This window comes from Chiloscyllium punctatum, chromosome 23 (assembly GCF_047496795.1).
Source record: "Chiloscyllium punctatum isolate Juve2018m chromosome 23, sChiPun1.3, whole genome shotgun sequence".
NCBI classification, from domain to species: Eukaryota; Metazoa; Chordata; class Chondrichthyes; order Orectolobiformes; family Hemiscylliidae; genus Chiloscyllium; species Chiloscyllium punctatum.
Window position 1 is genome coordinate 26,165,447 of NC_092761.1, and position 72,089 is coordinate 26,237,535.

General features: G+C 45.9%; 1 protein-coding gene and 1 long non-coding RNA gene across 3 annotated transcripts; one reads left to right on the forward strand and one right to left on the reverse strand.

The window, feature by feature from the left end:
• Positions 1-826: 826 nt before the first annotated feature.
• Positions 827-33,516, reverse strand: LOC140493968 (uncharacterized). Of its 2 annotated transcripts, XR_011963812.1 has the most exons (6): positions 33,449-33,516; positions 30,259-30,345; positions 26,444-26,548; positions 21,444-21,550; positions 12,794-12,900; positions 827-1,523 (listed from the first exon to the last, which is right to left on the reverse strand). It is a non-coding gene; the product is annotated as an uncharacterized lncRNA (long non-coding RNA). The 2 variants fall into 2 exon arrangements; XR_011963813.1 differs by lacking the exons at positions 827-1,523; positions 12,794-12,900; positions 21,444-21,550; positions 26,444-26,548; positions 30,259-30,345 and adding exons at positions 15,922-16,025; positions 18,558-18,640.
• Positions 33,517-46,255: 12,739 nt separating this feature from the next.
• LOC140493940 (uncharacterized) lies at positions 46,256-52,235 on the forward strand. The gene is made up of 3 exons (XM_072592895.1): positions 46,256-46,330; positions 50,050-51,284; positions 52,207-52,235. The coding sequence occupies exons 2-3, from the start codon at positions 50,291-50,293 to the stop codon at positions 52,233-52,235; spliced, it is 1,023 nt and encodes a 340-aa protein (XP_072448996.1). The 5' UTR covers positions 46,256-46,330; positions 50,050-50,290.
• The last annotated feature ends 19,854 nt before the right edge of the window (positions 52,236-72,089 follow it).

The following is a 72,089-nucleotide window of genomic DNA, read 5'->3' on the forward strand; positions in this document are numbered from 1 at the left end:
TCATTTGTAATGGTTTGCTTTACCCGTAATGGGCTTTGTTTGTAAATATTGAATTGGTTACATGGGTGGTTTACTGCTGGTGATTATATATTAACAAAACCCAAAATGGCGTAATGATGAACGTGGGAAGGTTGCTCAGCTGTGTGAGATAACACTGGAATCAACCAATGAGAAACAAAGAAGTATGTGACCCATTCACACAGCTGTGTGATGGGCAGCATGGTGGCACAGTGGTTGGCACAGTGGTTAGCACTGCTGCCTCACAGCGCCAGAGACCCCTGTTCAATTCCCGCCTCAGGCGACTGACTGTGTGGAGTTTGCACATTCTCCCCGTGTCTGCGTGGGTTTCCTCCGGGTGCTCCGGTTTCCTCCCACAGTCCAAAGAGGTGCAGGTCAGGTGAATTGGCCATGCTAAATTGCCCGTAGTGTTAGGTAAGGGGTAAATGTAGGGGTCTGGGTGGGTTGTGCTTCGGCGGGTCGGTGTGGACTTGTTGGGCCGAAGGGCCTGTTTCCACACTGTAATGTAATCTAAGCTAACACTTCTGGGTCGGAGAAATGGGGGGGAAATAGAACACTTCACAGCTCACAGAAGGAGAACTCAAAAGCAGTTAAATCAAACCAATGGTTCAGACAGGGAGGGAATATTTCCCGGGAGTTTGAGTAACTGGAAAGTGATGGTGTCCGGGAATAGACAGGATTTTGTTTTACAAGGCGTATGAAATTTTTAAAAACTGATATTCAGATAGTTTCATTTCTTTTCTTTTAGTTTTATTTATTGTGGAATAAACTGCTACAATATTTTAAAACCAAATTCACAGACCTTGTGTTAAAGACAAATGTTAAATAAAATCCATCAAACCATCCCTCACTGAAAACTGATGTGGAAGTGCAATCTCCTGGAGAATCCCTGCCCTGCTTACTTCTTCCTACCCGGGCTCCGTGTATACATACATACCTGGGAGATAGCAGCAGGAGGCCATTCGGCCTTTCAATCCTGCTCCATGATTCAAGGGGAAACAGCTGACCATCCAGCTCAGTCTCCTGTTCCTGCTGTGTTCCAATCCCCTTTCATGGCTTTACCTCGAAGAACTATATCTAAGTCCTCCTTTGGCTTCACTGACTTTTGTTCCAGCGACGTTGCTGTGTTACTGTGTGGGTGCAGGCAGGGGTAATGTGATGGTGCTGCCTCCTGGAGGATGCACACAGCATCCCTCATCATCCTGCAGTAACAACTGGGTTTCAGCAACGAGAGATCGAACCCATTTCCAGGATATGGGCATCACTGGCTCAGCCAGCATTTATTCCCCATCTCTCGTTACCCTTGAGAAGATGGTAGTGAGCTGCTGTCTTGTACCAGTCACAGTCCATTTGACGCAGATAGACCGACAATGCTGGAGGGAGAGTGTTGCAGGATTTTGGCCGAGTGATTCTCCATCTTTGGTTCTTCAAATGCTAGTTAACTTTTTCCACGATCGGCACATGATATTGAGATTTCAGTCTGCAAATCTTCACCATCTAGCACCCTGTATAAAGGAATATGTGCAGATTAGAAATTCAGAACAGACAATTCTCGTTTCTCTGGAATATCTTTTCCCCCTTTCTTCCCCCAAAGCTGTAACCCTCCAGCCCACTTACTCTCTCTCACCATTCTGACTCTACTACCCCCTAATGTACACCCTCCACATTCTCATGGAGTTATTGATAAACAGATCTATGCCACCACTTCCTGTCCCTGGTTAGACTCTGCACCATTTCTGGGTTCACTTCACTTCCGGGTTCACTTCCTTTCCCTTCAGTTGCTGCAAGTCAATGATGTAACAGCAGAATGAAACAAAAGGAAACAGACAGGGAGGTGGCAGATCCTGGACAGAACAGGAACCTTCAGTCTGGGAGAATGGGTCACATCCTTCTTTGTTTCTCATTGGTCGATTCCAGTGTTATGACAAGTTGGGAATGTAACTTGGTCCCATGTGGGTGTGGTGACACTTTGACCCTCTAACAGATCAATACTACAAGCAAATACATTCCTCCTCCAGACAATCAGAGTGTGAAATACTTTCCACTAGTTACCCCAAAGCACATGCTCCAAAACCCACCCACATTCTGTACTTGTGCAGTGCCAGGTTTCCCCACAGACGTGTGGTCCCTGCCTCGGAAATTGGGAGTTGCAGGCCTCATGCAGCCACTGGAGACCTGTCTCTGGAATGTGAATGAAAAGTGTGGGATGGAGGATGTTGTGTATCAGATCCCCATTCAGACACACGGGACATGTGGGCTGTCACTGGGATTTACTGACATCCGCTTAGACAACCTGATTTCTGACGTAAGGAACATAGATTCAGCCAAATTGGGGGAGAGGGAGGATAAAAAGGCCCAGTAGGTTTTAAGCAGAGGTGGCTCAGTGGCTAGCACTGCTGCCTCACAGCATCAGAGACCTTAGGCGACTGTGTGGAGTTTACACATTCTCCCCATGTTTGCATGGTTTTGTGCAGTTCTCCAGTTTCCTCACACAGTCCAAAGATGTGCAGGTTAGATGGATTGCCCATGCTAAATTGCTGACAGTGTCCATGCACGTGCCGGTTAGACAGTTAGCCATGGGAAATGGAATGTTACAGGGAACAAGTGGGTCTGAATGGGATGCTCATCATAGGGTTGGTGTGGACTCGATGGATGAATACCCTGTTTCTGCACTATAGGGACTCTATTCTATTCTCATGAAGAAGAATGTACCTATCTCAATGTGCTGTGAATCTGTGGAATTCCCTATTCAAAATGCGGTGGATGCCAGGACAATGAGCAAATTTACTGAAGAGATACAGATGTTGAATTTGCAATGAGATGAAGGGTGAGAGAGAGCAGGTGGGAAAATCCAGCTGAGACCGAGGTGAGCTCAGTCATCACCGTATTAAATGGTGGGGCTGGTTCTCCAGTGCCCATCTTCTTACTGTAACAACTGAAAAGCTGAATCCAAAAATCATCACTTTCACCAAAGGAGATTTTCGGAAAATGACAGATAGTCAGGTGGATTAGCATTCCAAGCTTAGATAGTGAGGAAGCGTGCAGGAGATAATGCTTTTGCAATTTTAAACTAAGGGGAGACAGTGATTTATGGTTTTAGACTGTGTAGTACATTCACACAGTCCAGAATACTCTGTTGTGAATATCTATTCTGTACTTTATTACAAAGCCAAGGTCTCTGACAATGAAAACCAAAACTCCCAGTAAACATCGCCTTCCCTCGTAATGTGATGAAAGGCTTCTGCTAAGTCTGGTTGAACTTAGAACACAGATGGAAAGCTGGAAGATTAGATCCACTCCCAAGATCCTGTGCTTAAACAAAAGGAGACTACAATAGGATGAGGCAGGAGTTGGCTAATGTAGACTGGAAACAAAGACTTTATGGGGGGAAAGTTGACGGACAGTGCGAGAATATCAAAGCAATTTTTTGAAGTGCTCAGCAAAAGTATATATCAGGGAAAAGGAAGGACTGTCGGAAAAGGGATAATCTGCCGTGGGTGGGTCAGGAAATAAGGGAGTCTATCAAACTGAAATAGAAAGCATACAGATTGGCAAAGACCAAGGAGAAACTAGGAGCTTAGAAAAACTTTAAAGATCAACAGAAAGCGAGATGGGATTGGGGGAGAAAAGTGATGAGTAACTATCCCCAGGGCCAGAATAGCAGTTTACCCTGCTAGAGGGGAACCTATTGTGTGGGGAACATATGGCCTCTGTAATTGTTGAAGCACGTAACTGTTACCATAGAGATCCTGATCAAGTTAAAAATCACAGCACACTCCAAAAGCTTGTACTTCCAAATAATCCTTTTGGACTATAACCTGGTGTTGTGTGGTTTTTAAATTTTGTCCACCCCACCACCGGCTCCTCCACATCAGAATCCTGATAGATACCCCACTGAAACTGAAGTGCCTGTCAGATACTTGAGGGAACCACGGGGGTGTGGGGGAGGGGTGTGTGGTTTAACCACAAAGTGCTGAACTGAACTAGACTTTCTAACTGCCGTTGCCATGGAGATAATACTGAGAGACAGTCTCCATTCAAAGTCCCAAACCACAATGGGAGCTGTACATCGGACAGGTGGGGAGTTACCTGATGCTGCCTGAAGGTGTTCTGCATGTACACTATCCATGTAACTGCCATGTCTCATCAATAAAGACTCAAAGAAGACCTCTCAGAGTTCTCTGCCTGGTTATTCCTATCCAGCAGGGTTCAGGAATATGAGCACACAGCAATCAGTCTTCACAGTGGAGGATACAAAGAGCATGGCAGTAATTGATAAGGAGACTGAGGAGGGTGAGGACCTAGATAACAACCATTATCGTGAAAGAGACAAGCTAATGGAGCTAAAAGTAAACAAGTCTCATTGCCCTGATGGAATACATCCCAGGATACCAACAGAGTTAGTGGGAGAAATAGCAAATACACTTAGAGTTATAGAATCCTACAGCAGAGACAGGTCCTTTGGCCCAAACTGGCCCATGCCGACCAGAATGTCCATCCACGCTAACCCCATTTCCCTGCACTTGGCCCATTTGCTTCAGACCCTTTCCTATCCATGTATTTGTCCAAATGTCTTTTACCTGTTGTGAGTGTTCCTGGCAGCTCATTCCATATACATACCACCCTCTGTCTAAAACAGTTGCCCCTCAGCTTCCCTTTTATTCTTTCTCCTCTAACCTTAAACTGATCCAATCAAGCCGTTCAATCCTCGAGTTCCTGGGAAAAAGACTGAGTGCATTCACCTTATCCATGCCTCTCATGGTCTTATACACTTCTAGAAAAGAACCCCCTCAGTTTCCTCTGCTCTAAACATAAAATCCTCACTTGTCCAACCTCTCCCTATAACTCAGACCCCTGAGCCCTGGCAACATCCTTGTAAATTGTTCTGCACTTTTTACAGTTTAATAACTGAAACCTACATTACATTCATCATATTTCCAGTATTTCCCAATGGTGCTGGAACCGCAGTGACAATGCCAATGGATTACAATCCATGATCGAGAATGAACTCCTTTACAACAATCCCGTTTTCATAGTGTTTCCCATGGTGCAGGTATCCTTGTGTCTTTCTGGTTGCATGGTTAATTAAAGACTTGTCCTTCTAAAAAGCAAAGTTGTGGCTTCATTGTTCCTGGGAAATGTGCCATGATTTTCCAGACTTTCAAAAACAAATGAAACCTCTCTCCACACCCACCATGCTGACACGGACTTGGCTGTGTCTCAGTACTTTTGCAGTCACACTGAGATTTGAAATATTCGCCCACGGACAGAATGCACACCTTTCCTTCCAGATGAAAAGGCCAATGATATTCAGATCGGCACGGATCAAGTAACTATCAGATCTGAACATAAAGTTCAATTTGAATTTCTCATCCGCAAATCCACCCTTTCAGTACCATACAACAGAGCACACAAGTTACCACTGTTAATACAGGATGGAAATTCATAAGACAATTGTAGTATTAAACTGTAGTTTCCTTGTTCCCCCAAAGCTTTAAACCTCAGTCTCACAATTTCTCTTTTCTGTGAACTGAAATCCAAACCAATCCCCCCACTCCTTTCCTCCACACCCAGTTCTCACACACACTCTCTTCGAATTCAGTTTCCTAGCTCCTGATGAGAACCATCCTGCATACACTGCTTCCTGCACACTCTGGCCAAGACCCATCTGACTAAAATGAGCCAAATTAGAATTCTAACTGCAGGCCCATCCTTGTCCCTTTCCATAACAACCCTGAATCTTCACAAAAGAGTTCTGATAACTTTCTGCAAACCACTGCACCACTGATAGTCTGATCACATGTCAGGGTAGCAAAAAAAGGGCCATTCCCCTGGGTCCTGCTCCCAGAGGGATGAAGCTGCTAATGATAGATTAATCCCTCACACCCACAGCCTCCTTCCCAGGCACTGACCTATACTGCACATACTCCCACTGTTGGCCAGCACTGCACCCGTGCACTGGTCTCCCCTCCTACAGCACGTGCTCCCGATCATACAGGAGTCCAGGTGATTGACAGCAGCTGCTGCCCAATATATCAGAATTCCAACAGTATGGAAACAGGCCCTTCGGCCAAACAAGTCCTTACCGACCCATTCCCCCTAACTAATGTAACTAATACTATGGGCATTTTAGAATGGCCAATTCACCTGCCCTGCACATTTTTGGACTGTGGGAGGAAACTGGAGCACCCGGAGGAAACCTGCTCAGACAAGGGGAGAACGCGCAAACTCCACACAGACAGTCACCTTTGCCGGAATCGGACCCGGGTACCTGGTGCTGTGAGGCAGCAGTGCTAACCACTGAGCAGTCTCTATCGACGGGACGGGGCGGGACTGGAGGACTGGGATAACGGGATTGTTAATAATGAATGAATGTGGTGAACACTGGGGGATGGACAGGTCAGTGAGGGACAGGAGCAGTGCAGCAGCAGGAGGGGATCCTGGACAAACTGAGCAATGGGAGAATCTGACAGGAGAGAAACGACAGGATGGTTCTGTTTGGAGGCTCAGGCTGGGACAGCTGGGAGACAGTATGGCCTGGAGGCTTGGGCAGGTTTACTAATCCGCCTCTTCAAAGATGCTGTTAGTCAACTCAGAGCCTGATCCTCCTAGTCCAGAGGTAAGGACACTTACACTATTTCCTGGTGGGCAAGGGTACAGGGACTACCTTTCAAAAGGAACTCACCTGTGTTGGTGACATTAACAAGACTCAATACAGACTCACTGACAAAATGCTGGTGTACTTGAACTTCATCCAGAATATTAACACCTATAACTGGACAACGCAGACCCCAATGTACAGAGTTAAATCCTGGATACTAATAACAGCTTTGTGCATGGGAAATCATATCTCATGAATTTGACTCCGTTTTTTTGAAGAAGTAACAAAGAGGATTGCTGAGGTCAGAGCATGGAGACATGATCTACATGGACTTCAGTAATGTGTTCGACAAGGTTCCTCATGGGAGATTGGTCAGCAAGGTTAGATCGCATGGAGTACAGAACTGGCTCGAAGGTAGAAGGCAGAGGGGCCTTTTCAGGCTGGAGGCCTGTGACCAGTGGAGTGTCACAAGGATCGGTGCTGGATCCACTACTTTTCGTCATTTATATTCATGAATTGGATGTGAACATAAGAGGTATTGTAAGTAAGTTTGCAGATTACACCAAAATGGGAGGTGTAGTAGACAGTGAAAAAGATTACCTCAGAGTACAAGAGGATCTGGATCAGATGGGTGAATGGACTGAGGAGTTCAGTTTAGAAAAATGCAAGCTGCTGCATTTTGGAAAAGCAAACTTTAGCAGGACTTATACAGTTAATAGTAAGTTCCTGGGGAGTGCTGCTAAACAAAGAGTCCTTGGAGTGCAGGTTCATAGTTCCTTGACAGTAGAGTAGCAAGTAGATAGGATAGTGAAGGCGGCAGTTGGTCTGCTTGTCTTTACTGGTCAGAGCATTGAGTATAGAGGTTGGGAGGTCATATTGCGGCTGTACAGGACATTGCAAAAGCTGCCAAATCAATATTCCATAGAATTCTGTTCTCCTTCCTATCAGATGAATGCTCTTAAACTTTAAAGAGATCAGAAAAGAATTAAAGCATGTTGCCAGGGTTGGATAGGCTGTTTTCCCTGGAGCGTCAGAGGCTGAGTGGTGACCTGAAAGAGATTTTTAAAATCAGGCTGGGCATGGATAGGGTAAATAGACAAGATATTTGCCCTGCAGTGGGGGAGTACAGAACTAGGGGACTGGGAGGGAGGGTAGGCAGATAGGGAGTGGGTGGATCGAGAGGGGTGGGACCGAAATGGGTGAAGAAAGAGAGGTGGGGCAGAGAGGGGTGGCACAGAGATGGGTGGGGACAGAAAGTGGGATTAAAAAGGGGGGGAACAGACGGGGGGGGGAACAGACGGGGGGGGGAACAGACGGGGGGGGGGAAACAGACGGGGGGGGGAAACAGACGGGGGGGGGAAACAGACGGGGGGGGGAACAGACGGGGGGGGGAACAGACGGGGGGGGGAACAGACGGGGGGGGGAACAGACGGGGGGGGGAACAGACGGGGGGGGGAACAGACGGGGGGGGGAACAGACGGGGGGGGGGAACAGACGGGGGGGGGGAACAGACGGGGGGGGGGAACAGACGGGGGGGGGGAACAGACGGGGGGGGGAACAGACGGGGGGGGGAACAGACGGGGGGGGGAACAGACGGGGGGGGGAACAGACGGGGGGGGGAACAGACGGGGGGGGGAACAGACGGGGGGGGGAACAGACGGGGGGGGGAACAGACGGGGGGGGGGAACAGACGGGGGGGGGGAACAGACGGGGGGGGGGAACAGACGGGGGGGGGGAACAGACGGGGGGGGGAACAGACGGGGGGGGGAACAGACGGGGGGGGGAACAGACGGGGGGGGGAACAGACGGGGGGGGGAACAGACGGGGGGGGGAACAGACGGGGGGGGGAACAGACGGGGGGGGGAACAGACGGGGGGGGGAACAGACGGGGGGGGGGAACAGACGGGGGGGGGAACAGACGGGGGGGGGAACAGACGGGGGGGGGAACAGACGGGGGGGGGGAACAGACGGGGGGGGGGGAACAGACGGGGGGGGGGAACAGACGGGGGGGGGGAACAGACGGGGGGGGGGAACAGACGGGGGGGGGGAACAGACGGGGGGGGGGAACAGACGGGGGGGGGGAACAGACGGGGGGGGGAACAGACGGGGGGGGGAACAGACGGGGGGGGGGAACAGACGGGGGGGGGAACAGACGGGGGGGGGAACAGACGGGGGGGGGAACAGACGGGGGGGGGAACAGACGGGGGGGGGGAACAGACGGGGGGGGGAACAGACGGGGGGGGGAACAGACGGGGGGGGGAACAGACGGGGGGGGGAACAGACGGGGGGGGGAACAGACGGGGGGGGGAACAGACGGGGGGGGGAACAGACGGGGGGGGGAACAGACGGGGGGGGGAACAGACGGGGGGGGGAACAGACGGGGGGGGGAACAGACGGGGGGGGGAACAGACGGGGGGGGGAACAGACGGGGGGGGGAACAGACGGGGGGGGGAACAGACGGGGGGGGGAACAGACGGGGGGGGGAACAGACGGGGGGGGGAACAGACGGGGGGGGGAACAGACGGGGGGGGGAACAGACGGGGGGGGGAACAGACGGGGGGGGGAACAGACGGGGGGGGGAACAGACGGGGGGGGGAACAGACGGGGGGGGGAACAGACGGGGGGGGGAACAGACGGGGGGGGGAACAGACGGGGGGGGGAACAGACGGGGGGGGTAACAGACGGGGGGGGGAACAGACGGGGGGGGGAACAGACGGGGGGGGGAACAGACGGGGGGGGGAACAGACGGGGGGGGGAACAGACGGGGGGGGGGAACAGACGGGGGGGGGGAACAGACGGGGGGGGGGAACAGACGGGGGGGGGGAACAGACGGGGGGGGGGGAACAGACGGGGGGGGGGAACAGACGGGGGGGGGGAACAGACGGGGGGGGGAACAGACGGGGGGGGAACAGACGGGGGGGGAACAGACGGGGGGGGAACAGACGGGGGGGGAACAGACGGGGGGGGAACAGACGGGGGGGGAACAGACGGGGGGGGAACAGACGGGGGGGGAACAGACGGGGGGGGAACAGACGGGGGGGGAACAGACGGGGGGGGAACAGACGGGGGGGGAACAGACGGGGGGGGAACAGACGGGGGGGTGGGGGGGGGAGGAGGGGTGGGCAGGGCAACTGACAGAAAGGTGGAACAGACCCGGGGGGCGGGGGGAGAGGGAAACAGACTGAGCAGGTGGAGACGGTGGGAACAGAGGGGGAAGATGGAGAGTTATTTTAAATATCTAAAACTCAACCCTGTTCCCGTTTTCTCCTCCTCACCTTAATTCCTCTGAAGGGCTCAGAACAACTGTATAGTTCTTGGAAAGTAGAGTTTCAGGGAGATCAGGTGCTGAATATGGCATTTGGGACACTAACATTGAATGGAATGTGCTGATTCGATTCGATTCCACTGTCTGTGTGGTGCTTGCACATTCTCCCTGTGTGTCTGCGTGGGCTTCCTCTGGGTGCTCTTAATTTTCTCCCACAAATCCAAAGACATGCAGGTTAGCTGGATGAGCTTTGGGTAATGGTAGGTTACAGAGTTAGGGTGGAATGCTGTTCCGATGGTTGGTATGCTCTCATGGGCCGAAAGGCCTGCTTCCACACTGTAGGGATTCTGTCACTGAGTATAGGGATTAGGAGGGCACGTTGTGGCTGAGTAGGGCATTGGGGAGGCCAGTTTTAGAATACTGTATTCAATTGTGGTCTCCCTGATTTCAGAACGATGTGACCAGAATAGGACTCAACCTCTTAATGACAAGTTCCTGGGAAATGTTGACAGACAAACAGACCGTGCAATGTGGGTTGATAGTTCCTTGAAAGTGGGGTTGAAGGTAGACAGGTCGGTGAAGGTGGTGTGCGATATGCTAGCTGTTATTGGGCTGTGCATTGAGGATAGGAGCTGGGAGATCATGTTTCGGTTGTACAGTTTATTGGCTCGGCCACTTTTGGAATCCCCAGACTGCTTTACATTCCAGTCTCCCTGCTATAGGAAAGATGTTGGGAAACTTGCAAGAGTTCAGAAATTTTTTTTTAGGGTGTTGCCAGTATTGGAACATTTGAACAATAGGGAGAGGCTGAATAGGCTGAGGCTATTTCCCTGCAGCACTGGACACTTTAGGTGGCTTTATCGAACTTTATAAAATTATGAGGAGCAATGACAGGGTGACTAGTCATGGTTTCTTTTTTCCCAGGGTAGGGGAGACCAAACAAATGTGAATCTTTTTCCCCAAGGTGGAAATGACAAATTCTAGAGGAGAGATGGCAAGTTTCAAGGATATGAAAACCGAACCAACTGAAGATGCTGTAAACCAGGAAGAGAAACAGAAGTTTCTGGAAAAGCTCAGCAGGTCTAGCAGCATCTGTGAAAAGAAATTAGAGTTAACGTATCTGAGGAAGGGTGACCAGAGCCAAAACTTTAACTGATCTTTCTTCACAGATGTTGCATGACCTGCTGAACATTTCCAACAACATCTGTACAAGTTTAAAGGGAGTTGTTTGGAGCATATACACGAGAGGAACTTTATAAAGTGCGAGTCAGACCACATCTGGAGTAATGACAGAAGTTTTGGTCCCTTTATTTAAGGAAATACATCATTCCATCAGAGGCATTTCACAGAAGATTGACTGGGATGAACCCTGGTTTGCAGGGACTATCTTTTAAAAGACTGAAGAAGTTGGGACTCTACTCACTGGATTTGGGAAGAATGAGAGGGGATGTCATTGTAACATGTAGGATTTTTAAGGAGTTTGACAGGGTAAATACTGAGAGGATGTTTCCCATCATGAGGGAGTCTGGAACCAGATTCTGGGATAGTCGCGGAATCACGGGTTCTGTTTTGGATTCGTCAAGTTTAAGGCAACACCAACACGCGTCAGGGGTTTCAGTAGCAATGGAGCTGGGGTGAGGTGGAGACAAGCAACATTTTAAGAGATTGGAATTCCTGGTGTTTGTGATAGTGTAGATGTCTGATCAGAAGGTCACCTTGGGGTCAGATATGAGAGCAATATTGTGAAGAGTGTGGTTCTGCCTCAGACAGTTCCCAGGGAGAGGGAGGGGCTCAGCAGTAAGGGAAAGGAATTTGTAATAGCAACTGAAGGCAATGGGTTTAACCATTGCAACGTTCCATTGCAGGAAATTGCAGCCAATCGCGTAGTGGGAGTGTGATGAGCAGTTTGATAACAGTGATGGAGAGGGATGATGGGGAGGGAGAGCTGGGCATTGTCAGTGTAAATGTGAAACCTAACACGGTGCTTTTAGACAATGTCACCTCCTTGCAGTAGGTAGGTGAGAAACAGGAGGGACCAAGGAGAGATCCTTGAGGGACACCAAATACAAGGAATTCAGAAAGGAAAGGGAGAGTCGGGATGGAGCAGGTTTTTCCAACAACGGTGGGGTCAAATATTAGTTTGTAGCAGAATGGGAGAGAAGGACATAACCAGAAAAGACAGACAGATAGAACAAGGAACAACATCTGTGAATTGGGGAGGGGGAGTGATGAGGAGGAGGAGCAGCCCAACTCCAAAAGCACTATTCCTACATCAGTGACATCACCCAACTCCACCTTAGTCTCAGCTCATTCACTGAAACACTTGTCCATCCCGGTGTTATCTCCAGACTTCATTATCCAAACACACTCCTGGCCAGCCTCCCACATTCAACTTCCATATAATCTCAAGAGTATCTAAAACCCTACTGCCTAAGTGCTCACTTGTACCAAAACTTGTCGATCCATCAAAAGGCTCCTATTAACAAGCAACAATTTAAAATTCTCACCCTTGATGTAATTCCTGGCTGTGAACATCCCTGTCTCCCTGAACCACACAACCTGTGAGATCCCAACAACTCATTTTCTTTCAGACTCCCAACGATGTGTTTATTCATTGCTTCACTGGTCTGGCTGTTTCTACTGTTGCCAAGGCAACACGGTCTGGAATTCCCACCCTAACCCCCTCAGACCTGCTTTCCTCTTTTAAGGTATTCCTGAAAACCTGCTTATTAGGCAATTCTTTTGATCACCTGACCTAATATCCCCATCTGTGGCCTTATGTCAGAAGTTCTCAATAGTATTTCTGTGGAATTATAACCATGATAAAACAAAAACAAACTGTTGTTGATTTACACATACATTGTCAACTCTTCAATGTTACTGAGTGAATAATCTATAACAGCTCTTACCCAACCACATTGTGGGAGCACCTTCACCACACGAACTGCAGCTGTACAACGAAGTCAAACATCACCTTCTCCACAGGCAATGGGGCTTTGGCATTAATCACTGGTATCTGTGGAGGGAGAAACACAGTTGATATTTCAGGGAGTGCAAAATGCGTTATAGGGAGGGAAAATGGTACAGAATTTGGATTTTCAAATTTGTGTTTTACAACGTGCACTAAGTTCTGTAAAACCTCCCATCCCATACCATGAAAATTTCCTCCCCTTCCTGGTCAATATGTCTTTCCTTTCCCCTGCCCTTCACCTTCACACATTTCCAATGCCTTGGTCACAACAACACTGTGCTGTCAGTGAAGTTTATCACGTGGTTGAGTATTGTCCCGCCCCTCATTCACTCCGATTGGTTGAAGGACCAACTAGCACCTCTAGCCCCGTTCCCCCACTCTTATTGGTCCTGTGCTGACATCAATAATCCGAGGCCCATTGTGGGCTGGAGCATGCTCAGTGCTTCCTGATTTTGCTGTTCATCAGGTATGAGAGAGAGAGAGGGCTCATCCCTGTTTCTCCTGATGTCAGACAATAACAACAACTACCTGCATTGTATGGAGCCTTTCACATTGACAAATCTCCTAAAATGCTTCATGAATGATGGAAACGTTGATTAAAGAGAACGATTTTTAGATACATCTTTAAGGCGGGGAGAGGGAGTTAGGGAGGATATTCCAAAGGTTTGTGTCCTCGGCAACTCCAATTGTGGAGTGATATAGATGGACAACAGCTTACCATAGGTTAACAACCTCATGTCGAAGCCCCCTACCCCACACACCAGGCCTCGTTCTCACAGCCTGCCATTACACACTACCTATGGTTAGCCACTAACAGTCTCCATTAACAGCTAGTCACCCTCCCCCAGCCAGATCGTTATCCTTTATCCAACTGTTCTTCTCACTCTATCCCCACCTATCCTTTACTCCTTTTATATTCCCCCCCACACTTAATTCTGCACATAAACTGACTTTTTTTCTCAGTAACATCTGTCTTAAGGAAGGGACACTGGGTCTGAAACTTTAACTCTGATTTCTCTTCACAGATACTGTCAGACCTGCTGAGCTTTTCCAGAACCTCCTGGTTGTTGTTTCTGATTTACATCTTCCGCAGTACTTTTGGTTTTAATTTCCCGGGAGTTTGTAATTCAGGTCCCACAGCCTCTGTCCCAGTCTCTGCTGTCTCTCCCAACCCCAAACAGTGACACTGCACCTGCACAGCTCATGGACAGGTGTTGTCTTGCTGGCCACACCCCTCATTCACTCCCATTGGCTGCAGGACCACACAGCCTCTCCTCCTATTGGTCTGGAGCTGCCGTCAATCAGCCAGGCCCCATTGTGATGAGAGTGGAGGGCTCCTCCCTCTCTCTGCCCTGAGATGAGCTTCATCATTCACAGTGAATGGGGCAGTATCACAGAGCACAGGGCCTGGGGGCTATTCAGCCCATTGGGGCTGTACTCTCTCCCTCTGGAGATGCTGCAAATCTGTCCCAATTCCCCTTCTATTTGCCCACAGCCCCCCAAATCTTTCCTTAAGAAGTAAAATTCCAAGTCTGTTTCAGAATACCTGCTGAATCTGTGTCGTTCAGACTGTTCCAGATGCTCAGAACTTACTGAGTAAAATAATGTTCATATTTTCAACTTGTATTATTTGCCAATTACTTGAAAGTAGTTACTAAAGATTGTGACAGTGTTAACAATTCCTCTCTCTCTCTGCAAATTCAAGACCTTGGAACCAAATCTGTACCAGATCGAAATCACTGCTTCACCTTCTCAGCTCCAAGAATAATTATCTGTGCTTCAGCTAGCTCTCCGCAAAAGAGAGGAATGCATCTTAGTTTATTAAGATCAAAGAAACAGACCTTCGGTCCAATTCGACCATGCCAACAAGGAATCCTAAACTAATGGATTCCCATTTACCATCTATTGGCCTGTATCCATCAAAACCCTTCCTACTCATGTACCCAATTGGAAGCCTTTTAAATGTTGTGATTTTATCAGCCTCCACTACTTCATCTGGTAGCCCCTCCCATACACACACCACATTTTGGAGAGGCTGACACATGGATGTTGCAGTATTTTATCTCAAATTGTACACGTAGAATGATGGAACTTTCTTTTAAACATTGCTAAAAAGGGAGGCAATGGCTTAATGGTATTCCTGCCAGATGAGTGATATGTACAGTGTTCTGAGGATTAGGGTTAGAATCCCAACATGGCTGATGGCAGCATCGGAATTCAATACAATCTAGAATGGAAAGGCGAATGATGACCATGAAACTCTTGTCGATTGTTAGAAAACCTATCTGGTTCACTAATGTCCTGTAGGGAAGGAAACGGTCATCCTCACCTGGTCTGGCCTACATGTGACTCCAGACCCACAGCAATGTGGTTAACTCTCAACTGCCCTCAGAAAAAAATACTTTATAAACTGTTAACAAATACTCCGCAGGTATCACTTAAAAACTGGCTGTTCCCATTGGGACCGTGAATTTCTGAACAGCCTGAACTAAAACGGAGTTTCAGCTTCACCTTCTCCCTGTCTCACATCAGTCTGTCTACACCCAACTCCAGAACACTCTCATTGAGCCAAGCAGCCCTCACAGTGCAGCCCTGTCATTTTCATTGTCTGCTCATACCTACATTGCCCTCAGCCTCCTGTACTGTTCCAATGTATCTCAATGGGAGCTCAGGGACAGCACCTCATCTTTCAGCTCAGCCCTTTGTAACCCCAGAGTCAACATGGACCTCAGCAGTTTCTGAATGAACAGACAGTTGTCAGAACCTGGAACATTCCACCTGAAAAGGTACTGGAATTTGAGTCCAAAAGGATTTTTAATGGGAAGTTTACAGCTTAACATCATGAAGTGGGTGATTGATTGGGTCTAAATCTGAGAGTTCTTACAAAGAGACGAGGTGTCATCTGGATAAATCTGTGCTCCCTCTCAGGCCAATATCTCCTTCCTCAGCTGCAGGGCCCAGAACAGAGCACACACCCAAAGGACGATCCAACCATGAATTTGTACATCTTTCTGCTTAACAAAAATATTGGAGATATTTTCCCACAAACAGAACAGACAAACCTTTCTCCTTTCACAGTTAAATGCCAATGATATTCAGATCCTGATGACTCCATTGACTGTAAAAACTTGCTTTTGAGATCCCAGCCTCAATTATTCTGATTTAATATCCTATGAAATGAATTCACAAAACAAAACTCTCTGGAAGAATATAAAGACATACTTTTCTCTTGGTATGTGCTTAATGTGTAAATGCCTCTCTTCAAATCGCACCCCCCGTCCTAGGAAGGGAACATGCACATGTGCCTCACCTGTACCTTGCCCCCAATAAAGATGGCGGCCACATCCCAGGGCCTGTCACTGCCTAAGGGCCGCAGCCATTTTCCCATCTGCTGCAAACGCGGGACTAAGAGTTCTAATTCAGACTTACAAACCACACAGAGTGTAATTAAAACGTCCCAGTCTAAAGTGACTCATTATCTCCCTGTCTCTGAGGCCACTCTCCCCTTCCCTGTTTGTGTCTCTCACATTCACCGACGGCCGAGTCACGTGGCACTGCACAGGCAGAGTTACTGATGACGTGTCATCCCACTGGCCACGCCCCTCATTCACTCCCATTGTTTGGATGACCAGCTGGTTCCACTTGGCCCACCAGTCCCACCATTTTTTCCTATTGGTCCGAAGCTGCCATCGATCAGCTGGACCCCATTATGAGGTCAGTACTGGGATCCTCCCCCTGTCTGAATCAAACCCAGAAGGTGTATGGATGGTGTCAATCAGGAACAACAAGCAGAAGGTGCTGGGAAAGCTCAGCAGGTCTGGCAGCATCTGGGAACAGAAATCCAGTGGTCCTTCCTCAGATCTGATGGGAGCTGGGAAAATTAGAATCTCGACAGCATGGAAACAGGCTATTCGGCCCAAAACATCCACAGCATTGCTCCGAAGAGTATCCCACCCAGACCCATTCCCATTCCCCTACCCTACTACTGTATATTTCTCCTGACTAATGCACCTAACCTATACATCCCTGAGCATTATGGGAAATTTAGCTTGGCCAATTCAACTAACCTGCAGATCTTTGTATTGCAGGAGATAGGCGTTAAAGTGTAAATAACAGGGAGGGACAGAACCCAAAGAGAGACTGGAGCATTTGGAAAGAAAAAGGAGTGGATTACAATCTGGCTGGGAGGGTGCATGGAGGGGACAGGAACCTGTGTCTGGCAGCATCTCAGTGGAGGTGGCGGAAATGGCGACTGATGATCTATGTTCTGCTGCAAAAACAGACCCTGAGCTTCCAGCTGCCTGCCACTTTAACACACGAGCCTGTTCCCTGGCCAACATCTCGATCTCATGCTTACTGCTGTGTTCCAGTGAAGCCAGAACATACCAAATGGTCCCGTATTTCAATGACTGCAATTTCCCCTCCCATGTAGTCAATACCAGCCAATGTATCTCCTCCACTTCCTGCACCTCTGCTTTTGAAACCCACCCCTCCAACTGCAACAAGGATAGAACTCCCCCCACCAAGTCCTTACCTTCCACCCAGATACATACATCATCCTCTGCCTTTTCCACCACCAACAATCAGACCACACCACCAGATTCTTAAGGTGTTTAATAGAATCAATACTGATGTGTCTAAGGGTAAATACTGAGAGGGGAAGTCTGAAACCAGATTCTGAGCCAGTCACCGAATCAAGGGTTCTGCTTTGGATTCGTCAAGTTTAAGGCAACACTGACACGGGTAAGGGCTTTCAGTAGTAATGGAGCTAGGGTGAAGAGGAGATAAGCAACAGTTTAGAGATTGGAATTCCTGGTGTTTGGGATTGTGTCGATGTCTAATCAGAAGGTCATCTTCGCGTCAGATATAACAGCAGTATTGTGAAGAGTCTAGTTCTGCTGCATAGTTCCCAGTGAGAGGGAGAGGTCCAGCAGTAAGGGAAAGGAGTGTGTAAGGCAATGGGTTTAACCTTGACAATGTTTCATTGGAGGAAACTGCACCTAATCGAGTAGTGGGAATGTGGTAAGCAGTTTGATAACTGAGTAACAGTGGAGTAATGGAGAGGGATGATGGGGAGGGAGAGCTGGGCATTGTCAGTGTACATGTGAAACCCAACATGGTACTTTTGCACAATGTCACCTCCTGGCAGTATGTAGGCAAGATACAGGAGGGGCCAAGGATAGATCCATGAGGGACACCAAATGCAAGGAATTCAGGAAGGAAAGGGAGAGTGGAGATGGAGCAGGATTTTCCAACAACCGTGAGGTCAAATGTCAGTTTTTCACAGAATGGGAGAGAAGGACATAACCAGAAAAGACAGAACAAGGAACAATGTCTGTGAATCGGTGAGGGGGACTGATGAGGAGAAAAGAGAGTTGGAAAGTCTATGGTTTAGTGAGATTAGGGTTAAGGGTCAAGGTGAGCTCTGATAAGGCTTGACATGAGATGAGATTGGAGAAAGATGTAGGTTTGGACAAAAACCAGGAACACCACGTGAGGCAGTTTGGCTCGGCGGGCGAGTGGGAGGGAGGGAGGGAGGGAGGGAAGCAGCAGATCGGATTATCTCAGTCTTAGTGACAGAGAAACTCCATGTGCTCCAAACTCTTGCTGTTAGAGAGAAGGATGGAGGAGACAGGATGATGGACAGTGTTTCACAAAGAAACAAAACCTGGGTAAGTGATATTTAAAGTGAGTGAACAAACCTAATGTATTTAACGTTTATCCAAAATATTAAAACAAACGACTGAAGTCCTGGTTCGAATCCCATCTTGGCAGATGGCGGAATCTGAATTCAAGAAAAAATAACTGGAATTAGGAATCTCCTGATCTCCATGGAAACATTGTCAATGGCAGAAAAAACCCTGCCAACCTGACAGTGGCCCAGCAACCTACTCACTGTATTAATCACTGCAAAGTCTCAACAAAGGAATGAAACTGGATGGACCACTCGTCATCTAAGAAGGAACCAGAAAATACAACCACAGAATCAGCCCTCTCGATGGTGCCATGTCCTCCAGACTAACATCTGGATTTTGGTGCCAAAATGTGCAGAGCTGTCTCACAGACCAATCAAGGAACAGCCTGACATAGTCATAATCATGAAATCATCCCTTACAGACAATGACCAGACACCACCATCACCATCCCAAGGTATTGAGATTGTGATGATGGAAAAGCACAACAGGTCAGGCAGCATCCGAGGAGAAGGAGAATCGATGTTTCGAGCCTAAGCCCTTCATCAGCCTGACCTGCTGTGCTTTTCCAGCACCAGACCCTTGACTCTGATCTCCAGCATCTGCAGTCTTCACTTTCTCCTGTAATCTCTGGATATGTCCTGCCCCACCAGCAGGACAGACCAAGCAGATATCGTGGCATAAGACAGGGAGGATTTGCCCTTGCAGTACTCAGCATTGACTACGGACACTAGGAAATCTCATGGCTCCTTCTGATTACCACGTCCCGTCCTCCATCGGCTGATAGATCAGTTCTCCTTCATGTTGAGCAACATTTGAAGGAAGCACTGAGGAAGTAAAATGGTGTCAAACGTATTCTGGGTACAGGATTTCAATGTCCACAATCGAGACTAACTCTGCAACAGAATTACTGACTGAGCTGGCCAGGTCCTGAAGGGCATAGCTGCTCAACTGAGTCTGCAGCGGGTGGTGAGGAACCAACAAGAGTGTAAAACATACTTGATCTCATTGTTATGAATTGACCAGCGGCAGATATATTTGGCCATGACAGTATCAGTACGAGCGACCATCACACATTCCTTTTGGAGACACAAGTCTTGCCTTAAAGTTGAGAAAAACCTGCATTGTGTTGAGTGACACTATCACCGTTCTAAATGGGACAGATTTTGAAGAGATGTAGATCTCAAACTGGGTATCTCTGAGGCACTGTGGGACATCAACAGCAGCAGAACTGTACTCCAGCACAATCTGTAATCTGATGCGTTTGTAAGTCTGGCACTCGCCCGTCACAATGGACAGTAAAGGAGGGCCTGCCAAGAGTAGCACCAGGAAGACCTAAAAATGAAGTGCCAACCTGGACCTAAAAATGAAGTGCCAACCTGGTGAAGCTACCAAACAGGACCATCTGCATATCAAACAGCATCAGCAGCAAACAACAGATCTAAACGGTCCCACAACCAATGGAACAGATCGGAGCTCTGCAGTTCTGCCACACCCAGTTGTGAACGGTGATGGACAATTAAACAACTCACTGGAGGAAGCATCACAGATATCCCCACCCTTACTGATGGAGGGGCCTCACACATCCATGCACCAGATAAGATGACAGCATTTGCAGCAATCTTCAGCCAGACGTGTCAAGTGGATGATCCATCTCAGCCTTCTCCAGTGGTTTCTAACATCACAGATGTGAGTTTTAAGCCAGTTCGGTTGAGTTTGAATAACATCAAGAAATGGTTAAGTAGTGCAAAGGCTACGGGCCCTGCCAACATTCTGGCAATAATACTGATATCTTGTGCTCCAGAACTTGCCACCCACCAAACCACGTCCCGCTCCTGCACTGGCATCTACCGACAATGTGGAACATTGCCCAGGGATGTTCAACACAAAAATACAGAGCAAATCCAACCCAGCCAATTTCCCTCTATCAGTCCACACTTGATCAGCAGTAAAGTGATGGAAAATGTCATCAACAGGGCTACCAAGCAGCAGCTGCTCAGTAACAGCCAGCTGAGTGACACTCATTTTAGGCTCCACCAGGGCCACTCAGCTCCCGATTGTGATACCACCCTGATTCACAACCTGACAACCAGGTGAATCCCAGAGGTGAGGTGAGGGTGACAGCCCAGTCCCACTACAAGATCACTAATTCCAGCTGATTCCACCCTAATCTCAGCTCATTTACTAAAACTCTCATCCATCGTGTGTTATCTCCAGACTTCATTATCCAAACACACTCCTGGCCAGCTTCCCACATTCAACCTCCCTGTAATTTCAAGAAAATCTAAATCTCTGCTGCCCAAGTACTCCCTCGTACCAAAACTTGTTGATCCATCAAAAGGCTGCTATTCATAATCAACAACATAGAGCCACAGAGATGTACAGCATGGAAACAGACCCTTCAATCCAACCCGTCCATGCCGACCAGATATCCCAACCCAATCTAGTCTCACCTGCCAGCATCCGGCCCACATCCCTCAATTTAAAATTCTCACCCTTGATTTAATTCCTGATTGTGATCATCCCAAGCTCGCCGCATCACACATCCTTGAAGACTTCGACAACCCATTCTGTTCGAGACTCCCAATGATTGTTAATTCATTACTTCACCTGTGTGGCTGTTTCTAAAGTTGCTGAAGCAGCTTGGTCTGAAATTCGCAGCTAAAACCTCACAGGTCTGCTTTCCTCCTTTAAGACATTCCTCAAAACCTGCTTATTTGGCAATGCTTTTGGTCACCTGTCCTAATATCACCATCTCTGGCCTGATGTTGAAAATTCTCAATAATATTTTTGTGGAATTATAAGCAGGATAATAAAAATACAAACTGTTGTTTATTTGGATATTACCTTCAGATCTTTACTGTTGCTGAATGAATACTCTGTAATGTCTCTTACCTAACCACATTGTGGAAGCACCTCCACCACACAAACTGCAGCTGTACAAGAAAGTCAAACATCACCCTCTCCACAGGCAACAGGACTTTGGCATTAATCACTGGTATCTATGGAAGGAGAAACACAGTTGATGTTTCAGGGAGTGCAAAATAGATTACAGGGAATGAAAATGGTGCAGAATGTGATAGTCAGAAATGGAAGGAAGATACACTTGCTTATTGGAAAAAGGAATTCTTGACTGCTAAAGATTTTACAGAAAATATTGATAAGCAACACATGGTCAGGGGCTGGGTGGCAGTGAAAAGTTAACTTACAAAAATGTCTGTAAAAATAATAGCAAAATACCAAACAGACCAAAAATACACCCATTGTTCGAAATTGAGGAAGCTCGATATTGACAAAGTGGTCATGAGGGAGCCCAGAGATGAAGCAGAGCAGTATAAGCTGTTATGATCCCACAGTCATAGAGATGTATAGCACCGACACAGACCCTTCGGTCTAACACATCCTTGCCAAACAGGTATCCGAACCTAGTCTATTCCCATTTGCCAACACTTGGCCCATATACCTATAAAAGCTTCCTAATCATATCATGTGTCCATTGAGATGCCTTTAACATGTTTTAATTGTACTAGCCTCCACCACTTCCTCTGGCAGCTCATTCCACCCACTGCATGAAAGAGTTGTCCTTTAGGCCCCTTTGAAATTTTATCTGTTCACCCTAAAGCAATGCCCTCTACATCTGGACACCATCACTCCAGGGAAAACACCTTGTTCATTTACTCTGTTCAGGCCCCTCATGATTGTATAAACCTCCATAACATCACCACTCAGCCTATAGCACTCCAGGGAAAACAGCCCCAGCCTTTTATGCCTCACCCTACAGCTCAAATCCTCCAACCCTAACAACATCCTTGTAAGTCTTTTTTCGAAACCTTTCAAGTTTCACAGCACCCTTCTGATAGGAGGCAGGCCAGAATTGCACACAATATTCCAAAAGTGGCCTAACGAATGTCCTATACAGCAACATGACCTCCCACATCCTATGATCAATGTTCTAACCAATAAAGGAAAATATACTGAACACCTTCTTCATCTTCCTATCGACCTGCAACTTGACTTGCAAGGACTATGAACCTGCAGTCCAAGGTCTCTTTATTCTGCAAACGTCTCCAGGGCCTTGCCATTCAGTGTCTAAGTCCTGCCGTGATTTGCTTTTCCAAACTGCAGCACCTAACATTTATCTAAATTAAACCCCATCTGATCAATATATCATTGTAATCTGAGGTAACCTTCTTCATTTGTATGACCTGCAAACTCATTTACGATACCAAATTATTTAAATGAATGACGAAACAAATCCAGAAATAAACATCCATTTCTCTGAGTTTGAATGTGCTCTGTGAAAATCCTGCCCAATGACTCTGTACCAGGAGAAAGGCTGCACCTTGCCCCCTACAAAGCTGGTGGCTCTGCACGTGTCCAGTGAATTTTTGCCCCAAATAAAGATGGCGGCACACACCCATGCCTGCAGCCACACTGAGGCAATTCCCCGTTTACTGAAAATACGATACTGGGATGTTCAAATTTGTGTTTTCCGATGTGCACATTTTGTTTGCAAAACCTCTCCACTCATACAGAATCTCTCTCACCTCCTGCGGTTCCACAGACAGCCTTGATGATTTTTGCGGGTACCTATTCTCTGCCTGGTTACTCGTTTGTCCTTAGTGTATTTGTACAATCACTTTGGATTCTCCTTAAACCTATTTCCTGAAGCTATCTCACGTCCCCTTTTTGCCCTCCTGGTTTACCTCGAGTATACTCTTACTGCCCCTATACTCCACTAGGGATTCACACAAAAACAGCTCTCTGTACCTGCCATATGCCTCCTTCATTTTCTTGACCAGGCCCTCAATTTCTTTCAATAGGCTGCATTCTCTACACCTACCAGTCTTGGCCTTAACAGGAACACATTGTCTGTGTACTCTTGTTGTCGCAGGCCTATGGAGGCAATGGCAGATGAGGACAGAGAAGCAATCATTCTCAGTAAAGAGGTGGTGTTGGGAAAGATAACAGCCTAAAGGTAGATGGGTCTCCTGGCCCTGATGGAATGCATCCCAGGGACTAAAAGAGATGGGGGGGGGGGGGGGGGGGGGAGGGGGGTAGTAACAAATAGACCTCGTGATAATTCACTACCATTTGTTGGATTCTGGGATGGTTTTGACAGACTGGAAGCTGCAAATGTGGTGCCACTATTTTTCAAAAAGGACCCGTTAGCTTAACTTCTGTAGTGGGGAAAATGCTTGAATCTCTCAAGGAAGTAGTGGTGAGATATCTGGGTAGAAATTGTCTCATTGAGCAGACAAAGCATGGATTCATTAAAGGCAGGTCACGTTTAACGCATTTACTGGAATTATTTGAGGATACAACGAGTGCGTTGGACAAGATGGACTCGGTGGATGTGATGTACCTGGATTTCCAGAAGGTATTCAATAAGTTGCCACATAAAAGGCTGCTGTATAAGGTAAAGATGCATGGCATTATGGGTAATTATCATTGATACAGGATCGGTTAACCAACAAAAAATAAAGAATGGGGATAAACGGGTGTTTGGATTAGTGTTGGCACTACAACTGTTTGCAATTTACACAAATGTTTTGGAGTTGAGGACCAAGTGTACGGTGTCAGAGTTCACATTTGATACAAAGATGAGGTAGAGCAATGTCTGCAGAGGCCTCTGTCAGTCTGCACAGGGACACAGATAGGTTAAGTGAGTGGGTAAGGGTCTGGCAGATGGAGTTCAATGTTGGGATATGTGAGGTCATCCATTTTGGTCGGACTAACAGCAAACTGGATGATGAAATGGTGAAAACGTGCACCATGCTGCTGTACAGAGGGAGCTGGGTGTCCTTGTGCATGAATCACAGGAAGTTGGTTTGCAGGTGCAGCAGGTAATTAAGGCAGTGAAGGGAATATTGTCCTTCATTGCTAGAGGGATGGTTATGCTGCAGCTGTACAGGGTGCTGGGGAGGCCACACCTGGAGTACTGTGTACAGGTTTGGTCTCCTTACTTCAGGAAGGATGTACTGACACTGGACGGAGTACAGAGGAGGTTCACTAGTTTGAGTTGGGAGTTGAGGGTTGGTGTATGTGGAGAGATTGAGAAAACTGGTTCTATAGTCATTGTAATTTAGAAGAATGGGAGGTTGCATCAGAAAAAATAAAATTATGAAGGGAGTAGATAAGATAGAAGCAGGGAGGCTATTTCCACTGGGGGCGGGTCAAACTACAGAGCATTACCTCAAAATAAGGGGGAGCAGATTTAGGACTGAGTTCAGGAGGAGCTTCTTCAGCTAAAGGGTTGTGAATCTGTGGAATTCCCTGCCGAGTGCAGCATTTGACATTATCAACTTGACTATCGTTAGGTCAAAATGTAGATTTGTGAACAGGAAAGGAATGAAGGGTTATGGTGAGAGAGCAGGAATGTGGAGCTGAGGCCATGAAAAGATCAGCCCTGATCTTATTGAATGGTAGAGCAGGCTTGAGGGGCCAGATGAAAGTTCTTGCCTTGTGCCATCAAAATTGGCCTTTGTCCAATTCAGAACCTTAACTTTTCAATCTGGTCTATTATTTTCTGTAACTATTTTAAAAATAGAATTATCAGAGAATCCCAACAGTGTGGAAACAGGTCATTCAGCCCATCACATTGATACTGACCCTGAAAGCCTCCTAACCTGCCCCTGTAACATTGCATTTCCCAGGGCCACCCAACCTGTACATCCCTGAACATTATGCGCAATTCAGCCCGGATTATCCACCCAACCTGCACATCTTTGGACTGTGGGAGGAAACCAGAGGGCCCAGACGAAATCCATGCAGAAAACCCCGATAAGGTGATCATCCCATTCTCATTTCCCAGTTCCACCTAAATAACTTCACTGACCATACTCCCAGAAATATCCTCCCTAAGCAAAAACATAATGCTATTTCGAATCAAAAATGCCACTCCCCCCTCCTCTCTTATCCCCCTTTCTATCCTTGCTATAGCATCTATACCCTGGGAACATTAAGCTGCCAGGCCTATCCATCCCTGAGTGATGCCTCTGTAATTGCTAGAATATCCCAGTGCCATGTTCAAAACCATACCCTGAGCTCATCTGCCTTCCCTGTCAGGTGACTTCTATTGAAGTAAATGCAGTGCAACTGCTCAGTCCGTCTTCATTCTGTGCCTTGCCCTTGCCTGCCTTGACTATTTGACTTCTGAACTGTACCAGCCTCAGACATACCTCTTTTCTCACTATCTTCTTGGGTTTACACCCACTCCCTCACTGGTTTAATGCCTCCCGAGTATCACTGGCAAGTCTCCCTCCCTTCCAATTCAGGTACAATCCATCCTTCTTATGCAGGTCAACTCTACTCCAGAGGAGATCACAACGATCCAAAAAACGTGAATCCTTTTCCCCTGCACCAGCTCCTTAGCCACTCATCCAGCACCTCCTCCTCTGTAATATGGACATTTTTCAAGATGTCACCATTTATTTCCCCACATTCTATATCTCCCATGTACTTCTTCACAGTAAACACTAATGCAAAATACTTGTCTCCGTATCTCGCCCATCGCCTGCAGCTCCACACAATGGCTGCCTTGCTGATCTTTGAGGGTCTCTATTTTCTCCCTAGTTAGCCTTTTTTTCTTCATGTATTTACAAAAGCCCTTCGGATTATCCTTAACCCTATTTGCCAAAGCTATCTCACGTCCCTTTTTTGCCTCCTGATTTCCCTCTTAATTATACTCCTACTGCCTTTATACTCAAAAATTTTTTTGATTGGAATAAATGCAAAATATAACATCTTGACAAAACAAACGAGGGCAGGACTTATACTCAATAAAAGTAGAGCCTTGAGTAGTGATATGGGAACAAAGAGACCGAGGGCTTCAGGTCTTTGAAATTTGTGTTACATGTAGACAGGGTGGTTAAGAAGGTGCTTAGCAAACTTACCTTTATTTTTCAGAACTTTGAGTCCAGGAGTTGGGACGTTATGTTGAGGATGTACAGGACGTTGGGGAGGCCTCTTCTGGAATACTCTGTCCAGTTCAGGTTGTGCTGTTATAGGAAGGATATTAAATTGGAGCAGGTTCAGAAGAGATTTACCAGCATGTTGCCATGAATGGAGGGATTGTGTTCTAAGGAGAGGCTGGATAGGCTGGGAATTTTTTTCACTGGCGTGCACAAGGTTGAAGGATGACCTTATTAGAGGTTTACAAAATCAGAAAGAGTGTAGATAAGGTGAATGGCCGGGGGAGAGGGGGATTCAAAACTCGGGTGCATTCATTTTGAGAAGAAATGAGAAAGATTTGAGGAAAGACATTAGGGTTTTTAAAAAAAAATTACACACGTGGAATGAACTTCCAGAGGAAGCGGTAGCTGTGAATACAATTACAATATTTAAAAGACCTGCAGATAAGTACATAAATAGGAAATATTTGGATGGATATTGACCAATCAGAGGCAGGTACAATTAGTTCAGTTTGGAATTATGGTCGGCATGGACTGGTTGGACCACAGGGCCTGTTTCCTTGCTGTATAAGTTAGGACTCTAATTCTCACTAACTCTAAATTCCTCCATCCTCAACTCTCCCGATCACTGTCACTTCATCCAGCCTCACAACTCTTCTTTATTTATAGAATTCCTCACCAGCCACAGAACGCTCCCTATCTCATGTCCTCCAGTTTCTCAGATCTCTGTGATATGTGCCTTTCTTTAGTTCCAGCCTTGAGGATGCCCTCATTCACTCCGATTGGTTGGAGGACAAACTGGTACAACCTGGTCCTCCAGTACTGCCCTCTGCCCCCCATTGGCCTGCGCTGACATCAATCATCGGGGCCCATTGTGATGAGAGTGGAGGGCTCCTCCCTCTCTCTGCCCTGGGATGAGCTTCAACATTCACAGTCAATGGGGCAGTATCACAGAGCACAGGGGCTGGGGCTATTCAGCCCATTTGGGATGTACCCTCTCCCTCTGGAGATGCTGCAAATCTGTCCCAGTACCCTTCCCATTTGCCCATAGCCCCCCAAATCTTCCCTTAAAAAGTAAAATTCCAAATCTGTTTATGAATAACTGCTGAGTCTGTGTCCAGCTGCCATTCAGACTGTTCCAGATACTCAGAACTTACTGAATAAAATAATGTTCACATATTCACATTATTTGCCAATTACCTGAAAACAGTTACTAAAATTGTGACATTGTTAACAATTCCCCTCTCTCTGCAGATTAGATATCCTAGAAACAAATTTGCACCTGGTCAAAATCACTGCTTAACCTTCTCAGCTCCAAGGACAATTATCTGTGCTTCTGCTAGCTCTCCACAAAAGAGGAACACATCTTATTTTCAGTTATTAGTGTCATAGAGATGTACAGCACAGAAACAGACCTTTGGTCCAATTGGTCCATGACAACTCGGAATCCTCAACAAATGGAGCCCCATTTGCCAGCTATTGGTCCGTATCATATTCACGTACCCAATCGGATGCCTTTCAAATGTTGTAATTGTATCAGCCTCCACTACTTCATCCGGCAGCTCATTCCACACATACACCACACACAGCTTGAAAACTTTGCTCCTTAGATCCATTTTTAATCTTTGCCCTCTCAACTTAAGCCCATGTGATCTTATTTTGAACCCACCTAACTGGGGGGAAAAGACCCTGGCTGTTCACCTTATCCATGCCCCTTATGATTTTATAAATCTCCATGAAGTCACCTCTCACTCTTTGACTCTCCAGGGAAATTAACCCTGGCCTATTCAGCCTCTCCCTGTAGCCCAAATCCTCCAACCCTAGCAAAGTCTTTGTAAATCTTGTCTGAACTCTTTCAAGATTCACAACATCCTTTCCAGAACAGGGAATTTCGAACTTAAAACATAATTCCTGAAATGGCTTAATCAATGTCCTGTCCAACCACAATTTGATGTCCCAGCTTCTGTACTCAATGCATTGACCAATAAATATAAGCATACCAAACACCACCTTCACTTGTCTGCCTACCTGCGACTCTACTTTCAAGGAACAATGAACCTGTACTCCATGGTCTCTATGTTCAGCATCATTCCCAAGGACTTTAAGTGTACAAGTCTTGCCCTGATTTGCCTTTCCAAAATCCAACAGCTTACATTTGTCTAAATTGAACCCAGTCTGCCATTCCTCGCTCCAATGGCCCATCTGGTCAAGATACTGTTGCATTCTGAACTAACCTTCTTCATTGTCCACTACACCTCCAATTTTGGTGTCTTCTGTAAACCCACTGATCATATCTCATCTCTTCACATCCAAGTCATTTATTTAAGGACACAATATCCATTCCTGCAGGACAATGCTGCTCACAGGCCTCCAGTCCACAAAGCAACCCTCCATCGCCACCCTCTGCCTCCTACCTTCAAGCCAGTTTTGTATCCAAATGGCTGGTTCACCCAACATTTCATGTTATCTAACCTTGCTAACCAGTCTGCTTTGTGGAACATCGTTCAGGGTCCATATAGACAACGTCCACAGTCTGCCTTCATCAATCATCTTTGTCACATCTTCAAAATAACTCAATCAAGTTAGAGAGAGAGAATTTCCCACACACAAAGCCACGTTGACTATCACTAATCATTCCTCATTTTTCCAAATACATGTAAATCCTGTCCCTCAGAATCCCTTCCAACAACTTACCTACCACTGACGTTAGGTTGACTGTTCTCTTGTTCCCTGGCCTTTCCTTACCACGTTTTTTAAATAATGGCACCCATCTTCCAGCACCTCACCTGTCACAAACATTGATATAAATACCTCAGGGAGGGGCACTGCCATCACCTTCCTAGCTTTCCACAAATTTCTGGGATACACCTGATCAGGTCCCAGGGATTTATCCACCTTGCTACTGTTTAAGACATCCAGTAGTTCCTCCTCTGTAATATAGACACTTTTCAAGTTATCACTATTTATTTCTCCAAACTCTCTAGAATAGAATAGCATAGTATTTCTCCCACCTCCTGTTGTTCATAGATGGCCTTGTTGATCGTTAAGGGGTCCTATTCTCTGTCTGGGTATTATTTTATCCTTAAAGTATTTGTAGAATCTCTTTGGATTCTCCTTAAACTATTTCCTAGAGATATTTCAAGTCCCCTTTTTGCTCTCCTGATTACCCTCGAGTATATTCCTGTAAAAATGTGATCCTGTACTCCCAATTCCGCCGCCTCTGCCATATCTGCTCCCAGGAGAAGCAATTCCACTCCAGGACATCCCAGAAAGGTTTCCTCTTTCAAGGACCGCATTTCCCTCCCACTTGATCAACAATGCACTCCAACGCATATCCTCCACTTCCTGTACCTCTGCCTTCCCCCCACCCTCCAACAACAATAAGAATATAATCCCCCACTCCTCACCTGCCACCCACTAATCTCCATTAACCTCTGCTATGACCGCTACCTACAGTCAGACCCCACCACTAGGGATATATCTCCCTCCCCAGCCCTTTCTATCTGCCGCAGAGACCATGGGATGTTTGGTGCTGATGTGCTGCCCCACGGATACCTCAGTCACTCACCCTACCAAATGGCCGAGTGAGATTATCACTAGATGGATAATCCAGACACCCAGATAATGTTCTGGGGCCCAGGGTTTGGATCCCGTCACGGCAGTCAGTGGAATGTGAATTCAATAAAAATTTGGAATTAAGAATCTATTAAAGACCATGAATCCATTGTTGATTATTGCAAAAAAAAACCTCATCAGATTCACCAATATCCTTCAGGGAAGGAATCTGCCATCCCTACCTGGTCTGGCCTACATGTGACTCCAGACCTACAGCAATGTGGTTGACTCTTTACTGCCCTTTGAGCCCAGCCAGTGACACCCTCATCCTGTGAATGAATAACAAAGAAGGTCAAGTCTTGTACACAACTATACTGTTCTTACAGATAAGTGATCTCTTAGTAAATTTGCTTCTCAACTCCCTGCTGACTATTGGGGAAGGGGGTCAACATTACCATCCCAATAAGGAGATCATCCCTTTCTTATTTCTCAGTTCCACCTGTATAACCTGCCTCGATGTACTCCCAGGAATACCCTCTTGAAGCCCAGCTGTAATGTTATCCCTAATCAAAAATACCTCTCCCCCTGCTCTGTTGCCCCCTTTCTATCTTTGCTATAGCATCTATACAGTGAAACATTAAGCTGCTGGTCCTATCAATCATTAAGTCATGCCTCTGTAATTGCTATAATATCCCAGTGCGATGTTCAAAACCATACCCTGAGCTCCTCTGCCCGACCTATCGGGCCTCCTGCATTGAAAGAAATGCAGTGTAACTGCTCATTCTGTGCCTTGCCCTTGTCTGCCTTGATTGTTTGACGTCTGAACTGTACCAGCGTCAGACTGAGCTCTTCCCTCACTCTCTCTCTGGGTTTACCCACATTCCTTCACTGGTTTAATGCCTCCTGAATAGCACTAGCAACTGTTCCCTTCAGTACAATCCATCCTTCTAATGGAGGGCAATTCTACCCCACAAGAGATTCCAATGATCCAATAATGTGAACTCTTCTATTCCTATGTCATTGATACCAATAAACAACAGCCTCCCCTCAAAATGGTTATTCTCCCCTTTAAGAATATTCTGCTCCCTCTCTGAGAAATCCTTATACAAAAATTACACATTCGAATAATAAACCTTACACTCATCAGGTCATCATAAAAGGATTACATGACACATTGAAGGTTTGGGGAGACCTTTTGAGAGAATGTGATGATTCAAAGGAGAATCTTTAAGCAGCAAATGGGATTGATCTGGAACACAATACTCACACACACAATGCAAATATCCAGATCCTGATATACTGAGTAATTCAATTAGAGTTTAGCAGAATATTTACTGAGATTACCATTTGAACGTCCACCTGTAATACAAGTTTATGAAATCTGTCACTATCAGCTCAAGTTAGAAACTCACACCATCCCCTCCTCGTGGCCCAGGATTACTGTACATATTACCCTAGAGGACATCAGCAGTCAACTCAGGGGGAAATCTGTGGGTTCCTAGGAGATTCCAACTTGAGATCTCATGTGACTGAATAAAGCAGTTCTTTGACACATTGGAGAAAATGATCCAAGCGTCAGTGAGTTATGGGGAACAAGAATTACTTTCTTTTCTTTCATTCTGTGCTGCCGCTCTGCCTCATCAATAAGACATGGGTGTGAAAGGCTAATGCCTAACGATGGGCACGTTGTCTCCATCCTGACCAATGGGTAGGAAGATCCTCCCAATCACTCCAAAGCGTATCCCTAAAAAGATAGCAACTCTGTCTGCTTCCCACTGCCCAGCGCTCCCAGTAAATGTTTGGAAGAATGGGAAGGGGGGATATCTCCTAGAAAAGGCATAACTGTAAAGGTCTAAGAGGATTATGAAAAGGGAGAGATGCACAGGAGAAGGAGGCAACAAGTTGCCAGATGGGGTGTAACTTGGAAAAAATGGGAAATTGCTCATTTTGGAGGAGATAATAAAAGAACAAAGTACTATTTAAATGGTGGAAACTGTAGAAAGCTGCACCACAAAGGGACCAGGGTAATTGTTCAGGAAACACAGAAAGCTATCACACAGTTACAACAAGGGAATCAGGAAGGGGAATCGAATGTTTTGTTTCAAAAATTTTCAGTATTAGGGTTTGGAGTCTCTACCTGAGAGTAACGTGTGAAAGTGCTGGTGAGACCACCATATCTGCAGGAATGAGAGCAGTTTTGGTCCCTTTAGATAAGGAAATGTGTCACTTTATTGGAGGCATTTCAGGGAAGATTCAATGAGATGATCCCTGGTTTGGAGGGATTATCGTTTAAATAAAGGCTGAAAAGGTTGGGACTCTACTCACTGGATTTTGGAGAAAGAGAGGTGATCTCATTGAGACAGATGGGAGTCTTTAGGGGTTTGACAGGATAAATACTGAGAGGATGTGTCTGAGGGTAAACACTGAGAGGGGAGTCTGAAACCCGATTATGAGTCACGGAATCAAGGGTTCTGTTTTGGATTCAAGTTTAAGGCGACACAGATGCGGGTAAGGGGTTTCAGTAGCAATGGAGCTGGGGTTAGGTGGAGAAAAGCAACGTTTAAGAGATTGGAATTCCTGGTGTTGTGATTGTGTGGATGTCTGATCAGAAGGTCACCTTGGGGTCAGATATAACAGCAATATCGTGAAGAGTGAGAGGGAGGGGCTCAGCAGAAAGGTAAAGGCAAGGCAATGGGTTTAACCATGACAATGTTTCATTGGAGGAAACTGCAGCTAATCGAGTAGTGGGAATGTGATAAGCAGTTTGATAACTGAGTAACAGTGGAGTAATGGAGAGGGATGATGGGGAGGGAGAGCTGGGCATCGTCAGTGTACATGTCAAACCTAACACAGTGTGTTTGGATGATATCACCTCCTGGCACTATGTACGTGAGATACAGGAGAGACCAAGGATAGATCGTTGAGGGACACCAAATGCAAGGAATTCAGAAAGGAAAGGGAGAATGGAGATGGAGCAGGATTTTCCAACAACGGTGAGGTCAAATATCAGTTTTTCACAGAATGGGAGAGAAGGACATAACCAAAAAAGACCAACAGACAGAACAAGGAACAATATCTATGAATTGGCGAGGGGGGGGTGATGAGGCAGCAGTGGAGGAAAGAGAGTTGGAAAGTGAGTTTAGCGAGATTAGGGTAAAGGGTCAAGGTGAGCTCTGATAAGGCTTGACAAGACACTGGAGAAAGATGTAGGTTTGGGACAAAAACCAGGAACATCACGTGAGGCAGTTTGACTCAGTGGGCTAGTGGGAGGGAGAGAAGCAGCAGATCGGATTATCTCAGTCTTAGTGACAGAGAAACTCCACGTGCTCCTCACTCGTTGTTGGAGGGGAGGATGGAGGAGACAGGATGATGGACAGTGTTTTACAAAGAAACAAAACCAGGGTTAGTGATATTTAAAATGAGTGATCAGACCTGATGTATTTAGCTTTTATCCAGAATATTAAAACAAACGACTGAAGTCCTGGATCGAATCCCATCTTGGCAGACGGTGGAATCTGAATTCAAGAAAAAAAACAACGTATTAGGAATCTCCTGATCTCCATGAAACCATTGTCAATGGCGAAAAAAATCCTGCCAATCTGATAGCGGCCCAGCAAAGTCTCAACACAGGAATGAAACTGGATGGACAAGTTGGCAACTAACAAGGCACCAGAAAATACAACCACAGAATCAGCCCTCTCGATGGTGCAACGTCCTCCTCACTAACATATGGTTTTTGGTGCCAAAATGTGGAGAGCTGTCTCACAGACTAGTCAAGGAACAGCATGACATAGTCAAACTCACGGAATCATCCCTTACAGACAATGACCAGACACCACCATCACCATCCCGAGATATCGAGAGTGTGGTGCTGGAAAAGCACAACAGTCAGGTAGCATCCAAGGAGAAGGAGAATCGACGTTTCAAGACTAAGCCCGTTATCAGCCTGACCTGCTGTGTTTTTCCAGCACCAGACTCTCGACTCTGATCTCCAGCATCTGCAGTCTTCACTTTCTCCTAAAATCTCTGGATATGTCCTGTCCCACCGGCAGGACAGACCAGGCAGAGGTGGTGGCACAGTGGTGTACAGACAGGGAGGATTTGCCCTGGGAGTGCACAGCATTGGCTCCGGAGACCAGTAGGTCTCATGGCTCCTTCTGATTACCACGTACCGTCCTCCCTTGGCTGATGGATCAGCTCTCCTTCATTTTGAACAGCACTAGGAGGAAGCACTGAGGAAGTAAAATGGTGTCAAACGTACCCTGGGTACAGGATTTCAATGTCCACTATCGAGACTTGGTATGCAACAGAATTACTGACTGAGCTGGCCAGGTCCCAAAGGATATAGCTGCTCAACTGAATCTGCAGCGGGTGGTGAGGGAAGCAACAAGAGTGTAAAACATACTTGATCTCATTGTTATGAATTGACCAGCGGCAGATATATTTGGCCATGACAGTATCAGTACGAGCGACCATCTCACATTCCTGTTGGAGACACAAGTCTTGCCTTAAAGTTGAGAAAAACCTCCATTGTGTTGAGTGGCACTATCATCGTTCTAAATGGGATAGACTTCGAAGAGATGTAGGATCTCAAACTGGGTATCTCTGAGGCACTGTGGGACATCAACAGCAGCAGAACTGTACTCCAGCACAATCTGTAATCTCATGGGTTTGTAAATCCCGCTCGCACCCATCACAATGGGCAGGAAAGGAGGGCATGCCATGAGCAGCACCAGGCTTACCTAAAAATGAAGTGCCAACCTGGTGAAGCTACCAAACAGAACTACCTGCATATCAAACAGCATCAGCAGCAAGCAACAGAGTTAAGTGATCCTACATCCAGTGGAACAGATCGGAGCTCTGCAGTTCTGCCACACCCAGTTGTGAACGGTGATGGACAATTAAACAACTCACTGGAGGAAGCATCACAGATATCCCCACCCTTACTGATGGAGGAGCCTCACACACCATGCACCAGATAAGATAGCATTTGCAGCAATCTGCATCCAGAAGTGCAAAGTGGGATGATCCATCTCAGCCTTCTCCAGTGGTTTCCAACATCACAGATGTGAGTCTTAAGCCAGTTAGATTCAGTTTGAATAACATCAAGAAATGGTTAAGTAGTGCAACGGCTACATGCCCTGCAAATATTCTGGCAATAATACTGATATCTTGTGCCCCAGAACTTGCCACCCACCAAACCAAGTACCGCTCCAGCACTGGCATCTACCGACAATGTGGAACATTGCCCAGGGATGTTCAACACAAAAACACAGGGCAATCCAACCCAGCCAATTTCCCTCTGTCAGTCCACACTCGATTAGCAGTAAAGTGATGGAAGATGTCATCAACAGGGCTATCAACCAGCAGCTGCTCAGCAACAGCCAGCTGAGTGACACTCATTTTAGGCTCGACCAGGGCCACTTAGCTCCCGATTGTGTTACCGCCCTGATTCACAATCTGACAACTAACTGAATCCCAGAGGTGAGGTGAGTGTGACAACTCAGTCCCACTCCAAGATCACGAATTCTAGCTGATTCCACCCTCATCTCAGCTCATATACTGAAACTCTCATCCATTGTGTGTTATCTCCAGACTTCATTTTCCAAACACACTCAGGGTCAGCTTCCAATATTCAACCTCCCTGTAATCTCAAGAAAGTCTAAATCTCTGCTTGTTGATTCATCAAAAGGCTCCTAATTAGAATCAACAGCATACAGCCATAGAGATGTACAGCAAGGAAACAGACCCTTCGGTCCAACCTGTCTATGCCGACCAGATACCCCAACCCAATCTAGTCTTACCTGCCAGCACCTCAAGTTATCCCTCAAGTTAAAATTCTCACACTTGATTTAATTCCTGGCTGTAATAATCCCTAGCTCCCTGCACCACACACACTTTGAGACCTCGACAACCCATTTTCTTCGAGACTCCCAACCATTTTTTAATTCATTACTTCACCTGTGTGGCTGTTTCTAAAGTTGCTGAAGCAGCTTGGTCTGAAATTCGCAGCCAAAACCTCACAGGTCTGCTTTCCACCTTTAAGACATCCCTCAAAACCTGCTTTTTGGCAATGCTTTTGGTCACCTGACCTAATATCTCCATCTCTGGCCTTATGTTTAAAGTTCTCAATAGTATTTTTGTGAAATTATAGGCATGATAATAGAAATACAAACAGTTGTTGATTTGGACATTATTTTCAAATCATCATCACTGTTGCTGAATGAATACTCTGTAATGTCTCTTATCCAACCACATTGTAGGAGCACCTTCACCACACAAACTGCAGCTGTACAAGAAAGTCAAACATCACCTCTCCACAGGCAACAGGGCTTTGGCATTAATCACTGGTATCTGTGGAAGTAGAAACACAGTTAATGTTTCAGGGAGTGCAAAATGGATTACAGGGAATGAAAATGGTGCAGAATTTGATCGTCAGAAATGGAAGGAAAATACACTTGCTTGTTGGAAAAAAGAATTCTTGACTGTCAAAAATATTCAAGAAAAAAGTAATCTGATAATAGAGCAGTACATGGTCAGGGGCTGGGCCGCAGTGAAAAACCCTTTGTCTATAAATTACTTTCGAGACTGAGGAAGCTTGATATTGACAAAGTGGTCATGAGGGAGCCCAGAGGTGAATCACAGCAGTATTGGCTGCTATGATCCCAGTGACTCTAGACTGGAGAAAGGCTGCACATGCGCCTGGATGCACCTTGCCCCCTACAAAGATGGCGGCGGTGCACGTGTCCAGTGAATCGTTGTCCCGAATAAAGATGGCGGCGCCCACTCAGGCCTGCAGCTGCGCTGAGGCAGTTCCCCATTTACTGCAAACACGGAAGTGGGACGTTCAAATTTGTGTTTTCCGACGTGCACAATTTGTTTGTAAAACCTCTCCGCTCATAGCAACACAGTTTTCCTCCCGTTTCCCTGTTTATTTCTTTCGTTACCGTATCCTTTCTCTCCATAACTTCCCGAGCATTCATTACGGCGACTCTGCGCCGCGCGCGAGGGTGATCACATGGTTTAGTTTAGCTCCGCCCTTCATTTACTTTGATTGGTTGGAGGACCAACATCCCGCTCGGTTCTCTAGCTCCGCCCACCGTCCTTTCATTGGTCCGGTGCTGACATCAATCACCCGCGGGTCACTTTGTTAGCTAGAGCATGCGCAGTGCGTCCTGCTTAACTGATATGTTGGGTAATGTGATGGGAGAGTTTACTGAGGGGAAGTGTGAGTGGTAATTTCGGTTTGCTACTTTAAGATGTGCCTAGACCACAGACTGATCTATAATAAAAGATAAAACTTTTGATTCTTTTCTAAAAACATTAGACTTTTGCTTTCTTAAAACATTTTATATACACAAAAGTAGAATAGTTTAAAATTGAGCAGAGTAAAACAAGCAGGTCCTTGATTGATGAAACCATAAACACAGGCAGGGAAGGATGAGTCCTTGACTGATAAAGACTGCAGGACAGGGAAACGACTCGAGAGACATCTGCTACAGATTGATACAGAGACATCTGCTACAGATTGATAAGACCGTTAGCACAGACAGAGAAGAATAAGTCTTTGACTGATAAGACTACAGGGAGAGAAAAATAACACCTCTAGGGTCTGGAGGCATGAAGGGGAGCGTCTGAAGACATTTGTTGCAGACTTTGTGATAAGGATGCAAGTGGGAGAATAATGATGTTTTTAAGAATGTGAACCTCATGGCTCGTCAAGAGCCAGGAAGGGGAGGGTCTGGAGACATTTGTTGCAGACTTTGTGATAAGGATGCAAGTTGGAGAATAATGATGTTTTTAAGAATGTGAACCTCATGGCTCGTTAGAACCAAGGAGGGGAGGGACTTGTGCTGTATATAATGAGAAACTTTGTAAGCCTCAGCGCGCCTTTTACTCAGAAGGCTGCCCATCTCTGCAGACTTGCTAATAAAGCTTTGTTTTCCTGAATTTGTCTAGAGCGATTATTAAGAAGCAATTTTCGTTTCTAACAACTTGGGGGCTCGTCCGGTCAACACTCCGGCCGCAAGGGGAGCTGAGGAAGGACATCGGAGAAGGTGCACCCTGCCGATTTCGGCAGTCCCTGATTCCTTGCTTGTCGCCCCGCGCGGCTTGAGCGAGTGATACCCGGGAGGCTCAGGAAAACAAAGGAGGGGTGTAGCCGATGCAGTGGGGACGGTTAACGATCGAGTAATTTCGGTGCACCGAACCCAGGTAAGAAAAAACTTGCGGGGACCGTGTTTCCGGAGGCCTGGGGACCTACGGGGTGCCTGTGGATTTTTCTACAGAGACGTGGGACTCAGGTATCTAGAGACCGGGGCTTGCCTGTGAGGGATTTTGCAGAGACCGTGTTTGAGGAGGAACGTGTACCTACGGGGTGCCTGTGATCTGTGTCACAGAGACGTAGGACACAGGAATCCAAAGACCGGGGGTGCCTGCAAAGGAACCTGGGCGATCACGGGACTGAAGGTCCAGGAATTGGCTAAATTGTGATAGATTATCACGGGAAAATTACGAAGTCCTCGGCAATGGGAAATAAGGGATCCAAGGCGAGTAAGGGAAAGGTAGGCTTGAACAGAGACAATGACAAATACCCCGGGGTACCTGACGATAGTCCGTTAGGAAGAATGTTAAATGATTGGAATCAGGGTGGGAGAAAAGGAAAATCTAAAAGGAAGATGGTAAAATACTGTGAGAAGTGGTCCCAGAAACCTATTCAGGGCGACTCCGTGTGGTGGCCTAGATTCGGTACTGACGAAGACTGGGTCCGGCAAGCTCTCATTTTATATGTCAATTCAAAACCTGATGGTAATCTGGAAGAAAGTGATTATGCCTTTTGTTGGCTACCGGTTACGATATCTTGCCAAATGCAGGCAACTAGTAAAGACTCGAGAAGGCAGAAAGAATGGGAACCTTTAGATCACTTACCGCCGCCCTACGTGACCCCGTCTGCCCCACAAAATGTTCCTCCGGGTGACGACGAGTCAGAGGAAGGGGAAGAAAATGGGGAGGAATCACAGACTACCTCAGGGGTACAGACCAGATCTCGAGCTGGAAGGGGTCACGGACAAAACCCTACCTCAATTGCAATAATGAATCCACTCCGGGAAGTGCCCATGGGGGGCGAGGAAGGAAGGACGGGATATGTGAACGTTCCCTTGACGAGTACTGAAGTACGGAATTTCAGGAGGGAGATGAAGGGTCTACTAGAGGACCCCATGGGCCTGGCTGAACAATTAGATCAGTTCCTGGGCCCGAATACTTACACGTGGGAAGAGATGTGTTCCATCATGAAAACATTGTTCTCTAGCCAGGAACGTCAGATGATACGACAAGCTGCGCTCTTGGTCTGGGAGAAAGAGGGGGGAGAAGGAGGGGAGCAGAAGTTTCCCCTCACCGACCCCGAGTGGGATAAGAACACGGAGGAAGGTCGGCGCAACATGAGAGACATGCGGGAATATTGGATAAAAGGAATAAGACAGGCAGCCCCGAAGGGGCACAATTTTACCAAGGCCTTTGGTAATCATCAAAACCCGGAGGAAACCCCTACGGACTTCCTAGACAGGATTAGGAAGAACTTGCAGCAGTTCGCTGGGGTGGACCCTGAGACGGACGTGGGGCAACAACTCATACGGGTAGAGTTTGTATCAAAAGCCTGGCCGGACATACGCAAGAAGTTAGAGAAAATGGATGATTGGGATAGTAAATCTCTAAGTGAACTACTACGGGAGGCGCAAAAGGTGTTTGTGAGAAGGGACGATGAGAAGCAAAAGAAGGCGACAAAGATAATGATGCAAGCGGTGCAACAAATGACAGCTGGAAGAAGGGAAAAGGGGGAGCCGTGGCAGAAACAGGAGAAGGGAGAGTCGTGGCAAGAGCAGAGGAAAAGAGAACCATGGCCGGAACAAAGGAAGAGTGGAGGAACGCGAGACCGCGACAGGGAAACGAAGAGGATACTCAGATGTTACTACTGTAATGAAGAGGGACATTTTAAACGGGAGTGCCCCCGCTACAAGCGGGAGGTGCGGTTGTACGCACTGATGGAGGAAGATTAGGGAGGTCGGGGGTTCCTACCCTTGGGGCAAAAGGACTATAGACAGGAACCCCTGGTAAACTTGAAAGTAGGACCCCAAGGATCGGAGATCACATTTATGGTGGACTCGGGAGCCGAAAGATCAAGTATAATCCAAATACCTCCCGGCACCCGAGCAGGAGGAAAAGTTATGGGGGTATCTGGAATTGGAGGACAGAAATTACAAGTCCCAGTGGTGGAGGACGTGGAAATTGGATATGAAAACAGAACTACTAAACGAGACCTCCTTCTACTGCCATCGGCGGGGTTTAATTTGTTAGGAAGAGACTTGCAGGTCAAACTAGGGATCGGAACGGTACCAAGTAACGGGGAAATAGTGGTAAGGTTGTTCGCCCTCACCGAAGAAGATGATCAACAAATAGACCCGGAAGTATGGTACCGAGAAGGGAACAGAGGGGGTTTAAACATCAAACCTCTCCAAATCACCATGTTACCAGGAAGAGGCCCCGTGAGAAGGAAACAGTACCCGATTGCTATGGAAGGACGCGAGGGGTTACAACCTGTGATAGAAAGATTAATCACAGATGGACTACTGGAGGAATGTATGTCCCCTTTCAATACTCCAATACTCCCTGTGAGGAAGCCGGATGGGACATATAGGCTGGTGCAAGACTTGCGGGGGTTGAATGAAGTAGTCCAGGCTAGGTACCCGGTGGTACCCAATCCCTACACGTTAATGAGTAAAATTTCCCCCGAACACGAATGGTTCAGCGTAATAGATCTGAAGGATGCCTTCTGGAGTTGCCCCCTTGACGAAGAAAGTCGGAACCTTTTTGCCTTTGAATGGGAGAATCCCTTCACAGGACGAAAGCGACAGTTAAGGTGGACGGTCTTGCCGCAGGGATTCACGGAGTCACCCAACTTGTTTGGACAAATACTGGAGCAGATCTTAGGAGGATTTCGGTGTAACGCGGAAAATCAATTGCTCCAATATGTCGATGATCTCTTACTCTCAGGACCAAGAGAAGAGGAGGTACGGGCAGACACCGTTGCCCTGCTGAACTTCCTGGGGAAACAGGGCCTACGCGTCTCCAGGACAAAACTCCAGTTTGTGGAGCAAGAAGTAAGATATTTGGGCCATCAAGTCAGTAAGGGACATCGCCGTATCACGCCAGAACGAATATCAGGGATTACGGGTATGCCAATACCCAGGACGAAGAAGGAAATCAGACAATTCCTGGGGCGAGTAGGATATTGCCGGATATGGATTGAAAGTTACACCACTTTAGTAAAATTCTTGTACGACAAACTGGGACAAGAAGTACAAAAGGTGGACTGGTCAGATGAGGAGGAGCAGCGATTTAATATTATTAAAAGTAAACTGATCCGAGCTCCGGTATTGGCTTTACCCACCCTGAAGGAACCGTTCCAGTTATATGTCAATACCGCCGGCGGAATTGCCCAGGGCGTGCTTACCCAGCTGCGGGCAGGGAAACGTCAGCCGGTTGCATTTTTGTCAAAAATGTTAGACCCTGTGTCATGTGGATGGCCGACCTGTATACAGGCAGTGGCAGCTACGGCAATGTTAGTGGAAGAGGCCCGAAAACTTACCTTTGGAGGAAGGATCACAGTATATTCCCCACATTCGGTTAGTGCCATACTGGCTCAGAAGGCTCACCGCTGGTTAACAGACTCTCGCATCCTGAAGTATGAGACGATTTTGATGACCGGGGACAATCTCAATTTTGCAAAAGATCTCAGTTGCAACCCAGCCCAGTTTCTATACGGACGTCCTGTAGATGGAGAACAGGAGCATGATTGTGTGGAATTTGTAGACTTGCAGACCAAGAGCCGAGAGGACCTGCAAGAAGCCCCGCTGGGTGAAGGACAGGAACTGTACATCGACGGGTCCTCCCGGTGCATCAGTGGGGTACGGTATAGATGGTGCAGCAAAGCAGACGATCGAGTCCGGACGACTGCCTGGGAAGTGGTCAGCCCAATCCTGTGAGTTGTACGCCCTCCAGAGGGCCCTGAAGTTGTTGGAAGGGAAGGTGGGAACCATATATACTGACTCAAAGTATGCATACGGGATCGTTCATACTTTTGGGAAAATCTGGAAAGAGCGAGGATTGATAACTTCCCGGGGAAAAGAATTAGCTCACGAACAAATGATCAGCCTAACATTGGAAGCCCTGGCATTACCTACGGAACTTGCAGTAGTCCATGTACCCGGTCACCAGAAGGGGTCGACACCGGAAGCGGTGGGAAACCGGCTAGCAGATGAGGAAGCCAAGCGGGCAGCGGTCGAAAAATCCGTCCAATTGTTAACGTTAATACCGTTGAGGGAAGGGCTCGCTAAACAACCCGTCTTCAACCAGGGGGAGATTGATAAAATGGATCAATTGGGTGCCCGGCTAGATACTAACGGGAAGTGGACAGTTCCTGATGGGAGACAAGTACTGAACAAACAGATCACCCGGGGTATTCTGCACCGATTACACCATCAGACCCACTGGGGGGTGCAAGCCATGTGTGATACGATCCTGAGAGACTATGTATGCAGGGGGATACACACATTAGCCCAACAAGAGGTAGTCGGATGCCCCACTTGCCGGCGTATTAACCAGAAAGCCATGCGTTCTATGCCAGCCGGTGGTCAGCCCCTCGCAATTAGGCCATTTCAGAGGATCCAAGTCGACTTTACAGAATTACCCCCAGTGCAGCGATGGAAATATCTGCTAGTAATAGTAGACCATTTCACTCACTGGATAGAGGCTTTCCCAACTACCAAAGACGATGCACCAACCGTGGCCCGACTGTTGTTAGAGAACATAATCCCGAGATATGGCATAATGGAATCTATCGACTCAGACTGCGGGACACATTTTATTTCTAAACTACACCATTTGATCTGTACTGCCCTGGGTATCCAATGGAAATTCCACACACCCTGGCATCCTCAGAGTTCGGGTCGGGTTGAGAGAATGAATGGCACACTCAAGACCCAATTGACTAAGCTGGTGTTAGAAACTAAGTTACCTTGGCCGAAGTGCCTGCCCATTGCCCTATTGAGGATCCGTACGGCACCTCGCCGGGATGTCGGGGTTTCCCCCTATGAAATGCTGTTCGGATTACCATATTGGAGTAAGGTTGACGGATGTCCCACTTTACAAGGGGGAGATGTATTTATCAGAAACTATTTACTGGCCTTATCCCGTTCTTTTGCAGAACTCCGGAGGAAAGGTCTCCTGGCTCGGACTCCACCGCTCGACTTCCTCCTGCATAAGGTGGAGCCCGGAGATTGGGTACTTGTTAAGACCTGGAAGGCCGAAAAGCTCCAGCCGCGGTGGGAAGGACCGTTCCTGGTTCTGTTAACAACTGAAGCAGCTGTTCGGACGAAAGAAAAAGGGTGGGTCCATGCATCAAGGATAAAGGGGCCTGTTCCGTCTGAAGAAGAAAGCACTTGGACATGCGAGCAAGGGGACAAACCGTTGGTGGTAAAACTGAAAAGACAGCAATAATGAACTCTACTTGGACTGTATTGGTGGGGATATTGATCAGTTTACTCCTGTATGTGGGGGAGGGTGAGGGGAGATGTGATAAATGTCGAACTATAGTAAGACTTGGGATTCGAATCTACACGGGATCATTTGTGTCCCATTCCTATGTGGACGATTGGTGTTATGATGTGAGTGCACGCCATGAATGTTGGGAGGGCGGAAGACCCTATTATCAGGTGTATAATAAGGGATACGGTGGCAAAATCCGTGGATGCCCTATAAATGAGCGCTGGGTATGTATTAGCAAAACTGGAAGGTGGGACCCATCTTCCGTGTTGCTCAGGGAGCAGGTTGACAGAGTCAAGGAGACCAAGATACAGAACACTGATCGGGGGTTGGGGAAAGAGCAAGACCGTCAGGGAACGGTCGTGCTCTCTAAAGTGTCATCTGTATACGAACAGGTAGAAGAAAAGATTGAACTCCCTGATATTACACAAAACCTGTTTATTGATCTCACCTCTAGAATAGCCACTGTTTTAAATGTTAGCAATTGCTGGGTTTGTGGGGGGCCGCATATGTCAGAACAATGGCCATGGACTGGCCAAAGCTTAGACATAGGGGAATTGCTGCAAACCACTTGGACTCATGTCAACGAAAGGAAAAGCCAGGGGTGGAGACTGACAAACAGCCCTGAGGGCCAGTTCTGTATTGAAGGCAAGGGGACCGTGGAGGTAGGGATTAGTCCCTGTCAGAATGTATTGGATGCGACCACGCGAGTATGGTGGCCTGAGGATATTACTTGGTACATTGCAAACCGAGATCATGGCTCATGCGTTCCAATACGTACTGATTCCTCCTCTGACAAGCTGGGGGCTGATTACTGGAATTGCAGTGGTCCTGGTCCTTATGAGGGCGTCCCCGGGGTGAAGGAGCTGTGGGATAACGTTGTGAGGCAGGGAGGGCCTGCTCCAGATGGCCTATTTTGGATATGCGGTAATCAGGCATACTCCAAACTGCCCATGGGATGGGCTGGGGTATGCTTCCTGGGTCTAATACGACCTGCGTTCTTCCTATTACCCCGGAAGGAAGGCAACGATTTGGGAATTAAACTATTTGACTCTCTCCGTAGGTCGCCAAGGGATATCCAAGTCGGTGATTGGGGGGATGAGTGGCCACCGGCCCGGGTTATTGCATACTACGGGCCAGCTACATGGGCACAGGACGGATCATGGGGATACCGTACTCCTATCTATATGTTGAATCGAATTATCAGGCTCCAAGCAGTCGTAGAGGTTATTACTAACCGGACTGCCCTGGCCCTGGAGCTGCTGGCTAAGCAGCAGGATCAGATGAGGGCTGCTATATATCAAAACCGACTTGCCTTGGATTATCTGTTGGCCTCGGAGGGGGGCGTGTGCGGAAAGTTTAACCTGACTAACTGCTGCCTAGAAATTGATGATAATGGTAAAGCGGTTTTGGAAATTTCCGATGAAATTCGGAAATTGGCCCATGTGCCAGTACAATCTTGGCGTCCTCATAGTGGCATCGGATGGTGGGGTGGTCTCCTAGGTGGTAGTTGGTGGCGCACAGCGCTACTGATGGTTGGGGGGGTTGTGATTCTTCTTCTCGTACTACCCTGCCTAATCCCCTGTATTCAACTTCTAATTCAGAAAAATATTTCCCGACTCCAGGCAGTGGTGTTTCCACAACATGGGACACGGAACTTAAGGTGATGTTGCTGCGAAAGTCCAAAGATTTCCCGGGCCCTTAAGGAGGGGGGGGGGCTTATCTTGGCCAGGCACATCTTAAAAAGAGAAAAGGGTGGAATTGTGAGAGGTGTGAGAGGTAATTTCGGTTTAAACTTTAAGATGTGCCTGGACCACAGACTGATCCATAATAAAAGACAAACTTTTGTTTCTTTTCTAGAAGATTTTATATACTCAAAAGTAGAATAGTTTAAATTGTGCATATTGCTGACAATTTGTAAGCAGAGTGACGTCTTTTCTAAAACATTAGACTTTTTGTTTTTTTTCTAAAAACATTTTGTATACTCAAAAGTAGAATAGTTTAAATTGTGCAGAATGCTGACAATTTGTGAGCAGAGTAAAACAAGCAGGCCCTTGATTGATGAAACCATAAACACAGACAGGGGAGGAGGAGTCCTTGACTGATAGAGGCTGCAAGACAGGGAAACGACTCGAGAGACATCTGCTACAGATTGATACAGAGACATCTGCTACAGCACAGAGAAGAATAAGTCTTTGACTGATAAGACTACAGGGAGAGAAAAATAACACCTCTAGGGTCTGGAGACATTTGTTGCAGACTTTGTGATAAGGATGCAAGTTGGAGAATAATGATGTTCTTAAGAATGTGAACCTCATGGCTTGTTAGAGCCAAGGAGGGGAGGGATTTGTACTGTATATAATGAGAAACTTTGTAAGCCTCAGCGCGCCTTTTACTCAGAAGGGTGCCCGACTCTGCAGACTTGCTAATAAAACTTTGTTTTCCTGAATTTGTCTAGAGCGATTATTAAGAAGCGATTTTCGTTTCTAACAACTTGGGGGCTTGTCCGGGATCGACACTCCGGCCGCGGGGGGAGCTGAGGAAGGACATCGGAGAAGGTGCACCCTGCTGATTTCAGCAGTCCCTGATTCCTCGCTTGTCGCCCCGCGCGGCTTGAGCGAGTGATATCCGGGAGGCTCAGGAAAACAAAGGAGGGGTGTGGCCGAGGCAGTGGGGACGGTTAACGATCGAGTAATTTCGGTGCACCGAACCCAGGTAAGAAAAACTTGCGGGGACCGTGTTTCCAGACGCCTGGGGACCTACGGGGTGCCTGTGGATTTTTCTACAGAGACGTAGGACTCAGGTATCTAGAGACCGGGGCTTGCCTGTGAGGGAATTTGCAGAGACCGTGTTTGAGGAGGAACGTGTACCTACGGGGTGCCTGTGATCTGTGTCACAGAGACGTAGGACACAGGAATCCAAAGACCAGGGGTGCCTGCAAAGGAACCTGGGCGATCACGGGACTGAAGGTCCGGGAATTGGCTAAATTGTGATAGATTATCACGGGAAAATTACGAAGTCCTCGGCAATGGGAAATAAGGGATCCAAGGCGAGTAAGGGAAAGGTAGGCTTGAACAGAGACAATGACAAATACCCCGGGGTACCTGACGATAGTCCGTTAGGAAGAATGTTAAATAATTGGGATCAGGGTGGGAGAAAAGGAAAATCTAAAAGGAAGATGGTAAAATACTGTCAAAAGTGGTCCCAGAAACCTATTCAGGGCGACTCAGTGTGGTGGCCTAGATTCGGTACTGACGAAGACTGGGTCCGGCAAGCTCTTATTTTATATGTCAATTCAAAACCTGATGGTAATCTGGAAGAAAGTGAATATGCCTTTTGTTGGCTACCGGTTACGATATCTTGCCAGATGCAGGCACCTAATGAAGACTCGAGAAAGCAGAAAGAATGGGAACCTTTAGATCACTTACCGCCGCCCTACGTGACCCCGTCTGCCCCACAAAATGTTCCTCAGGGTGACGACGAGTCAGAGGAAGGGGAAGAAAAAGGGGAGGAATCACAGACTACCTCAGGGGTACAGACCAGATCTCGAGCTGGAAGGGGTCACGGACAAAACCCTACCTCAATTGCATTAATGAATCCACTCCGGGAAGTGCCCATGGGGGGCGAGGAAGGAGGCACGGGCTATGTGAACGTTCCCTTGACGAGTACTGAAGTACGGAATTTCAGGAGGGAGATGAAGGGCCTACTGGAGGACCCCATGGGCCTGGCTGAACAATTAGATCAGTTCCTGGGTCCGAATACTTACACGTGGGAAGAGATGTATTCCATCATGAAAACATTGTTCTCTAGCCAGGAACGACAGATGATACGACAAGCTGCGCTCTTGGCCTGGGAGAGAGAGGGAGGAGAAGGAGGGGAGCAGTAGTTTCCCCTCACCGACCCCGAGTGGGATAAGAACACGGAGGAAGGGCGGCGCAACATGAGAGACATGCGGGACTATTGGATAAAAGGAATAAGACACGCAGCCCCGAAGGGGCACAATTTTACCAAGGCCTTTGGTAATCATCAAAACCCGGAGGAAACCCCGACGGACTTCCTAGACAGGATTAGGAAGAATTTGCAGCAGTTCGCTGGGGTGGACCCTGAGACGGACGTGGGGCAACAACTCATACGGGTAGAGTTTGTATCAAAAGCCTGGCCAGACATACGCAAGAAGTTAGAGAAAATGGATGATTGGGATAGTAAATCTCTAAGTGAACTACTGCGGGAGGCGCAAAAGGTGTTTGTGAGAAGGGACGATGAGAAGCAAAAGAAGGCGGCAAAGATAATGATGCAAGCGGTGCAACAAATGACAGCTGGAAGAAGGGAAAAGGGGGAACCGTGGCAGAAACAGGAGAAGGGAGAGTCGTGGCAAGAGCAGAGGAAAAGAGAACCATGGCCGGAACAAAGGAAGAGTGGAGGAACGCGAGACCGCGACAGGGAAACAAAGAGGATACTCAGATGTTACTACTGTAATGAAGAGGGACATTTTAAACGGGAGTGCCCCAGCTACAAGCAGGAGGTGCGGTCGTACGCACTGATGGAGGAAGATTAGGGAGGTCGGGGGTTCCTACCCTTGGGGCAAAAGGACTATAGACAGGAACCCCTGGTAAATTTGAAAGTCGGACCCCAAGGATCGGAGATCACATTTATGGTGGACTCGGGAGCCGAAAGATCAAGAATAATCCAAATACCCCCCGGCACCCGAGCAGGAGGAAAAGTTATGGGGGTATCTGGAATTGGAGGACAGAAATTACAAGTCCCAGTGGTGGAGGATGTGGAAATTGGATATGAAAACAGAACTACTAAACGAGACCTCCTTCTATTGCCATCGGCGGGGTTTAATTTGTTAGGAAGAGACTTGCAGGTCAAACTAGGGATCGGAACGGTACCAAGTAATGGGGAAATGGTGGTAAGGTTGTTCGCCCTCACCGAAGAAGATGATCAACAAATAGACCCGGAAGTATGGTACCGAGAGGGGAACAGAGGGGGCCTAAACATCAAACCTCTCCAAATCACCATGTTACCAGGAAAAGGCCCGGTAAGAAGGAAACAGTACCCGATTGCTATGGAAGGACAGGAACTGTACATCGACGGGTCCTCCCGGTGCATCAGCGGCGTACGGTACAGTGGCTATGCTGTCGTAGATGGCGCAACGAAACAGACGATCGAGTCCGGACGACTGCCCGGGAAGTGGTCAGCCCAATCCTGTGAGTTGTACGCCCTCCAGAGGGCCATGAAGTTGTTGGAGGGGAAGGTGGGAACCATATATACTGACTCAAAGTATGCATACGGGATCGTTCATACTTTCGGGAAAATCTGGAAAGAGCGAGGATTGATAACTTCCCGGGGAAAAGAATTAGCTCACGAACAAATGATCAGCCTAACGTTGGAAGCCCTGGCGTTACCTACAGAACTCGCAGTAGTCCATGTACCCGGCCACCAGAAGGGGTCGACACCGGAAGCGGTGGGAAACCGGCTGGCAGATGAGGAAGCCAAGCGGGCAGCGGTCGAAAAATCCGTCCAATTGTTAACGTTAATACCGTTGAGGGAAGGGCTCGCTAAACAACCCGTCTTCACCCAGGGGGAGATTGATAAAATGGATCAATTGGGTGCCCGGCTAGGTACTAACGGGAAGTGGACAGTTCCTGATGGGAGACAAGTACTGAACAAACAGATCACCCGGGGTATTCTGCACCGATTACACCATCAAACCCACTGGGGGGTGCAAGCCATGTGTGATACGATCCTGAGAGACTATGTGTGCAGGGGGATATACACATTAGCCCAACAGGAGGTAGTCGGATGCCCCACTTGCCGGCGTATTAACAAGAAAGCCATACGTTCTATGCCAGCTGGTGGTCAGCCCCTCGCAATTAGGCCATTCCAGAGGATCCAAGTTGACTTTACAGAATTGCCCCCAGTACGGCGATGGAAATATCTGCTAGTAATAGTAGACCATTTCACTCACTGGGTAGAGGCTTTCCCAACTGCCAAAGCCGATGCACCAACCGTGGCCCGACTGTTGTTAGAGAACATAATCCCGAGATATGGCATAATGGAATCTATCGACTCTGACTGCGGGACACATTTTATTTCTAAACTACACCATTTGATCTGTACTGCCCTGGGTATCCAATGGAAATTCCACACACCCTGGCATCCTCAGAGTTCGGGTCGGGTTGAGAGAATGAATGGCACACTCAAGACCCAATTGACTAAGCTGGTGTTAGAAACTAAGTTACCTTGGCCGAAGTGCCTGCCCATTGCCCTATTGAGGATTCGTACGGCACCTCGCCGGGATGTCGGGGTTTCCCCCTATGAAATGCTGTTCGGATTACCATATTGGAGTAAGGTTGACGGATGTCCCACTTTACAAGGGGGAGATATATTTATCAGAAACTATTTACTGGCCTTATCCCGTTCTTTTGCAGAACTCCGGAGGAAAGGTCTCCTGGCTCAGACTCCACCGCTCGACTTCCTCCTGCATAAGGTGGAGCCCGGAGATTGGGTACTTGTTAAGACCTGGAAAGCCGAAAAGCTCCAGCCGCGGTGGGAAGGACCGTTCCTGGTTCTGTTAACAACTGAAGCAGCTGTTCGGACGAAAGAAAAAGGGTGGGTCCACGCATCAAGGATAAAGGGGCCTGTTCCGCCTGAAGGAGAAAGCACTTGGACATGCGAGCAAGGGGACAAGCCGTTGGTGGTAAAACTGAAAAGACAGCAATAATGAACTCTACTTGGACTGTATTGGTGGGGATATTAATCAGTTTTCTCTTGTATGTGGGGGAGGGTGAGGGGAGATGTGACAAATGTCGGACTACGGTGAGGCTTGGGAGTAGGATCTACTCGGGATCATTTGTTTCTCACTCCCATGTGGACGATCGGTGTTACGATTTGAATGCACGGCAAGAATGTTGGGAGGGTGGAAAACCCTATTATCAAGTGTATAATAAAGGATACGGTGGCAGGGTCCGTGGGTGCCCCAAAAATGACCGCTGGGTCTGTGTTAACAAAGCTGGGCAGTGGGGCCTACCCTCCATGTTGCTTAAGGAACATGTGGACAGAGTCAGGGAGACCAGAGTACAGAATACTGTACGGAAGTTAGAGAAAGAGCAGGACCGTCAAAGGACGGTCGTTGTCTCCAAGGTGCCGTCTATATACAAGGAGGTAGAAGAGGAGATCAAACTTCCCGATGTAACACAGAACCTGTTTATTGATCTTACGTCTAGGATAGCCACCGTGTTAAATATTAGCAATTGCTGGGTTTGTGGGGGGCCGCATATGACTGCACAATGGCCGTGGTCTGGTCATAGCTTAGATATATGGGAGTTACATCAGTATAATTGGACACATGTCAACGAAAGAAAAGGACAGAGGTGGAGACTGACTAACAGCCCGGAAGGCCAGTTGTGTGTTGAAGGGAAAGGGAAGATTGAGGTGGGTATCAGCCCCTGTCAGAGTGTATTGAATGCAACCACACAAGTCTGGTGGCCTAAGGATATCACATGGTACATTGCAAAACAGGAGAACCGCAATTGTGTGAGGCTGGGTGATGACTCTCGGTTTTGGAATTGTAGCGGCTCCGGCCCTTATGAGGGCATTCCTGGGTGTGGAATAAAGTTGCGAAACAGGGGGGGGCCTGCTCCAGATGGCCTATTTTGGATATGCGGTAATCAGGCATATTCCAAACTCCCCATGGGATGGGCTGGAGTATGCTTCCTGTGTCTAATACGACCTGAATTCTTCCTATTACCCCGGGAGGAAGGCGATGATTTGGGAATTAAACTCTTTGACTCCCTGCGTAGGTCGCCAAGAGATATCCAAGTCGGCGATTGGGGGGATGAGTGGCCACCGGCCCGGATTATTGAATACTACGGGCCGGCTACATGGGCACAGGACGGATCATGGGGATATCGTACTCCTATCTATATGTTAAATCGAATTATCAGGCTCCAAGCAGTCGTAGAGGTCATTACTAACCAGACCGCTCTGGCCCTGGAGTTGCTGGCTAAGCAGCAGGATCAGATGAGGGCTGCTATATATCAAAACCGACTTGCCTTGGATTATCTGTTGGCCTCGGAGGGGGGCGTGTGCGGGAAGTTTAACCTGACAAACTGCTGTCTAGAAATTGACGATAATGGTAAAGCGGTTTTGGAAATTTCCGATGAAATTCGGAAATTGGCCCATGTGCCAGTACAATCTTGGCGTCCTCTTAGTGGCATCGGATGGTGGGATGGTCTCCTAAGTGGTAGTTGGTGGCGCACAGCGTTGCTGATGGTTGGGGGGGTTGTGATTCTTCTTCTCGTATTACCCTGCCTAATCCCCTGTATTCAGTTTTTAATTCAGAAAAATATTTCCCGACTCCAGGCAGTGGTGGTTCCACAACATGGGACGCGTGAACTTAAAGTGATGTTGCTGCGAAAGACCAAGGATTTCCCGGGCCCTTGAGGAGGGGGGGTTATCTTGGTCAGGCACATCTTAAAGAAAGAAAAGGGTGGAATTGTGAGAGGTAATTTCGGTTTAAACTTTAAGATGTGCCTGGACCACAGACTGATCCATAATAAAAGACAAAACTTTTGTTTCTTTTCTAGAAGATTTTATATACTCAAAAGTAGAATAGTTTAAATTGTGCATATTGCTGACAATTTGTAAGCAGAGTGACGTCTTTTCTAAAACATTAGACTTTTTGTTTTTTTTCTAAAAACATTTTGTATACTCAAAAGTAGAATAGTTTAAATTGTGCAGAATGCTGACAATTTGTGAGCAGAGTAAAACAAGCAGGCCCTTGATTGATGAAACCATAAACACAGACAGGGGAGGAGGAGTCCTTGACTGATAGAGGCTGCAAGACAGGGAAACGACTCGAGAGACATCTGCTACAGATTGATACAGAGACATCTGCTACAGCACAGAGAAGAATAAGTCTTTGACTGATAAGACTACAGGGAGAGAAAAATAACACCTCTAGGGTCTGGAGACATTTGTTGCAGACTTTGTGATAAGGATGCAAGTTGGAGAATAATGATGTTCTTAAGAATGTGAACCTCATGGCTTGTTAGAGCCAAGGAGGGGAGGGATTTGTACTGTATATAATGAGAAACTTTGTAAGCCTCAGCGCGCCTTTTACTCAGAAGGGTGCCCGACTCTGCAGACTTGCTAATAAAACTTTGTTTTCCTGAATTTGTCTAGAGCGATTATTAAGAAGCGATTTTCGTTTCTAACAAGAGGTAATTTCGGTTTGCTACTTTAAGATGTGCCTAGACCACAGACTGATCTATAATAAAAGATAAAACTTTTGCTTCTTTTCTAAAAACATTAGACTTTTGCTTTCTTAAAACATTTTGTATACACAAAAGTAGAATAGTTTAAAATTGAGCAGAGTAAAACAAGCAGGTCCTTGATTGATGAAACCATAAACACAGGCAGGGAAGGATGAGTCCTTGACTGATAAAGACTGCAGGACAGGGAAACGACTCGAGAGACATCTGCTACAGATTGATACAGAGACATCTGCTACAGATTGATAAGACCGTTAGCACAGACAGAGAAGAATAAGTCTTTGACTGATAAGACTACAGGGAGAGAAAAATAACACCTCTAGGGTCTGGAGGCATGAAGGGGAGCGTCTGAAGACATTTGTTGCAGACTTTGTGATAAGGATGCAAGTGGGAGAATAATGATGTTTTTAAGAATGTGAACCTCATGGCTCGTCAAGAGCCAGGAAGGGGAGGGTCTGGAGACATTTGTTGCAGACTTTGTGATAAGGATGCAAGTTGGAGAATAATGATGTTTTTAAGAATGTGAACCTCATGGCTCGTTAGAACCAAGGAGGGGAGGGACTTGTGCTGTATATAATGAGAAACTTTGTAAGCCTCAGCGCGCCTTTTACTCAGAAGGCTGCCCATCTCTGCAGACTTGCTAATAAAGCTTTGTTTTCCTGAATTTGTCTAGAGCGATTATTAAGAAGCAATTTTCGTTTCTAACAGTAAGAATTCCCTTTGTGTGAGCTCTGCAGTAGATTTCCTTTATTCATGGAGGGAATTGCCTTCCTACTCATGACTGTATAGCTGTGATTGATGAAGCAATGCCATCTGCATCAGTACATAAACACCCCATTTTCACTGCTTTTCACAACATCTGAGATCTTTAGCACATTGTGTCACACTCTTCTTTGGAAACAAAAAAAAACATGAAACGGAGCCTCAAGGAATCGGAGCAGGAGTAGGGCATTCATCGCCTTCAGCTTGTTCCCCCATTCTATCAGATCATGGCTGGGCCAACCCAGATCTCAACACCTCTTTTATGCTTGATCCGCATAGCCCTCAACTGCTCAATATTTCAAAAATCTATCTGCCCTCTTTTAAAATAATTTGAGACAGAATCACAGATTCCCTACTATGTGGAAACAGGCCCTTCAACCCAACAAGCCAGAACAACCCTCCAAAGAGTAACCCAACTATTCCCCTCCCACATTTAACTTTCACAATTGTTTGGGCGAGAAAATTCTCGCCATTCACTGAGAAAAAAAAATTCTTTCCTTTTTCTAAAAAAAATGTTCCCTTATGTAATGTCCCCTGGTTTGAGACTTCACTGGTGCTAGAAGATCTCGTCAACATCTACCCTATCAAGCTTCTCAGAACCTTGTTTCTATAAGATCACCCCTGCTTATCTATTCTTGATAGGTCAACCCTTTTGTCCTAAAAGCAGCTAAGTAAATCTTTTTTGAATAGTCTCCGATGTTAGTTTATCCTTTATTAAATATGGGAGCTAACACTGTATACAGTACTCCAAGTGAGGACTCAGCAACAGCCAGTGTGGTTAACCAATCCTCAGTCCATGCTAATACATTACCCCGATACCATGAGCTCCTAAATTGTGCAATTAACTTTTATGTAGCACCTTATCATTTGCATTTTTAAAATCCAAATACAGAACATCATTGGATTGCCCTTTATCACCCTGCTTGTTATCTCCTTAATGAACTGTCACAAATCTGTCAAATATAGTTTCGCTTTCACAAAACCCAGTCTACCATGTTTAATGATAAGCTTTTCAAAATATCCTGCAATTTCTTACTTTAATATTCGACTCTGTAGATTCTTTCAGTAGATTTGCTAAGTATGATTCCCCTCTCTTAAATCCATGCAGACTCTGTCCAATCCTGTCACTGTTCAGTAAGAAACTTGACTGTACTCCAATATACTTAGTAAATGTATCTATTTATTTTTAAAAATTGATACTTATAAATGCTGGACCCATGCAATATCAATGAATTAGTGACTCTGAATTGGGGTTATAATGTTTTTTCTATTAATTCCTTTTTGTACTGTGTTATGCAGACAGCACCAAGTGATCACTCTTAATTGTGAGTAACTTTGAAAATAATATATTTTAAAAATGACATCCCAAAATGCTGCCTCATTATTGTGCAAGGAGGATTTTGCATTCAATAGTTTGCAGATAAAATTGAACAGATTTTTGCTGCAATTTGACCAGACTGCAGGTTACACCAAAGTGGCAACTCTGCTCTCAAATTCTTACTTGACACTGCCCAAGGCGATACTGATGGGACTTCACTTTGCCATTCTGGGTCACCAGCTTTATTTCCAGGTTTAATCCTATAATCATCCTAGAGCTTGTAATTTTAGACAACTTCTCTTTTAGGTACATATGTAAATATCATACTGAAATGTTGCACTGAATGGTACCAAATCTGAAATTAGTCTCTAATCTGACCCTTCCACATATGTATTGGCATAGGTCTATGCCAGTTATTTTTCTGAAGCCTGTGATTCCTGATGAAGGGCTTATGCCTGAAACATCAATGCTCCTGCTTCTCGCATGCTGCCTGACTTGCTGTGCTTTTCCAGCATGACACTTTTCGACTCTGATATCCAGCTTCTTTGGTCGTCACTTTCTCTTTTGAGAAGTTTAAACCAAGAATAATTTTTGTTGATCAAAATGCAATAGGAACCAATTCATGAAATTCAGATATCTCACATTTAGCCTTCCCATACTTAAGGTAAGACATGACTAAATTATTGTCAGTAATTGAAACCATGCTGACAAACTTGTGCAGTAACAGTGCCTCACCTTTACAGTATTCCCAGATATCGCACAGCTGCACTATTTTGTTTTGCACTGAGCTATATGTTGTTTTCACTTGTTTCTTTGTGAAAGATTACAAAATTAACTTGGATAAATGAACTTATAATTTCTTTAACCAATGTTGGGAGAAAAAAAAATGTCAGTATTTCAAATGCTGATAAAGTAAAATAAACTGAATCAGTAGAAAGGGTTTAAGATGGATATGGAACAAATGCTGGCAAATGGGTCTAGATTAATTTTGGATATCTGGTCAGCATGGGCAAGTTGGACTGAAGGGTCTGATTTTGTGTTGTACAACTGCGACCTCATTCTCTCAATTATTCAAGAAGTTGAATTCTTCGATGAGGAAAAGGAGAATTTATGCAGAGAATGCACTTGAAATGATGATTGAGGTATATCAAACTCACATTGTTTCATGACCTTTTCCTCTGGGTTCTTTAATGAACAAACTTGTTTTGTTATCTGAATAACTATGTATCATGTGATTTGTTTCGCACCAAATATTTCATTAGGATCTAACTATTAAGAAGTGTTCATTTTTAAAATTTAGGTAGCTTGATTATTAAGCAAAAGGTTAGCATTTTACTCCCACTGAATCATTCCTCTATAAAAGGCAACAAGCTTTTTATTTTTTCTGGACTTTGATTATATGGAAGTCAATTCTGAAGGAAAAAAATCCTCGTCGGTAATGTTCCCACATATGTAGAGTAATTGCTTCTGGTCAGTCTTCAGGTTATAGAGGCTCGGAAAGAAATGAGTTGGCCAAAGTTAGCAACATCATTTGGATGGACTATGCTCATTGGGGAAACTTGCAGGATCTGTAGAAGAAACACCTGTTTCAGAGTGTATGCAATAAACTGAACATTGTTATTTTTTTCCACAGAGCTTGTGACCCGACTGGAGCAGCAATGAAGCTCGTGTTGTTTTTTAAATTTCCGAGCTTGCCAAATTATTGTTGGTAAATGCAGGTGACTTTATCAAAACACATTTTACACTCCCCAGCCAGGAATTTGGTCCCAATTCTGTCAGTCCATCCATTCCTATGGATAACAGGTATTTTAAATGTGAGCACTCCATTTAACTATTTGAATTGAATACTTCAGTGGTTACATCCTCTTGGATTCTTAATTTCAAATTACTCAATGTGATTTTTTGTCCCCCCTGAATTTGCCAAGCACTGGGCAGTTCTGGAATACTCCAAACATTTACAATAGATGCATTCACACTATTGAAGGCAACCTGGCAGATTTGAATACCATTCAGGTAGTCACCAACAATACATAAGTAACTTTATGAATTGCTTACTGTACACCAACAACGCAAGCCAAATATTAGTGAAACCACAGATTCTCTCCCAAGGATTCCCAAATCTAAACAGTGCATTCCAGATATGCTCACTATCACCATCTGGGAGCAGTCTCCCAAAGTGCTCCCAGAATTTAGAAAGCACATACACTACCCTCCAAAGCTAAATCTGCTGTCACAGGCTTCACTCTTATTGTATACAATGACATTTATTGTCCAGTTCTTTAACGTGACAAATGATTTTACAAACAATTTATAAAATTCATTAAATCCTGAAGAAATGTGATGTCAGCCCTTTGTAGAAGTGAATGGAAAGTGTGATGTTTGCTTGACCTTTGGCTCTATGTATCAGACCGAATTGAACCTTTAGCAAGATGTGGGATGTTTCCCACACACTTTGTTTAAAAGAGCAAAGATTATGCTCTGAGATTTAAATGTTCAATCAGATTTAATAAAAATCCTTCCAAAAATTGAGTTTGACTTCAGCTCCTTTGAAGAGACATGCTCTTGGCCTTCAATTTTGTGACATGTGATCATTCTTTGGTAAAGGTGGCTGTGTATAACACTGCAGGATGTTGTACTGAAGTGCCTCATTGGGTGGATGAGCTTTATTACTGGTGTAACTTGGCTAATTTTGAGATGGAATATTATTGAGAGTTAAATCTTGTTTTTAAACCGAGACGTGCTTGTGTAACTCAAGTGTGGAAACTATGCTCACGTTTGCAATGAACCTTTCACTTTTGGAGATTAGTATTTTTCTGATCGGTTTTGTAAATAAAGTTTACTATAGAAAGCACAGTGCTGGAGAACTGCAGGTCCAGCAGCATCTCTGAGGGGAATAAAACATTGGAAGCTCCAAGTCTCATGACCATTTGTCCGTTCAGACGAAGAGTCACTGAAATTGAAATGTAACATTATTTTTCTCTTCACCGATGCCCTCAGAACTGTTGAGTTTATCCAGCACTTTGTTTCTGGGGTTCAGATCTCCAGCACCTACAGTTTATTGTTTTGTTCTAGATCCTATGATTTGACTTGGGGAGTGAGAGGCAGCAACTGTGATCAACTCGGATAAAACTCTCCAACCATGGAAAACAAACACATAGTTCTTTATACTTTGCAAAACACGACTGTAAATAAGAAATGCAATTAAGCTAAGTGCAAGGCGGCATACCACCTGCCTTGTCTCAAACTTTCTACTCATCTTTGAGAACTAATCTGTCAGAATTGTGTTTGCTCCCTTCCTTTGAGATCACAGTCCACAAATGTCCCAGTTCCAATTCCTGGGCTGGGCCCAGTTACCACATTGCAGTCGAGTGGGGAGCTTTGTGTCAGCCTGAAGTTTTTGTTAAGAGCAACATTGCGGGTTGAAGTTGACGGTTTTGGCGAATATTGCGTCATCAAACTTGGAGGAAATCCTTCCGAATATATTGATTAACTGGACTGAGCCTGTTTACATGCTGCCCTGTTAGTAGTGCTGTAATATTCTCAGTTAATAATCACACAACACCAGGTTATAGTCCAACAGTTTATTTGGAAGCACACTAGCATTCGGAGCACCGCTTCTTCATCAGGTGATTGTGGAGGGCACAATTCTAAGGCATAGAATTTAGAGCAAAAATTCAGTGTGATGTAACTGAAATTATCAATTGAAAAATACCTTGATTGTCTGTTGAGTCTTTCATCTGTTCGAATACCATGATAGTTTCACTTCTTTCATGTGTAAATCACAAAACCTTTTTTTAAAAGTTGCATTCCTGACAGTGGCCCATCAAATCACTCATTGTATTAATCACTGCACAGTCTCAACAAAGGAATGAAACTGGATGGCCCACATTACATCTACCAATGCACTGGAAAATACAACACAATCAGCCCTCTTGACCCTTCTGTCTCACTGTGGGCCAAAACAGCAGCAGAACTGTACTCCAGCCCAATCTGAAATCTCATGGCCTGGTATATTCCCCACTCAACCATTAACATCAAGGCAGGGGATCAACCCTAGTTCAATGGAGAGTTCCGCAGGGCATGCCAGGAGCAATACCAGGCATAACTAAAAATGTGGTGCCAACCTGGTGAAGCTACCCAACCTGCATGCCAAACAGCGTAAGCAACACCAAATAGAACTATGTGATCCAACAACTAATGGATCAGATCTGAGCTCTGCAGTTCTGCCACACCTCGTCAGGAATGGTGATGGACAATTAAACAACTCACTGCAGGAAGCATCACAGATATCCCCACCCTTACTGATGGAGGGGTCTCACACATCCATGCAACAGACAAGACAACAGCATTTGCAGCAATCTTCAGCCAGCAGTGCCAAGTGGATGAGCCTTCTACATTGGTCCCTGACATCACAGACGTGAAACGAATTGGTTGAAAACATATTTCAAATCAGATCAAGAAATGGAGAAGTAGTGTAAAGACTGTCAGCCCTACCAAAATTGTGGCAATAATACTGATGGCTGTGCTCCAGAAATTGCTGCCCACCAAGACAAGTCCAGCACTGGCACCTACTGACATTGTGGAACATTCCCCAGGGATGTTCAACACAAAAACGCAGGACAGAGCCATCGCAGCCAATTTCCCTCCATCAGTGGACACTCGCTCAGCAGTGAAGTGATGGAAGGTCTCATCAACAGTGCTGTCACGCAGCTGCTCAGCAATAACCTTCTGTGAGACCCAGTTTGGGTTCTGCCAGGACCACTCAGTTCCTGATCTTGTTACAGACTTGATTCACAAACTGACAAACAGCAGAATTCCAGAGGTGAGGTGAGGGTGATAGTCCAGTCCCACACCAAGACCACTATTTCGACTTCAGTGATATCACCGGACCTCACCACAGTCTCAGCTCATTTACTGAAACTCTCATTCATTTATTTTGTTAACTCTAGATTTCATTATCTAAACCCACTCCTGGCCAGCATCCCACAATCACCCTTCCTATAATCTCCAGAATATTGAAAACTCTACCGCCCAAGTGCTCACTTGTACCAGAACTTGCTGATCCATCATAAGGCTCCCATTTATAAGCAACAACAATTTACTTTCACACCCTTGACTTAATTCCTGGCTGTAATCATTCCTATCTTCCTGCACCACACACCCTTTCATATCTCAATAACTTAGTTTAGACTCCCAATGATGTGTTTATTTTTGAGTTCAGCTGTGTGACTGCTTCTATAGATTCCAAGGCAACGTGGTCTGGAATTCCCACCCTCTAAGACCTGCTTTCTTCCTTTAAGGCATTCCTGAAAAATTGCTTATTTGGCAATGGTTTTGGTCACTGGACATAATATTCTCCAGCTGTGGCCTTATGTCAAAAGTTCTCAATATTTTTGTGAAATTAAAAACATGTTGAGTTGTACAGATATCTTCTACTTTTCACTATCGCTGAGTGAATAATCTGTAATGTCTCTTACCCAACCACATTGTGGGAGCACCTTCACCATTCAAACTGCAGCTGTACAAGGAAGTCAAACATCATCCTCTCCACAGGCAACAGGGCTTTGGCAATGATCACTGGTATCTGTGGAAGAAGAAATACACATGATGTTTTAGGGAGTGCAATATGAATTATATGGATTGAAAATGGTGCAGAATTTGACTGTCAGAAATGGAAGAAAAATCCACTCACTATTGGAAAACAAGAATTCTTGACTGTCAAAGATATTGTGTAAAACAATAACCTGATAATGGCGCAGCATACGGTCAGGAGTCGGGCAGCAGTGGACAATCCATTTACAAAAAGGTCTGTGAATGTCGTAGTAAAATACTAAACATGGCAAAAATACATTCATGTGAGACTGAGGAAGCTAGATAATGAACAAGTGGACATCAAGGAGCCCAGAGGTGAATCAGAGCAATGTTCACTTTTATGATCCCACAGTCAGAGATGTCTAGCACAAAAACAGACTCTTCAGTCCAACCCATCTATGCAAACCAGACATTCTAACCTAAACTATTCCCATTTGCCAGCACTTGACTGACATTCCTCTGAACCCTTCCTATTCAAATGCCTTTTAAATGTTACAATTTTGGTTCACCTTTAGGCTCCTTTTGAATTTTCCCCTCTCACCCTAAACCTATATCCTCTCGTTCTGGGTTCCACCACCCCAGGGTAAACACCTTGTCTATTTACGCTATCCATGCTCCTCACGATTTTATAAACCTCTTCAACATCACACCTCAGCCTATGACACTCCAGGGAAAATGGCCCCAGCATATTATGCCTCTCCCTGCAACTCAAATCCTCCAACCCTGGCAACATCCTTAAAAAATCAATTCTCAAACCTTCCATGTTTCAGTGCCTCTTTCTGATAAGAGGGAGACCAGAATTCCACACAATATTCCAAAAGTGGCCTAACCAATGTCCTGTACAGCTCCTTTACTCAATGCTCTGACCAACAAAGGGAAGAATCCCAAACAATTTCTTCACTGTCCTATCTACCTGTGACTCTACTTTCAAGGAACTATGAACCTGCATTCCAAGGTGTCTTTGTTCAGCAAGACTCTCCAAGACCTTACAATTCAGTGTGAGCCCTGCTCTGATTTGCTTTTCTAAAATGCAGCACCTCACATTTATCTAAATTAAACCCTTTCTGCCACTCCGCAGCCCATTGGCCCATCTGATCAATATCCCATTGTATTCTGAGACAACCTTTATCACTGTCCACAATACCTCCAATTTTGGTGTCATCTGCAAACTTACAAACAGTACCGGCTCTATTCACATCCAAATCATTTAAATGATGAAGAAACAAATCCAAGAAAAAAAACATCAATTTCTCTGGGTTTGAATGTGCTCTGGGTAAATCCTGCCCTATGACTCTCTACCAGGGAGGGCTGCACATACATACCTCTGAACTTTGCCCCTGACAAAGCTGGCGGCCGCGCACGTGTCCAGTGAATCTTTGCCCCGAATAAAGATGGCGGCGATCACATAATGAGGTTATTTTCCAGTTTACTGCAAAAACAGGACTGTAAGTTTCAAATTTGTATTTTCTGATGTGCACCAAATGTTTGTAAAACCTCTCAGCCCATACCAACACCATTTCCGTCCAACCTCCTGCTGTTTATTTCTTTCCTTACCAACAGCTCTCCATCCACACGTACCGCACATCCGCGCCCACCGTGAGGATGATCACGTGATTATAGTCTAGTCCCGTCCTTCATTTACTCTGATTGGTCGGAGGACCAAATGCTCCACCAGGTCCTCCAGCTGTGCCCCTGCCTTTCCATTGGTCTTCCACTGACATCAACTACCAGGGGCCCATTGTTGCCTGGAGCATGCGCACTGCTTCGTGGCTTTTGTTGCTGTTTATCAGTTACAAGAGTGAGACACAAAGTTAAAAATCACACAACCACCTGATGAAGAAGCTGCAAAGCGAGTCCTTCCAAATAAACCTGTTGGACTATAACCTGGTGTTCTGTGAATTTTGATTTTGTGAATTCCTGTCTCATGGGCAAAAGGTTTTAAGAGATGTGCTCCAATTGCTGTGTAAGAGTCATGTGTGGCTGACTGGACTCATCATCCTGCTGGTGTACAAACTCGATGGGATGAAGTTTTTCTGGTAATCTCATGTTGTCATCTCCAAGGCCAGAATGACCTCCTCCCGTTCATGCGTTAGAGGGGTGGAGGAATTATGGAATCTTCCTGTTGCAGTGTAACATATTGAGGGGCTGATGGGTCTTCTCATATTCATTCATAATAGGTGGAGATACTGAACAGTCTCCACATGTATCCTGGAGATGGGACCAAGGGAGCGATTGGTCTTCTCTTGTTTCCATACCATAGACACGTGTTTAAATTACCTCCTCCTTTCTTATGAAATAAGTCTCAGATAGTTTTTATCCTTATCCAATTCCCTTGCAACAGACTCGGTGGGTCTGAATGGCCTCCTGTTATCCCAGTGTAACAGACTTCCTGACACTGTGTGACCACTTTCAGTTCCTATGTTACAGACTTGAGGAGGCTGAATGGACTCATCCTGTTGCTGTGTAACAGGATACTGGTGTCGCATGGCCTACTCTGGGGCCAGTGTTATAGATTCAAGGGGCTGATTGTCCTTCTCCTGTAAATATACAACTGTCTCCAGGAGCTGAACAGCCTCGTCCTATTCTGGTGTAACAGGGTCAAAGGCCTCAAGATCCTTCTGTTGTTCTTGTGTAACAGGCTGGAGAACGGAATTGATTCCTCCTCTATCTGTGTAATTTGCTTCAGTTGTTAACTCTTTCCTGTCATCTATGTTGAAATAAGATCTTCTTTCAGTTTTGTAAACTCCAAAGGCTATTGGATCAACCTGATCATCCTTTCGTTATAAGTTAGCATCTTTATTGCAGGAATCAGATGAGGGGACCATCTCTGAGCTGCTTCCAACATAACAATATCCTTTCTTCATTGAAGAGACTAAATCTGTACACACTACTCCAGATGTGATCTCACTAAGATCCTGTACAGCAGCAGCAATGATTTACCATCCTGCTGTAAGGTTCCCACCCAGGTTGGAGCAGTCTCAGCTCTCTGGGGGAATACAGAGCATTGTTGAATGATCATTGTCCTTCTCTACTCCACTAGCATTACGGGAAATCTGGAGAAAATGTCACAATGATGCTTAAGAAGATCATAAATGATGTGGCGAGATGATCTCTACCACTAATCTCCCCAAATCCCACATCGCTCAGATTCTCCAGAATCTTGTCATGTCGAGCATAAAACCAGCATGGAGAAGGAAACATTGATGGGAGTTATACATCAAACTGAAAGCTGCAATACAAATGCTGGACATGTTATAAAACAGGAAAATGAGATATACACATTTGATGGTACTGCAGTAATAATGTCCTGTTTACATTATATCTAAACTGTGTGAACCCAACTGAATGCTAATGCTGGGAAAAATGGATTTCATGAGCATGTGTTAGATGATGGCATTAACATTTTGTCGAGCACTGAGCTAGAGATCAGGTTATTTAGGAATTGGTGTTGGATGATCAGAAAAGCTAATTGAAAACGTTGCTGTAAAGGACCTTTTGGGAACAGTGACCACAATGCATTGGTTTTCTTTTATACTGTTTGAGTACACGGTAGTTTTTGTTTTATTTGAAGTAACTGTTATAAATCTGAATCATGCAAGCCCTGAAGGTGTGAGGAGAAAGTGGGCACTGCAGCTGCTGGAGATCAGTGGCGCTGGAAAAGCACAGTCAGGCAGTGTACTAGGAGCAGGAGCATTGTCGTTTCGGGCACAACCCTTTATCAGGAATGAGGCTTCTGGGTCAAGGGAGCTGAGAGATAAATGAGAAGAGGGTGTGGCAGGAGGCAGGTAGCTAGGAATGCGATAGGTAGATGAAGGTGGTGTTGAAAGTGATAGGTGATGAAGGGAGACAGAACGCCTCATCTACTACATCCTTTAAACCCAGTGTGGTCTTCTCTACATTGGCGAGACATACGTGGATCATTTCAGAGAACATCGCTGGAACGGCCACATTGACCAACTCCACCACCTGGTGGTTAAACACTTGAACTCTCCTTTCCACTCTGGCAAGGACATGAGAGTCCTGGGCCTCCTCCATCGCCAAACCCTAACCACCCGAAGCATGGATGAAGAAAGGTTCCTCTTCTACCTTGGGGCCCTCCAACCACAGGGTATTACTGTAGATTTCACCAGTTTCCCCATTTCCCCTAACTCCACCTTATCCCAGTTCAATCTTCCAACTCAGCACCCTCCCCCTTTTTGAACGTTCCTACATGTTGATCTTCCTTCCCATCAATCTGGTCCACCCTCCTCTCCGACCTAACCCTTTCAGCCTCACCTTTAACTACCTATTAGACCAAAGGAAGCAGCTTAGAAAAATGCCAAGTGTTGTAGTAAGCCAGTGGATTCGGAGAAATGTGGGACCCAGCAACGGATGACCAAGAAAATGAGAAGGAAATCACAAAGCGAAAAAGCATGAAAACAAAAGAAAAACATAACGACTGCTAAAGAAAAACGCACATCAGTGTATGAAACAAAAGTAAAAACAAGGTCAAATGTGGAACAATGGGTATGCGGCCAGGGTAATTTATTGGAGAGAACAGAGAAATCACAGGGGAAAGAAACAATTTCTTTGTGTCTATCTTCAAGGCAGAATATCCAGAAATTCTTCCAGAAACAACAAGTGACCCTGGGACTTGTGCAAGTAAAGTCTAAGATCATACTTTTCAGTGTTGAGGTCATGTTTTAAAAGGAAGCTGGATTGAGTATTTATAAATCTGACAGATCAGATGTACTTCATACAAGAATTTCAGAGGAAGCAGCAATAGACATATTGATTGCATCACAGATTTTCACGTTATTTCCCAACACATTCCCGAAAGATATTTAGCCAATCTGGATAAGGCAAAGGGTATAAATTTTATCCAACAGTTTAAGAAAGGATGAAGATGGAGAGTGGTGAACTACAGATCACTTGTCATCCGCGGTCGGGTGTCTGTTGGGCTAGATTACAAAGAACATGTTATTGGATATATAGAGTGTAATGGGAAAACTGGGGAGGATGATAATGCATTGATGAAATGAAAACCATAAGTGGCAAACATTTTTTTGGAATGGTTTGAAGATGATTCTTATGGACGTAGGCAATGAGGAGCCAATGGATAATGTTGGATACTCAGGAGGATCTTTTTTAAGAACTCTCCCATTAACATCATAAGAATTGTTAAAGTGAAAGGAATTGGGAAGAAGGCATGCAAATAGGAAACGAAAAATTAGTTTTACATTCATGTATATGTAATTGCAATATAGAAGATCTCGTGCACCAGCTGCATAGAGTGTTGCTGAGACTAAAATTAGAGTATTGTGTACCGCTTGGAGTCCCAATCTAAGATAGAATATACTGACTACAGAGGAATTGCAAAAGGTATTCTCCAGATTAATCCTAAAATGGCAAGATTGTCTGATGGGGGACATTCAGCCTGTGATCTCGAATTTCAAAAGATGAGAGGTGATTGTAGAGAAATTTAGAAACTTAGGAACAGAGAGGGGACTGAATAACAGAGAGACATGGAGAAGCGCAAGCAGGTGAGATTAGGAAGAATCCCACGGTATTCTACACGGGCAAGTAGAATAGAACAATCAGCAAACAGTTAGTGTCCATTAGAAACCAAAGGGGGGCAATCTGTGTGTCAACCCGGAGAACATTGATAGATTGTTACATGTAAACATCACAGCTGTTTTACTTGGGAGAAGGAGGATGCAAGTACAGAATTCGAGAAGATGGACTGGAAAGCTCTTGAAGAGATTGACGTAACATACGAGCGGGGGTTTGAGGCTGTGTTTCGTATAAAATTGGACCAATCCGCTGGTCTCGACACTGTTGGAGTCAAGGGAGGAAACTTTAATTGGAATCTGACCATAGGGGAGGTGCCGAGGACTGGAGAGCAGCTAATATGATTCCACTTCACAATAAGGGTGGTAGAGATTTGCCAAGGTAACTATGGATGATCACTGTTCGGGAGACTACTGGAGAAAATAGAAAAGGAGAAAATTGAACTCCAATCAGAGTCGCAAGGTTTGATCAGGGATAATCATCATGACTTTATCAGAGTGAAGTCACACCTTATGAATTTGATTGAAGTAGTTTGAGGAGGTCGCTTATTTACTTTTGCAGCCCGGCCTTTAACAAAGTTCAACATGGGAAACTGAAAAAATTAAAGTAAAATCTCACAGTATCAAGGATAACTTGAAAAGTTACAGCGAAAATTGTCTTAGTGTCAGGAGTCAGGGGGTGGTGAGAGAAGGCTGTTTGTGTGACTGGAGACCAGTGTCCCCTGGTGTACCACAGGGATCAGTGCTGTGTCCCTTATTATTTGTAGCATTCTTAAATGGTATAGATGTGAATCTGGAGGGGGAGTGGGTGGAGGGGTGGGAGTTGTGATAAGTAAGTTTGTGTTTGATACAAAGATTGGCCGGGTAGTTGGCAGTGAGGAGGAAGGTCTGATTTTACAGGAAAATACAAGTGGAATGATCAGTTGGGCAGATCAATGGCAGATGGAATGTGATCCTGATAAATATGAGGTGATGTACTTTGGAAGGAGGAACCAGACATGGGGTGTACACAATGATTGGCAGCACACTAGGGAGCTCAGAGGGTGTTTCTCCACACATCCCTGAATGTGACTGAACAGGGTAATGGACTAGTTAAGAACTGAACCTTGGGTGTAGCGTTTATTAATCAGGGAGTAGATTATAAGTGTTATACAGGGCTTGGTTTAGGCCATGATGGAGTACTGTATGTCGTTCTGGGAGCCTCATTACAGGAAGGATGTGATTGTACTGGAGTTGTTGCAGAGGAGATTCACCAGGATGTTCCCTGGGGTGGAGCATAGCAGCTATGGAGAGAGGCTGGATAAGCGCAGGCTGTTTACTTTGGAGCAGAGAAGGCTGAGGGAGATGTGATTCAGAAGGATAAGTTAACAAGGGGCATGGACAGGGTGGATAGACAGCAGCTGTTCCTTTTAGACAAAGGGTCAAGAACAAGGGAACACACTTTTAAAGTGAAGGGTTTGAGGTTCAGAGAGGATTTAAAGATTACTTTTTTTCACCCAGAGGGTGTTGAGGTCTGGAATCTACTTGCTGAGAGGGGAGTTATCACGGCTATCCTCACAACCGTTAAAAGTACTTGGACGAGCACTTGGAAGTTTCATAACATTCCAGGCTATGGGCCTGGTGTTTGAAAGTGGGACAAATATAGATCGTGCTGTATTTCTGTTGGTACAGAGACTATGCTCCTGTGCGTGTATGATGTGGAGCTGAGCAGCTTCAGACATGAATTAGATTAGATTAGATTACTTACAGTGTGGAAATAGGCCCTTCGGCCCAACAAGTCCACACCGCCCCGCCGAAGCGCAACCCACCTATACCCCTACATCTACCCCTTACCTAACACTACGGGCAATTTAGCATGGCCAATTCACCTAGCCTGCACATCTTTGGACTGTGGGAGGAAACCGGAGCACCCGGGAGAATGTGCAAACTCCACACAGTCAGTCGCCTGAGGCGGGAATTGAACCCGGGTCTCAGGCGCTGTGAGGCAGCAGTGCTAACCACTGTGCCACCGTGCCGCCCACTGAATTGGTGGGTTTAAGAAGATAATGTTCACAAAGGTTATAAAAGTGAACTGTTGTACCTTGTCAAATTATGTCAATGTGAGAAGTATGAAAAAACAGTGCAGTTTCCTTCCAGTTTGAAACCAGAGAATGGAGAATGGGAAACAGGGAAATGGCAAAACTATGAATCCACAACTTCAGTTCTGTCTTCACAGAACTTTCTGACGATACCAGGAAAACCAAGTCTCGTGTGGAAAACGAAATAGTACATGGAACATAGAACATAGTAAGTAAATCGTTTGGGAGAAATTATTTGACTGAAAATAATGGTCATAGACAACACTAACATAGATTTATGAAATGGGAATTATGTTTCAGAAACAGACTGGGAGACAAATGAAAGAGTAGCAATCAATGTAAAACACGTGGATTTTCAGAAAGATTTTGGTAAAGCTCCAAGCCGAGTTTGCAAAATCAAATCTGAGTGGATTGGGGCGAATATATGGCCATGCTTCTAGAATGGGACAGCTGGCAGGAAACAGTGAATAGAAATAAACAGACACGTGGAGTAACAGCCTGACATTGTATTTAAGGTAAGATTCTGTGAGTATGACTATATCCCTGACACCCCATCACCTTCCCCGGATAACTCCTGTCTCACCAGCAGGACAGACAAAGCAGAAGTGGTGGCACAGTGGGATACAGTTTGAAGGGAATTGCTCTGGGAGTCCTCAACAGTGACTCTGTATCCCATGAACTCTCATGGCATTAGTTTACACATGGGAAAGGAAACCTCCTGCTGATTACCATGTACCAGCCTCTCTCAACTGATGAGTCAGTACTCCTGAATGCTGACCAACACTTGGAGGAAGCACTGAGGGTGGCAAAGGCACAAAATGTACTCTGGGTGGGGGATTTCAATGTCCACAAAAAGAGTGGTTCAGCAGCAGCATTACTGATTGAGCTGGTTGGGTCCGAAAGGATATAACTTCTCGACTCGGTCTGTGGCAGGTGGTGAAGGAACCCACAAGAGGGAAAAGCCATATTTGACCACAGCCTTACTAATCTGCCAGCTGCAGAAGTATCTGTCCATGACAGTATCGGGTAAGAGTGACCACTACATAGTCATTGTGGAGATAAAGTCACACTTGCATATTGAGAATAACCTCCACATTTGTGGGTGGCACTGTCACCATGCTAAATAGGACAGACTTTGAACAGATCTAGCAGCTCAAGTCTGGGTTTCCATAAGGTATTGTGGGTCATCAATAGCAGCAGAATTGTACTCCAGCACAACCTCATGGCCTGGCATATCCCCCTCACAACAATTACCACCAAGCCAGAGGATCAACCTTGATTCAATGGAGTGTGCAGGAGGGCAGGAGCAACACTGGGAATACCTGAAAATGAGGTGTCTGCCTGATGAAGTCACCAACCATGACTACCTGTGTGCCAAACAGCATAAGCAGTTCGTCATAGACAGAGCTAAGGGATCCCACAGGCAACGGTGCAGATCTAAGCTCTGTAGTCCTTCTACTTCTAGTTGAGAATAGTTACGGACAATTAAACAAGTCATTGGAGGAGGAGATTCCACAAGTATCCCCATCCTTAATGATGGAAGAGCCTAGCACTTCAGTGCAAAAGATAACGTTCATGCATTCGCAACAATCTTCAGTCAGAAGTGCTGAGTGGATGATCCATCTCGGCCTCCTCCAGTGGCCCTCAACAATTCAGTTACCAGTCATCAGCCAATTTGGTTCAGTCCACGCGATATCCAGATTCAGTTGGGGACACTGGATACCCCAGAGGGTACATACCCTGACAATATTCTGGCAATAGTACTGAAAAGTTGTTCTCCAGACCTTGTCACTGCCCTCGCCAAGCTGTTCCAATCCCGTTACAACAACATTTCCCCGATTGCGTCGAAAATTACCCCAAGTATCTGCTATGCATAAAAAGCAGAACAAATCCAATCCGGCCAATTACCACCCCATCAATCTACTCTCGATCATCAGTAAAGTGGTGGAAGGTCTCAGTGCTTTCAAGCAGCACCTGCTCAGCAATACCCTGGTCAATGACGCCCAGTTTGGGCTCCACCAGGGCCACTCAGCTCCTGACCTCATTACCGTGGTTCAAATATGGACAAAAGAGCTGAATTCCAGAGGTGGGGTGAGAGCGATAGCCCTTTAAATTAAGGCTGCCTTCGACCAAGTGTGTTATCAAGGGGCCTTAGCAACACTGGAATCAATGGGCATCAGGGGCAAACTCCCCGCTGATTAGAATCATACCTGACACGTAGGAAGATGGTCATGGTTGATAAAGGTCAGTCAACTCAGCACCAGGATAAATCTGTAGGAGTCCCTCGGGTAGTGGCCTAGGCCCATACATCTTCAGGGCTTCTTCGTAAATGGCCTTGCCTCTATTATAAGGTCAGAAGTGGGGATGTTCGCCAATGATTGTACAATGTTCAGCAATGTTTCTTGCTCCTCAAATACTGAAGCAGGCCATGTCCAAATGCGACAAGATCTCGACAGTATCCAGGCTGACAAGTGGCAAGTAATAGTCACGCCACACAAATGCCACACCGTGACCATCACCACTCAAATACAATCTAAACACTGCCCCTTGTCATTCAATGGTGTTACTGTCACTGAATCCACAGTGGCCTGCAGCGGTTCAACAAGGCAGCTCACCACCACTTTCTCAAGGGGCAACTAGGGACAGGCAATAAATGCTGGCCCAGCCAGTCACACCCAGATTCAGGAAATAAATATTACTTTTAAATAAAATAACAGAGGAAGGTTGCTGGGATATCACAGAGATTGGTGCACAGGCCCCACCTGTTCACAATACTCATTAAACATTTGGTTGCAGGAATCAAATTCAGTATATCCCAACCTGCTGACAGAACTAAAGGATGTTGGATTGTGAGTGGGTGAGGAGGTTGTAAAAAAGCTTCAAGGTGACTAAGACAAGTGGAGTGAATGGGCAAATACGTGGCTGATGGAGAGCAAGGTGGGGAGAGGTGACAGTGTGCCCATTGGTGGGAACAATAGACTGGAAGCCTATCCTTTGAAAAGAGATTGTTTGAAACATGTTGATCTACAAAGGGATGCTTGTTCCTTTTTGTTGTTTCCTTCTGCAAAGTACTCTGAGGTCCCTGCAGCGCAGTGAGGTCTGAACCCACATGGCAATACTGGGAATGGCACTGACACACTGACCAGTGTGCATAGACCCACTAAGTGGGGAGCTGTTACATTGCAAAGGATCTGGATCTCCCTGTACACCGTTCACTGAAAGCAATATTGCAGGAGCAGAAAGCAGTTAGGAAGATCAATGAAGTGCTGACCTTCATTTCAGGGGGATTTGAGTCCAGGAGTAAGCGTGTCTTACTGCAGTTATACAGGGCCTTGGTGAAAACCCATCTCAAACACTGTCCAGTATTGTGTGCAGGTTTGGTCTCTGTACCTCATAAAGGACTAACCTGACATTGAGGGAGAGCAGTGAAGGATGATCAGACCGATCTTTGTGATGACAGGTTTGTTGTGGGAGCAGAGTTTGCGGCGACTGGGCCTGTATTCTATGGGGTTTAGGAAAATGGGTGGAGATCTCAGTGAGATATATAAAGCTCTGACAGGGTGAGACGGATTGGAAGCAGGGATGCTAATTCCCCTGGCTGTGGTGTCTAAAACAAGGGTTCACAGTATTAGGTACAGACAGACCATTTTGCAATGAGATGACAATAAATGTCTGCACTCAGCGACGGGTGAACGTGGGGAATGCGCTGGAACCTGGAAGCCAAGACACTGAATATAAATAATGATTTAGAGACAGTAAAGGAATGGTGGGAGAGAAGGAGAACGATGTGGAAATAAAGGGCAAGCCATCATTATATTGAATTGGGTAGCAAATTCGATGGACCAAAGGGACGACTGCACTTCCTATTTTATAGCTTCCCAAGGTTACTCATATTAA

Excerpts from the sequence above, each read along its gene's own strand:
- LOC140493940 (XM_072592895.1), top strand. The coding sequence starts at position 50,291 with ATGCGAGCAAGGGGACAAGCCGTTGGTGGTAAAACTGAAAAGACAGCA. Across the intron at positions 51,285-52,206 it reads TGGCCTATTTTGGATATGCG|AAGATTTTATATACTCAAAA; the intron begins GTAATCAGGCAT and ends TTTCTTTTCTAG.